The sequence below is a fragment of the Alnus glutinosa genome, chromosome 8 (assembly GCF_958979055.1).
Source record: "Alnus glutinosa chromosome 8, dhAlnGlut1.1, whole genome shotgun sequence".
In the NCBI taxonomy this organism is placed as follows: domain Eukaryota; kingdom Viridiplantae; phylum Streptophyta; class Magnoliopsida; order Fagales; family Betulaceae; genus Alnus; species Alnus glutinosa.
In genome coordinates this window covers 20,375,908-20,447,996 of record NC_084893.1, presented here as the reverse complement: position 1 = coordinate 20,447,996, position 72,089 = coordinate 20,375,908, and the positions used below count along the sequence as shown (strand labels likewise).

Below are 72,089 nucleotides of genomic sequence, written 5' to 3'. Positions count from 1 at the left end.
TATAAGGATTTTCGAGGTCTAAGCCATGGAATGCGGGTAGGAGTTGAATGACATGAGGCTTGAGGTCAAAATGAGTGGCATTGGTTGGGGGTAACATGATACATGAAGGAGAGTTTGTTGCAACGGGTGCAAACAAATCCCTAAGTGTCCTAGTATGATCCACATTTTCTCCCCGATTCCTCTCATTTTCATTTGCATGCATGTTATCTCCCATCTCAACAGAATTTCTAAGATTTCTCCTAAGAGTTCTTTCAATTTTGGGATCTAAAGATGTCAAGTCTAAGTTCAATGATCTTCTACCAAGCATACACCAAACATACACAAATGTTTAATCCAAAGAAAACAATCAAACAAAAATAAAGAAAACAATTTGCTAATAGGGAACAAAGTTCTCCAAAGTACAATCTAGGCTAATTCCCAGGTAGGTGAGGGGGGTCACAATGGACACACTTAAATCACAAGACCAATCCTTGCCAGAATTCACCTTGTCATTGCCCTTAGATTGCTAAGTACCCTTACTAGCAAAATATTTTCCTTTTTCTTTTTTATTTTTTTTATTTTTTTTTATTTTTTTATAACAAAGAAAAATAACACAACTAAGATAAATTGTAAAGACTAACACAAATGCATACAATTTACACTAAGACAGCAGTAAAAGTAAAGATAAGAATACTTACAAGTTGGGACCAAAAAGAATTTTTGGTAAAAAATTTTCTACTACTGATCTTATCCAGGAGCTGCCTTCTGAGTTGAGGTAGATCGATCGAATGTAATGGTCGATCAATCGAACTAATATTCGATCGATCGAATATTCGAAATTTTTGCAGGGCCCAGAAACAGAAATAGAACAGAAAATCTATCTCCCCTTTTTTTTTTTATGTTAGAACAAAATAACGCAAATCTAGGATAATATAAAACACAAAGTAAACAGAATATGAACTAAGTTACAGTGAACTAAAAGAAAATTTAAACAAACAGCAAAATACTATTAAACAGAAACAAATTATGAACAAAAAATGAACAAAATGGACTGAAAAAAGTACTGGAACAGTGATACTCACCTAGTTCCGAGCTGCTACTGTGCAGGAAGTCGATCGATCGAAGTATATTTCGATCGATCGAAAGTCAATCGATCGAATATATTGTCGATCGATCGTCTTTTTATAGTGCAGATTCTAAGTCGACCGATCGAAAGTCGATCGATCGAATTTATTTTCGATCGATCGATTCTTTAGGGCACCCAGTAAGTTGCAGAAGCTGCAGAACAGATCCGGGAAAAACAAAGAAAAGACTTAGAATGTAGAACAGAAGCTAAACAACAATAAAAATGAAACAAAAATCTATCTAACTAGTAGAAAAACAAAATCAATCAAACAAAAACCAATTTTTGAACCGATTTCCCCGGCAACGGCGCCAAAAACTTGATGTGTGTTTTAAATAGTACTCGCAAGTGCACAAATCGTTTTGCAATATAGTGTTATGCAAGTGCGAGGTCGATCCCACAGGAAAATTGTCAAATATTGGTGTCTTGCTTAATCAACCTCATTTTAACCTAGTTCCAAAGGTTTGAGAAATGATTGAAGAACAAAAGACTAAATAAAAGAGATGTAATGAAATATGCAAATTAAAAGGAACTAAGGTTAAGGAATCCACCAAACCAAATCCTACAACTCACACTCTTGGTTTCCACTTGAACACCCAAAGAACATTAAGCTTAGGGTGTTATCCAAGTTTCTTAACCATAAACCCAAGAACCATTAAATGAATCCAACTCATTGGCAAATCACAAAGAGTACCGATTGAAATCAAAACATCCAATGTATCATTCAATCACAATGGATATCATCATTCAAACCGATAAAACAATGTATTAGTCGGTTGAAACACATAAAATGTCCTCTATCCACCACTAACCACATTCATTGCAAAAGATAAAGCTTTAAATGAATGAAATTTGAACAACTAACATGATATATCATTAAATGTGCAAGTGGTACAGCAAGATTGTGAGTGTCATCAATGGAAAGGTTTCATCCTCAACCCTAGTTGAGGTTACTAGCCTTCCATGACTAAGAACACCACAAGAAAATGATGAACAACCATGGAAATGAAAGAAAAGCTCTACAAAGAGAAAGTATCTGAAAATAAACTACTGAATTACACTACAAGAAGCACGAAATTAAACCTATCTACAGAGTTTCTGCTCTATTCTTTCCTCTCCTACTCTCTCTACTACTCTCCAACAAGGGGCATGGCTATGGCTTTTATAGAAGAGAGCTAGGGCAAGAAATGACTCCTCTACCCTTCTCTAGGGTTCCTCTGCTGCTAGAGACAACCCCAAACACGAAACCAGCGTGTTCTGCAGCGGAAATCAGAGGGAGGATTACTTTTTGGCTTCTGATTGGGCGTTCTGGCGCGCTCTGCAAAAGCAGTTTCTGGGAAATTTCGATCGATCGACTTTTATTTCGATCGATCGACTTCAGGCAAATTTTCGATCGATCGAATTTTAAGTTCGATCGATCGACTTTTCAGGATCTCCGAATTTCCAGCTATTTCCTTATGAAATTTGTCATTCCTCTCTTATTGTCCTACAGAAACAGAAAACACAAAAACTAACCAAAACATTAGAAAATAACAAGGCTAAAGGTCTAACTAGTGCAAATCAAGGGGTCCAAATACACCATATTTGGTTACTCATCAAGACTCCACTGAGAGTTGGTAGGGATGGGTTTCAGTTGAAGAATAGAATGGATGAAATTTAAGATGGCAGTAGTACTGTTTTTACCTGAGGAATAGAGAAGATTTTTCCATATTTACCTTTTGCCCAGACTAAGAGGAGAATTTTGTCAAACAATTCAGAATACTGGATGCTTCAGAGGAGTTTGCCCGAGAGAACACCATCAAATCATCCGCGTACAGAAGATGAAAAACTGAAGGGCTGTGCCGAGAGATTTTGATGCCATGAATGTTACCAGCCAGTTCTTCTTTGATAATTAGCCTGGAGAGTACTTCCAAACCAAGGATAAAAAGGAAAGGAGATAGGGGATCTCCTTGTCTGAGAACGCTGTGGAAAAAATCTGCCAAAAGGAGAGCCATCTAATAGAATAGAGAAAGACACTGTAGAGATGCATTGCTCAATCATATGAATCCATTTAGAATGGAAGCCCAAAGATTTCAAAATACAGAAGAGAAAACTCCATTCCATTCTATCAAAAGCTTTCTCCATGTCTAATTTCAGAGCCATAAGACCACCTCTACCCCTTCTCTGCTTCATAGTATGGAATAGCTCATGAGCAAGTACAGAATTATCCTGGATAGACCTGCCTTGGAGAAATGCAGATTGATTTGGAGAAATAATTTTATGAAGTAAAGGCTTAAACCGGTTAGCCAAGATCTTGGAGATAATCTTATAAGAAAAGTTAGTAAGACTGATGGGTCTAAATTGGGTCACCTTAAGAGGTTTATCTATCTTGGGAATAAGGGCTAAATGACTATGGTTAAACTCTTTGAGGAGAAAACCATTCCGGAAAAAACTCTGGACAAAAAGAATGACACTGATACAGATTGTTTGCCAATAAGTTTTGAAAAAAAGACCATTAAAGCCATCTGGACCAGGAGCCTTTGTGAGGCCAAGTTGGGAGATTGCTTTTCTGATCTCACTTTCATCAGGGATACTGCAGATAGAATTATTTTCCGCATCGGAAATCACAGGGGAGAAAAGAGAGTCCAGTTCATCATCAAAAGAGGGATTTGAGGAAGTAAATAGATTCTGGAAGTATTCGGAAAAATAGAGACCCATATCATTCCTGTTATTCAAAAATAGGCCATTTTCCATTTTGATGGAAGAGATAGAATTATACCTGCGCCGGATCACAGTAGAGGCATGGAAAAATTTAGTATTTAGATCATTGCTAGTAAGCCAAAGTTCCTGAGATTTTTGTTTCCAAAGACTTTCTTCTCGGAGAAGTTCTTCTTGAAGATTAAGATGGAGATTCTCTTCTATAGCCGAAGAAGAAGGATCGGGAGCTGCACATTGGATGGAATTGATTTGCTCCAAAAGATGCTTGATATTTTTTTGAATATTACCAAAATGAAGAGTATTCCAAAGCTTCAGGGCAGCTTTGGTGGCTTTAAATTTTCTGCACAAGGAGAAAGCTGCTGAACCATTGGGGTTAAATTGTCAGGCACCGGCAATAACAGTATGACTAGAAAGATCCTAAGTCCAAAATTCCTCAAACTTAAAAGGTTTGGGTAGATGGGGATAATTTCCTGAAGTAGACAACAAAATGGGATTATGATCCGAGGAAGAAGCGGGAAGATGGGAAATATGGGCACTGGGGAAAAGAAGGACCCAGTCCTTATTAGAGAGCCCACGATCAAGCCTTTTGCGGAGATTTTCCCGCCCTTGTCTTTTATTGTTCCAGGTGAAAGGATTGTCAGAATAGCCAAGGTCTATAAGACCATTAGATTGAACAAAATCCAATAAATTGTTGTGAGATGAAGATCCAAGGCTTTGTCGACCACCAAATTTCTCAACAGAAGAGAGAATTGCATTAAGATCACCTATTAGAAGCCAGGGGCCCGAAACCGATTACCAGTGCGTTCAATATCTAACCAAAACGAATTGCGATCATGCCAAATGGAAGGAGCATGAGCAAAAGTGACCATCTAGGGGGTAGAGACCGGATCTGAGTAAATCAAAATAGAAATTTGATGGTTATTTTGAATCACAGGCTCAGCATCAATACGAAACTTACAAGCCACCACTAGGCCACCTTTAGAACCAAAGGCAGGGACTTGAAACAGCAGAGGAAAACCCATATGAGAAAAAGGATTTTGATCAGGGAACAAAGGAGACTTTGATTCACAAATGAAGATAATATCAGGACTGTGGAGACGACAAAAGGCCCTGAGGGTTCGAACTGTCGGGGCTTGGGCAAATCCCCAACGGTTCCAAGATAATATTTTCATGTGATTGAGGGAACAACCTCTACTATAAGTCCTAGTAAACCCAGCAAATCAATACAGAATTCCACCTATACAAATCCAAGCAAGAGAAAATACAACAATAAAATATTCAGAGTCTCCAAAACAACCAAAAACCCCGATCAAGACAATCAGGCAGTAGGTATTCCCAAGCTAAAGCCGAATCCAGCAACCAAGTAAACCCGATGATGTTCAACCAAAATCTCAAACCCACTTCTTACAGAGCTAAGCCCAAAAATCTTCAACAGAATCACTCAGGATCTCTTGTTGATGTACTCGATACACTCAGGATCTGACTGGACTTTAGCGCCCAAGACCCACTCGAGAGCCTGGCTGCCTGGATCTTGTTTGGGCCCGTCTAACAACAAAGGCCCTAAGGAAAGTCCACAACCTCGGCCCATCAATATACCCAATACTAGGCTGACCCACAGGATATCCAATGAATATGGCACACCAAATTCCTTTCTCCCCACGTGTCAATAAGTCGACTATGGCAATATAATCCGCCACTTACTCTCTTGCTAGCCTAGGGATGGTTTAGCAAGGAAAGTTACAGTTGGGAACATTTTATACAAAGAAACTGAATCGCTTGCCACATTTGCAACACTCCATGTTTACTTCAAGTCTTCTATACTTCTTAATTAGTTCTTCCCCATATTGATTTCTTACATTTTTATATTTTGATACTTAGATATATCTAGGTATCCTATTCGGGAGAGGCGGGAATGGTAAGTCCATAAATGGAGAAGGGTGGCTTCCTGAGGTACGCTCACTTTTATGTTCTTTGCCCTATATTCTATCAATTTATCCCTTTCACTCTTTCCTTGTTAGCTTAAGCATCATTGGTTGTTTCTCCGGCATCCCCAACGAACCTCTCTAATCCTTATTTCTTCCTTGTAGGTCTCTTCTACCGGACGTTTGGTGTATGCTCATTGTTCTAATAGTTGGTACTGTTTGTGGGAATGGTAAATTCTAATTGAACTGTATTTCCTTAAGACAAAGACCCCATGCCAAGCATGCAGTCCAGAAGTGCTCAAGATGGTCATGTCTGTACCTCTGGCCAACAAAACCCACAATTAAACCCCCAACAAAACCCTCAACCGAACCTTAAGAACAACATCTTCTAACAATGGAAACTAATTTGACCCAGATCGATCTCCGAAGCCATGAACCTCCTCCTCCAACAGTATTTTTGAGCTGATGCAAAGACTACCAACTCCATTCGACCGAAAAAAATAAACAACCCCATCACAACAAACCTAAGCCACACTGGGGAGCAACCCAGAGGCTAATGCAGAAGATCGTGAAAGCTAGCATCACGACAAATCAAGGTGAGAAGACCCATAAGTCGTCACCCTAATAAGAGTCTAAGCTTAAGCAACCGGAGCACCCAACGAAAGGCAATCATATGGATGCTCGTATGAATGAGTTGCAAGCTAAATTTGAGGAAGTCAGCAAGAAGGTCGTTGACAAGCACTTCTTAACGGTCGATAACATCCTCCAGGGACCAAATCTACCCTTCACGAAGGAAGTCGTGGAGTTTGATCTCCCTCCGAAGTTCAAAATTCCCCAAATCGATCCATATGGCCGGTCTAAGGATCCAGTGGACCACATTGAAACGTACAAGGCCCATGGATCTTCAAGGAACTACAGATGGAATAATGTGTTAGGCCTTCCCGTTCATGCTCAGGGAACCCACGAGAAGATGGTTTGGCAACCTTTACCTGGCATTGATTGGACCGTTCGCTAAATTGGGTACATAAGCAACTTATTACCAATATCATCGGCGAACAATGCTGGTAAAAATCAAGAAGGCAAAACAACATTTAGTGGACTTGAAGAGACCTTTGAAGTCTTGAGAAGGTACCACATGAAACTAAACCCAGCAAAGTGTGCCTTCGAGGTTTTGCTCGGGAATGTTACTTGTCTTCATGGTCTCTTAGTGAGGAAGAAGACAAATCCATAAAAGATCAAGTCTATTGTAGAGATACAACCGCCTTATAATGCTAAAGAGTTGCAACAACTCACCGGTAAAATAGCAGAACTTAACCTTTTCATATCCCGATTAACAACCATATATGTCTTTGCCTCTTCAAAGCCTTGTGGAAGGCATTCGACTGTGATGAGGAATGTGAAAGGGCCTTTTGAGATTTGAAGATTTATTTTGAGTAGGCCACCTTTGCTTAGTGGAATGATACCACGAAAACCATTGTACCTCTACTCGGTGATACCTCACGCTTAACTCAGGAAGAAGGCCGGTCTAGAGACTCATATACTATACCAGTCAGGCCCTACACAGAGCCGGGCAGAGCTTCCCAAGGTTGGAGAAGCTTGCCATCAAACTTGTCACTTTGGCTAGAAGTCTCTGACCCTATTTGTAAGACCTCAACATTTAACTCGGTTTAAGTATGCTCTCATTATAATATTGGGATTAGAGCTAATGTTAAGAGGTATAGTTTTGGACTTTTGAGGATTTTCTAAGTAAGCACAACGTTTGAGTGGGATATCGAACGCTTGAGTGGGATTCCAAACATTCGATAAGTGTCTGAAAGTTTTTTTTTTTTTAACAAACTTACACATCTCAGCCCTCATGAATGTCCATGAGAGGCATATAAATTCACATCTGCATCCTGCCTTCTCATTTTGGTTGTCCTCTTCACCTCATAACCCTAAAGCGAGAGAGTGGAGGTTTGGGATAGAGAAAAATGTTATCTTTTGTAGTGCCCTAGATAATTATCAAGGATAATTAGGTCTTAATTAGCAATTTGAAATCTTTGACTTTTTAAGTTGACCAAGCCAGGAACGTTCAAGGTTTTCGTTTAGGAACAATCGTGGTCCCCACCACGAATGATCGTTGACGTGTTATACTGTGTATTGGAAAGTAAATCCCATGCCTTCAGTATGTGTGAAAGGGCCTTTTGAGATTTGAAGATTTTCTTTGAGTAGGCCACCTTTGCTTAATGGAATGATACCACGAAAACCATTGTACCTCTACTCGGTGATACCTCATGCTTAACTCAGGAAGAAGGCCGGTCTAGAGACTCATATACTATACCAGTTAGGCCCTACACAGAGCCGGGCAGAGCTTCCCAAGGTTGGAAAAGCATGCCAGCAAACTTGTCACTTTGGCTAGAAGTCTCTGACCGTATTTGTAAGACCTCAACATTTAACTCGGTTTAAGTATGCTCTCATTATAATATTGGGATTAGAACTAATGTTAAGAGGTATAGTTTTGGACTTTTGAGGATTTTCTAAGTAAGCACAACATTTAAGTGGGATATCGAACGCTTGAGTGGGATTCCAAACATTTGATAAGTGTCTGAAAGTTTTTTTTTAACAAACTTACACATCTCAGCCCTCTTGAATGTCCATGAGAGGCATATAAATTCACATCTGCATCCGGCTTCTCATTTTGGTTGTCCTCTTCACCTCATAATCCTAGAGCGAGAGAGTGGAGGTTTGGGATAGAGAAAAAGGTTATCTTTTGTAGTGCCCTAGATAATTATCAAGGATAATTAGGTCTTAATTAGGAATTTGAAATCTTTGACTTTTTAAGTTGACCAAGCCAGGAACGTTCAAGGTTTTCCTTTAGGAACAATCGTGGTCCCCACCACGAATGATCGTAGACGTGTTGTACTGTGTGTTGGAAAGTACATCCCATGCCTTCAGTATGTGTGTCAAGCCATACCTAAATGATTGCGGTCGTACTCCGAACGATCGTTTAACCTTAGATTTTTACACGAACGTTTGCGTTACACTTGGCAAACGTTTGCCAAAAGCTAGATCAGTTGATTCTTATCTACTTCGATTTATTCTCCTATAAATACCCCCACCCTCGCCTTCTTCACCTCATTTTCGCTGTTTTCCTTCAGTAAACCCTTGTGTGAGAGTGAGAGAGTGTTTTGGAGAGATAGAATGAGTTCTCTTGGCCTTTCATCTTCTAGAGATGTAACCTCATTAACTTAATTCATTTCTTAGATGATTCTTACATAGTTTACTGTTTCGGTAATTTCTCTAGCTAGTTTTGCATTCTTGCTTAGTTTTGGGTTTTAGTACTAGATTAGTGTTCATTTAGTAGTTTGAGAAGGTTTAATGTACTTAGTGCTGCATGGAGTTGTTATTGAGGTTAGGACTTTGTTATAGATCATGTTAATACCTTAAAACTTGCTCAGAACTAGTTTTATCACCTTTTGGTTCGAATTTGGGATTGTACTCGAGCATCGATCGTTTGCCTTTCACTGGACGAACGAACGATTTCCAAGATGAACTTCCACCATTCACTTGACGAACGATCGCCACACGGGCATAAAGACTATTTTGAGCTGTTTAGGACTGAAGACCTGTTTTAGATCAAGTTTAAGGTTGATGATTTTTTATTTTTTATTTTTATTTTTATTTATTTTTTTATTTTTTTTTTCAGATTTCAAGGCTGTAGAGCCTCAAGGAGATTTGTTTTGAGGAGTCGTACGATACACGTGAGTAAAACTTACATGCATACTTGTTATTATTATTTTTTCGCATAGCACAAATATTTTGTGTATCAAAACATGCATGTTTATAACTCACATAAAATGTCATTTTTATTACTATGAACTCTATTTTGCGAAAATATGTGATTTATGATAAGATAATGAAATGATGAGATTATGAAAGTATCCATGTAAAATACGGTGAAGACTAAATTGCATCATATGACATGGTATACCGTCTCATGCAGAAAAAACGGTCACGGACTTACTATTATACAGGTTATTCTCTATGGTCAAAGGTTTATTTATTTTTATTTTTGACATTGGATTCAATGGTTACTTTGTGACTGGCGCACCATGCTTGAATTGAGGTTATGGTTATGGACGGTATTAGAAGCGTGGGCCACCCGAGGTCGGACTGCTAATGATAGACAATAGTGTACATATCTGGGGCAGTGGTGTTGTATTACAGGTCCCTTAAGATAGTGCCAAGTGCCAACCTTGCCTGGAAAGGGTTAATGTCCTGGGTATATCATATGGATTTGAATTATGACATGATACTCTTGATATAAGCATATATAAACTATATCTATATTACATAAACAACGTAAATGGTGGTATCATTTCAAAACAAACGACGTAATAAAGAACGTCGTTTGCTAAATGCCGTAAAACAAATTATGCTTTTTTACTATTTAAATGATAAAAAATTACGACGAATTTTAATGACGAGAATTTGCTTTTCTCGACCAACACTATCACAACCGAATTTAAAAGACGACAAAAAAAAAAAAGACGAGAATATTAACATTGTTTAAAATACTACGTAAATGGCTTTGTTTTGTTTGTTTTTTTTTAGCCATTGTTTTTGTGTTAATGAAAAGTTACTCATGAAATAATAATAATAATAATAATAATAATAATAATAATAATAAAAAAGAGTTAATAAAGAAAAAGAAAAAAGTCTTGATGATGGTGTGATGAATAACGGAGACCTCTTTCATATCCAGAAGATTATTTTATTGAATGGATATAACTCTGACATAAATTATTTATTTTGGATTAATAAATAGTTAAACAAAATTAAGTTTTATATATTAGATGGGTCTGGTGTTATTCTCCTACATGTTTGTGTTCATCTTTTTATTATTATTTTTTTAAAAATATCTCTCATTAAACTTATGAGACTCACATGTGAGTTCCACAAATTAAATGATAAATTTACACATCTTTTATGCGGAAGTGAAGCAGAAATATGTAGGACAATTAAAACAAACTTTTATCTTTATACATAATTTTTACTTTATGCAATGCACAGTGACGATTCTACCATGGTGTCACTACAAAAAAAAATTGTAAATCGCCACATGCAGTTAGCCGCGTGTACAGTAACTGTACACGTGGCAAACAGTTCGCCGCGTGTAATTAGCCGCGCAGATACACGCGGCAAACTTGGGCAATGCTAATTGCACATTTGGCAGCGTGTATTTTAATACACGCGGCCAATTTGCCGCGTGTACAATAATACGCGCTGCCAAATGGCAGCGTGTGTAAATGTACACGCGGCCAAAATCTGGCCGCGTGTACATTAATACACGCGGCCATCTGGCCGCGTGTATAATAATACACGCGGCAAGATGTTTGCCGCGTGTATATTTATACGCGCTGCCAAATGGCAGCGCGTATAAATGTACACGCGGCCAACATCTTGCCGCGTGTACATTAATACACGCGGCCAGATGTTGGCCGCAGTAAATTTTATATATTAATTCTATTTTGTAATTTCTTTTTATTTAAAATATATTTATATATTTTATATAAATATTATTTTATATATATATATATTTTTTAATTCTGTTTTTTAATTTCTTTTTATTTAAAATATATATATATATATATATATATATTTTTTTTTTACTAAAATTCTCCAAATTTATTTTATCCAAAAATATCACAAAATCAAATTGCACAAATTAATCAAAACAACTTTTTTCTTAATTTCGAATACCATGTACTAATAAATATATTCATTACTATATATAACTACTTACACAACAATATCAACAAATTTGAGATTCTTAATTTAATAAAGTTATTCGGTACTAAAAAAAAAAAAAATACACAAAATATCTACAAATCTGGAGGACGTCTCTGCGGATCACGAGGCGCAGTCCCGGGCGTGAGCTCGCCAACTGTCGATTGTCCCGCAAGAGATGGTGTAACGGGCGAAGGAGTCCCGAGAGGGGATTGTTGGCTCAGCAATTGTCCAGAAGGCGACAACGGACCAACCGTTGTCGCATTACCTGCAAGTACTAAAAATAATTAACCTACATAATATTATATGCAAATTTAAACAAGTAATGAGAACAAATTAAAAATAAACCTAAGTGTATACATAATATGAACCATACCTGCAGACGCACTACTAACAGATGACGTACTACCGACGTGTGCAGGTGAAGACTGCTGAGCACCAGGGCATACGAACGATAATCCTGTAGAGGACATGAAGGCCTCAAAATGTCGCATGCGCTGCTCTATATCATCAATTTGTCGTATGCGCTGCTCCATGCTGTCAGCCCGCTCTCTCTCGGCCCGCACTATGCCCTCCAACTCCGCGATTTTGTGAGCAGCCCAATCCTGAGACGTGCCCTCGGCCGGTCCCCCCCGTGTGCGGCCCCTATACGAGAAACAAGTCCCGCGAACAGGAGTAACGTTCGGCCCAACCTGCCGAACCCTACCCGCATACTCGGGTCGCCCAACCGCTTGCTCGTACGCGTCGCCAGGTGCCCAACGCACCGTATCTGATGAGACAGGGTCCGAGGCAGCAGGATCAGTTGACAAACTCTGTGTCATCCGCTCCTGTACGTCGTCAACATACAAAACAATGGTAATTAATAAATACTTTATCACACGCATAATTAATAATATTCGATAACCTATAACAGTAGCATACGCATAGGTCCCGTGTCCGCTCGTTCAGGTAAGTGCCGTCTTTCTTTGTGTGCGTCTTCACAAACGACTCGGCGCGAGTGGGGGGCGTGCCAGATATAGATGCCTGTCGCCATACAGTATAAATATATAACAAACATTGGATATTCATTTAACGTTAAGAAAGAACAATTACGCACAAATAAGAATTAGGGTTTTTACATATTGTTCCATACCTCATCGTGATTAAATCTGGCATAACTTTTGGACCCCAGACTATGGGGGATGTCTTGCTGCTCCCGCAGCCGCTTCATTCGTTCAGACCTCTCCTTTACATTGAACATTCCCAAAAAAAATGTCAGAATTGATACTTTTAATTACTTATGTGTTATGCTTGAATGAACTGTTTATTAAAAAAACACAACATTATAGTAATACATTCAAAGACCTACATACCACATTTACTTTTGTGCACCACTCGTGCAGTACGTCCTCCACATCCGTTCGGTCATACTTATCAAAAAACGTCTCTGGCATTCTCGCACGTATTGTCAATGGCGTGTCACCGTCTCGAATATTTAGCTGGGTCCTCAACTTCGACTTCCACGAACGGTGCTTACGGCCCATATCACCCCAGAATTCATTCTGTGCCAGGCGCTGGTCGACGGATACGGGTACATAAAATTCTTGCTGCACATTCAATCTAATGATTAATTTTAGCAGGTCAATAAAGAAAAAATCATCTTAACTTTAATTTCACAAAATACATATATTAGTTTCATACACATACCATTATGGCATCCCACATAGCCTGCTTAACTTGTTTATCTACCTTTCCCCATTTGTCCCGCAAGTGAATATGGGACCTGCTCCGTAACAGCTTGCCCGCAGCCCGTCTATAACGATTGCATGCTCGTCCCACTGGTTGTGTTGCAGCATTGTACTGCAACACAACTTTCTTACCCCTCGGGAGCACCCAATTTCTCTCAGGGTCCTTAATCACCTCAAAATATATGCTCCCGTCTGGGTTATACCCTAGTCAATAAATATAAAACGTTAATATATTAACACTAAATAACTTAATTATATCAATAAATTAAAAATTCAATTTAAATATTATACGAACTTACTAAATTAATTAGTTTATAATGATGTATACAAATGTACTTACCCATCAGCCGAATATGGTCGAACGCTATGTGCTCGGTCGCTGGGTCACCAGCATGCTCCTCGCCTGCCTGATCTTCTGGGTGATGCTCATCATCATGATCGTCATCCGAAGGCATATCCTGGGGGACATCATGTGCTAACTGATCAAGCCCCAACATCACATCATCCCCCTCGCGAGGCAGCTGGCTCTCCCCCACATCTGGGTTCTGACTCTCCCCAGGAAGCGGCAACTGGCTCTGTCCATAAACATGCATCTGGCTCTCCCCAGGTGCCGAGACATGGCCCCCAGTCGGTGCCGACAGCTGTCCCGACCGCATAGCCGGCATAGGCATCCCCCCCCGCTGTGACAACGGGAATCTGTCATCCTGAGTCTCACTATCAGGAATGACTGGCATAGGTGGTGGAAGGGGGTATGGATAGTACAACGGAAATCTGCTCAGATCATGACACTCTCGCGCCCACCATCGATCAACATGGCCCGGTGAGGTCAGCCCCAACTCCGATAACGTCGTGAATGGAGAAGGAGAATATCCAGCTGAGCTCGTCTGGCCGGGATCTGACCTGCTCATCCCCGCCGTACCCGGGGGCAATGGTCTATAAACGGCGTCCGGGTGGTGTGGCCACGGTGTAGTATGTAGTGCCGCTGACATCGCCGGTGTCGACGTAGGCGGGTATAGAGAAGGAGAATATCCAGCTGTGCTCGTCTGCCCGGGATCTGACCTGCTCATCCCCGCCGTACCCGGGGGCAATGGTCTGTATACAGCGTCCGGGTGGTGTGGCCACGGTGTGGTATGTAGTGCAGCTGACATCGCCGGTGTGGATGTAGTCGTGCAATGCACGGGCTGGCGTGGTGCACGATGTGCGCAAGTAGGGGGTCTCGGGTCCATTGAAACCTACGAACAAATGTGAGACAAATTACTTGAAATTCATTTTAATTTTAATATTAAAATAGAATATGCATAATATACAATGAGCTCTATGCAAAATAAGAAAGTATTTTGAGTTTAAGCAAATTGTACCAATAATAAATATAGCAATCATTGTATAACATGTGCTTCAATCGGATCAATGTCGGGTCTGTCGTGATCGAATTCATCATTCGTATCATGCAGGTCATCAGTGGGTAATACGATCGGTACACACTCGTGATATGCATTATCTGCATCACTACTCCCTTCCCCCTGACCAACATCGTACACGTTGCGCGGTTTAGTCCTCACGGCACAAACCCAGTTTGGGTTCCTTTCATCCTCGACATAAAACACTTGGTCTACCTGAGATGTAAGCACGTACGGCTCGTCAGTAAGCAGTTCTCCCCTGTGGACGAGGTGAGTGAAGTTGACAAACGCTAGACCATAATCGTCGACTCTAAATCCTCTGTCCATCGTGGGGTCCGCCCAATTGCACTTAAATAGGACGTACGTAGTCCTATCGTAGTACTCGACTTCAACCACATCGGTTAACTGCCCGTAGTAGGTTTCGCATTCAACGGTTGGCACACATACCCCGCTGTTCTGAGTCCTCCTTCCCACATCATGGGCTAGCGTGCGGAACAATTTCCCGTTTACCACGTACCTGTTATACTTCACTGCTGTCTCCTTCAACCCTCTACTCCGCATAACCAATTTCAGCCCCAATTCCTCCCTACTTTGATCGTCAAGGCCATCAACCTATGTTATCATTTCATATATTAAAAGAATACATCGGTTAATAGCGGCATATTGTCGAACCCTATCTTAAATTGACACTGAACATAGGTAAATATTATATACGAAAATACCACTACTTCCTTACATATGCGCGGTACCACTCGCAGAACTGTTCGTGATGTTGGGCTTCAATCAGAGCGTCCGTGATGCGACCCCTAACGCATGATCGCCTAATAGCGTCTTTATGCATCCTACATTAAGCGGATATAATTAAAAAACTAATTATTATCAATTATATCATTTGAATCCGGTTCAATATGTAAACACTACTTACATCCGCAAATTGAGAAACTCGTCAGAGTTGAACACAATATAACGATGAATCTGATGCATCGTCAGCCGGTTCAATCTAACTCGCGTTCCCGCCCCCTTGGAACCATCAGGGTTTCTCAAAGGTCTGTTGTGGAAGGTTGGTGCATTTTCTAGATATCTCGAACAGAACGTTACTAGCTCGGTCGCTATGTAACCTTCCGCAATGCACCCCTCAGGAGCCGCTTTGTTGCGCACATTCGACTTGAAACCCCCAAGACTCCTGGTGCACACACAAACATTAAGGACTTGCCCCCGTTTAATGCCATGAGTTACATGAAAATATGCATATATATATATATATATATATATATATATATATATATATATATATATATATATATATATATATATTTATTTATTTATTTATTTATTTATATTCTGTTGTATTTTACCTCTCTGCCGGGTACATCCACCTATACTGAACGGGTCCGCCGAGTCTACATTCGCGCACAAGATGCACGACCAAGTGGACCATGCTAGTAAAAAACCCAGGAGGAAATACCTGTTCCAGCTTGCACAGTGTGATACAGACGTCACCCTGCAGTCGGTCCATCTCAGCTTGGGTTAGCTTGGTTGAGCATATGCCTCTGAAAAATGCTGACATCTCAACGATAGGTCTAACCACTTTGTCTGGCAATGACTGACGCAATGCAATTGGTAGAAGCTGCTGCATCAGTATGTGGCTGTCATGACTTTTTAACCCTGAAATTGTACAGTCCTTCATCCGAACACACCGTGAAATGTTCGACGCATATCCGTCTGGAACTCTCACATTTCGAAGCACCTTTAAAAAGCTTTCTTTATCCTCCCTGGACATCGTGTGACAAGCTGCGGGTATATATGTTTTACCATTTGCGGCGGTGAACGGATGCAATTTAGGTCTCAACCCCATCTCCTGCAAATCCAGCCGAGCTGCCAAGTTGTCCTTCGTTTTCCCTTTGATGTCCAAAATAGTGCCAAGTATATTGTCCATGACATTTTTCTCTATGTGCATGACATCAAGATTGTGCCGCAAATTGTCCTTCCAGTACGGCAATCTGAAGAAAATACTTTTCTTCTTCCATACAACATCATCAGCACCCCGTGCACCCGTCTTCCGCTTCTTCCGTCTCGTCTTACCCGCATTCTCATTCCCAAACGCAACTCCGTCTAACTGTTGGAGGATCTCGTCCCCGCAAGGCACATCAGGAGCACATTCTAACTCCTCAGTCCCATCAAACGTTCTTCTGTTCAGCCGCCACAGATGTTCGGCTGGCAAGTACCTCCTGTGTCCCATGTAACAAAATTTACAACCGTTCTTCAGATGTTTAGAACGTGTCGAATGCATGCAACAAGGACATGCCTTCACACCTTTGTTAGGCCAACCGGATAAATCTGCATACGCCGGGAAGTCGTTTATTGTCCACATCAACTGAGCACACATATTGAAATTCTCCATCTTCGCAGCATCTAGTGTTCGTACCCCTACATCCCACAGCTCCAATAGCTCATTAATCAGTGGCTGAAGGTAGACGTCGATATCCATACCAGGTGAGCTCGGTCCGGGGATAACCAGTGACAGGATGAACGACGTCTGTTTCATGCACATCCAAGGAGGCAAATTGTACGGTACAAGCAATACGGGCCATGTGCTGTGGGATGTACTCATGTTCCCAAATGGATTGAATCCGTCTGCTGTCAGTCCAAGCCGCACGTTCCTACTGTCGGCCATGAAATCCGGATGTAGAGAGTCGAACGATCTCCATGCCTCACCGTCCGCGGGGTGCCTCAATACCCCATCCCTAGTGCGGCCTTCTGCATGCCACCTCATATTGTGCGCCGTGTGCTCCGACATGAATAACCTCTGTAACCGTGGGATGAGTGGAAACCATCTCAACACCTTCACTGGACGTTTTTTCCTCGACGATATTACCTCACCATCCTGATCGAAATGTATATCAGCCATCCACTTAGATTCTCCACATACGGTGCAGGTATCTAGATCTTTATTGTCTTTCCAGAATAGCATACAGTCATTACGGCACGCCGGAATCTTCTCATACCCGAGACCCATGGAACTGAGGAATTTCTTCGCCTCGTACGTATTAACCGGCAATGCATCATCGCAAGAAGGCAATAACTGACTGACAAGCTCCAGAATATCAGAAAAAATCTTGTTACTAATACCTCCAATGCACTTCAAGTTGTAGAAATGTACAGTAGCACTCAATTTACTGTGCTTTGTACCGGGGTGAAGTGGCTTCTCGGCAGTCTTCAACAACTCAAGGTACTTCAATGTGTCCCTTGCAGAGGTTCCTTCATTTACTTCTCCGGGCTGGCCAACATTATCAGTGTCACCTACTTCGTGCACGCCGAAGGCGTCACGCAACATTGCGTGCATGTCACCACCTTGTTCCAAGTCTCCGCCTTGTTCTGTGACTTCTACATGTTCAATGCCACATGCAGCCGTATCTGTGACACTGGGATGGTCGTGACCCCGAACAGGACCAGCAGGGTTTAGGGTTGTCTCACCGTGCATATACCAGAAACCGTATCCCGTGCACATTCCCTTCCCCCCTGTCAGGTGGGCAAGAACGTAATCTGGGGGGTGCCGCTGGTTATTCCGGCAGTACTTACATGGGCAGTAAATTTTGCCATCAGCAGACCTACAGTTACGAACGGCGAATGCCACGAACGCTCTACACCCGTCGTTATACTGTGTCGTACCTCTAGGTGCTGACATCCACGACTTATCCATATTCCTCTGTACGCGAGTTAACAGTCTGAAACGAAATATGTTATTTGATTACAGCAAATAAAGTGCTTGTTTGTTTACTGTTTGTTTTAAACAGTTAACTCAAAGTATCATTTTCTCGTACTTTTTTTAGGGGTTAGGGTTTTTCCTTTTTAGGTTTTAAGGTTAGGGTTTAGGTTTTTAAGGGTTTAGTTTTTAGGGTTAGGGTTTAGGGTTTATGTTTTAATATTTGTAGGGTTTAGGGTTTTTTAGGGTGTAGGGTTTTAGGGTTTAGGGTTTAACTAAAATAAAATAGTAATAAAAAAAAAAAAAAAAGAGATCTCGAACCTTTTTCTTTTATATTTTTTAATATTCTTCTTTCTTTTTTTAGGGTTTAGGGTTTTGATTTTTTATTTTTTTAGGGTTTAGGGTTTTAGGTATTTACGGTTTAGTTTGTAGGGTTAGGGTTTGGGTTTACCTCACCATAAAAAAGTAATTAAAAAAAAATAGAGATCTCTCCCATTTTTAATTTTTTTTTTTTTTTGCTATTCTTTATTCTTTATTTATGGTTTAGAGTTTTAAGGTTTCTTTTTTTAGGGTTTAGGGTTAAAAAGGTTAGGGTTTAGGTTTTTAGGGTTCTAGTTTTTAGGGTTTGGGTTTTAAGGGTTTAGGTTGTTAGGGTTCTAGTTTTTAAGGTTAGGGTTTAGGTTCTTAGGGTTTAGTTTTTAGGGTTAGGGTTTTAAGGTTAGGGTTTAGGGTTTTAGGGTTAGGGTTTTAAGGTTAGGGTTTAGGGTTTTAGGGTTAGGGTTTTAAGGTTAGGGTTTAGGGTTTTAGGGTTAGGGTTTTAAGGTTATGGTTTAGGGTTTAGGGTTTAGGGTTTAGTTTTTAGGGTTTAGGGTTTTAAGGTTAGGGTTTAGGGTTTAGGGTTTAGGTTGTTAGGGTTTAGTTTTTAGGGTTAGGGTTTAGGTTTTGAAGGTTTAGTTTTTAGGGTTAGGGTTTAGGTTTTGAAGGTTTAGTTTTTAGGGTTAGGGTTAAAAAGGTTAGGGTTTAGGTTTTTAGGGTTAGGGTTTAGGGTTAGGGTTTAGGGTATAGGGTTTAGGTTTTAGGGTTTTAAGGTTCGAATTTAGGGTTTAGGGTTTAGGTTTTAGGGTTTTTAGGGTTAGGGTTTAGGTTTTAGGGTTTTAAGGTTAGGGTTTAGGTTTTTAGGGTTTAGTTTTTACGGTTTAGTTTTTACGGTTTAGTTTTTAGGTTAGGGTTTAAGGTTTTAGGGTTAGGGTTTTAAGGTTATGGTTTAGGGTTTAGGGTTTAGGGTTTAGTTTTTAGGGTTTAGGGTTTTAAGGTTAGGGTTTAGGGTTTTAGGGTTTAGGGTTTAGGGTTTAGGTTGTTAGGGTTTAGTTTTTAGGGTTAGGGTTTAGGGTTTGAAGGTTTAGTTTTTAGGGTTAGGGTTTAGGTTTTGAAGGTTTAGTTTTTAGGGTTAGGGTTTAGGTTTTAGGGTTTAGTTTTTACGGTTTAGTTTTTAGGGTTAGTGTTTTAAGGTTAGAATTTAGGGTTTAGGGTTTAGGTTTTAGGGTTTTTAGGGTTAGGGTTTCGGTTTTAGGGTTTTAAGGTTAGGATTTAGGTTTTTAGGGTTTAGTTTTTACGGTTTAGTTTTTAGAGTTAGGGTTTTAAGGTTAGAATTTAGGGTTTAGGGTTTAGGTTTTAGGGTTTTAAGGTTAGGATTAGGGTTTTAGGGTTTTAAGTATTTTAGGGTTAGGGTTTTAAGGTTAGGGTTTAGGGTTTTAGGGTTAGGGTTTTAAGGTTAGGATTTAGGTTTTTAGGGAGAAAGTATTTTAGGGTTAGGGTTTTAAGGTTAGGGTTTAGGGTTTTAGGGTTAGGGTTTTAAGGTTAGGATTTAGGTTTTTAGGGAGAAAGTATTTTAGGGTTAGGGTTTAGGGTTTAACTACAATAAAAAAGTAATAAAAAAATTTCACTCTTTTGTAGGGTTTAGGGTTTTTAGGGTGAACGGTAATTTGGGCTAGGGTTTAGGGTTTATGATTTTTGCTTGTTTTTTAGAGTATAAAGCTTAGGGGTTTGGTTTTGAGATTTGATCATAGGCATTTTTATATTGGTTTTGATTTAGGGTTTAGGGTTTATTGTTTACACCTTTGTTATAAATTGAATAATAAAAAAAATAATTATAAATGGTAGACGGTGGCCAAATTTAATTTTCTGTATCTATCCAATAATCGTTAGATACGATCATTTTATTATGAAATGATGGCGAGTTTACTTTGAATTGGTTTTTTTTTGTTTGTAAAAAAATTACCTGAAATGAACAATTAAACTTTTTTTCTTTGTTCTTAAAAAACCCTAAAATTGTTTTTTGTAGTACCGAATACTTATTTATATTTTATTGGTTTTGATCATTTATTTTATGATTAAGTTAATAAAATAATTGTGACAAATAATAATCCACACACAAATTCGTAGTACAGTAAAACATATTACAAAAAAAAAAAAAAAAAAACCACAACTATAAGAATATTTTTCATGCATAACAACCAACCACATCAAAACACATAAAATTATACAACAATAGATATTCAAACCCAACAAAATTAACAGCATTGCATAGACCATTATTAATTGCTAAATCCACAATTATTATATGAAACTATTAAAAAAGTTAGAAACAGATTTTAAACAAATTAATTTAAATGCACCAAGTTTATTATAGCCAAAAGGTAAAGGAAAAAATTTAATGCTAAAATTACTCACAATTTTTTTTTTTTTTTTTTTTTTGTGAATTGTAAGCTCCTTTGCCAAAATGTACCTGCATTAAAACATATTAGTCCCAAAATAATATCCCAAAACAACTTAAAAAATACTAATCACGTACAAGGCAGAGAGAGAGAGAGAGAGATAGAGAGAGAGAGAGAGAGACCGGGAGAGGTTTCAGAGAGAGAGAGAGATGTAGAGAGAGACAGAGAGAAAGAGATGGGTGTAGAGAGAGAGAGGTCCGGACCTAGGGTTAGGGTTGAGTCTGTGGTTCGGTTAGAGAGAGAGAGAGAGAGAGAGAGCTAGAGAGAGAGAAAGCTAGAGAGACAGAGAGAAAGAGAGAGAGAGAGAGAGAGAGAGAGAGAGAGAGAGAGAGAGAGAGAGAGAGAGCGAGAGGGAGATGTAGAGAGAGAAAGGTCCGGACCTAGGGTTAGGGTTCCTGGTTCGGTTAGAGAGAGAGAGAGAGAGAGAGAGAGCTAGAGAGAGAGACAGAGAGAGAGAGAGAGAGTGAGAGGGAGGTGTAGAGAGAGATAGGTCCGGACCTAGGGTTAGGGTTCCTGGTTCGGTTAGAGAGAGAGAGAGAGCTAGAGAGAGACAGAGATAAAGAGAGAGAGAGATAGAGAGAGAGAGAGAGAGAGATAGAGAGAGAGAGAGAGAGCATGCACCGTAGCCGGTGCCGAACACGGGTGGTGGTGCAGTCACGGCCGGAGAGGGAGCTGGCCGGAGAATACACTGGATCCTGGTGGTCGGTGGTCGGTGGACGGAGAGGGAGAGAGAGAGAGAGAGAGAGAGAGAGAGAGAGAGCTGAGTGAGCGAGAGAGATCGAGCTGAGGGAGAGAGAGAAATGTGGGGATCGAGGGCTACCCTGTTTTGTTTTTTTTTTTTTTTTTTTGTTTTTTTTTTTTTTTTTTATAAATTAATTGAAGTTTCAGCCAGGTGGCGCGCGGGAAATGTCCCGCGCAGGTCACCTGGCCAAAAATTGGCCGCGTGGCGTAATGCCACCCGGCCAATTAGAGACGTGTATTATTATACACGTCTCTATATGTGTTTAGTTTTTTTTTTTTTTTTTTTTTTTTTAAACGAAAAATGGTATATATATATAAATATATAAATATATATATATATATATATATATAGTTTTGTATTTGTAAACACAAACACAAACCCTAATCCGACCCTAAGTGTATGTAATATATATAGTGTTAAGGTTTACGTAAACTCTAACCCATAAAACTAAACCCTAAACGGTAACCCTAAAACTAATTCTTAAACCTTAAGTCTGTGTTAAGTTTCATATATATATATATATATAGGTCCAAAGAATATATAGGGTTAGGGTTTTATTAGATTACTATTCCATTAACGTAAAACCTAATTAGAGTTAGGGTTTACTTATAAGTATACCATATATATTTAAAGTACTCAACACGTAAAACGTAAATATACTATAAACATATTGCACGTAGCCCATACCCCTAACCCTATGTCTATATACTATATATAGTCGTAAACCCTAACCCTAAGTGTATGTACTTTGTTATGTTGCATATTTTTATTTTTGTTCCTCGCCGTATAATTATGCATATATTTGTAGCCCAAATTTGGGTATATACAACGTTATTATATATATCTATAAACTCTAACCCTAAGTGTATATATATACTATATATATATATATATATAGCCATAAACACCAATGTTAGGGTGTATACAAGTAACTATAAAGGTATATAGTTTCGGCACGCCGTTTACATGCATGCATGCATGCATGCATGCATATATTATATATATGTATGTACATAATATGACAAGATAGTTTTGAAATACAAATACAAATACAAACACAGACACATGCAACCCTAAGTGTATGTAATGTACATTCTTGCTAAACCCTAAGCCATAAAACTAAACCGTAAACTATAAATTAAAACTAAATCCTAACCCTAAGTAAACTATAAGTATATATATATATATATATATATATATATATATATATATATATATATATATATATATATATATATATATATATATATATATATATATATATATACTATACTAAACACTGACCATAAAATTGAACCCTAAAACCCATAATCTTAACCCAAATCTTAAGTGTATGTACCATATATATGTAAGCCATAAACCCTAACCCTAAATATATATACTATATGTATAGTGATAAACCCTAACTCTAGGATCAAATGATAGTTCGACCAAGTTTTGAACATTGAACTCGATCAAATGATAGAGGCATGCAATTTTATACTTGTGTAAGGTATGCCATAATGATCGGGACCACAAGGCGAACACATTCAGATGGATGTTCAACGAACCCTAACCCTGAGAGTATGTACTACACATACAATAAATTAAGTCCTAACGCATAAACCATATTCAAGAAACTCAACTTGCATGTAAACCCTAAAACATAACTATAAGTATGTGTAGCACAAATTTAGCACAAATTTATTGTTGGGGTATATAATAGGAATTTTTAATATAAATAAATTCCAAAAAATTTAAATACAAGTACTGTATAAAACTAATTAGTTTATATACTTTAATTTGGTATAGGGTACATAGCAATTTTATACTCCAATTTATTTGTTTTTTTTTTTTTTTTAAAAAAAAAGGAATTCCAAAAAAGTATTTTTCAGTTAGCCACGTGTATTAAATTACACGTGTCGGCCAGATGGCAGCGTGTAATTTATACACGCGGCCAATTGGCAGCGTGTATAAAATACACGCTGCCCTCTGGCAGCGTGTAATTTCTACACGCGGCCATCTGGCCGCGTGTATAAGTACACGCTGCCAATTGTTTGTACGCTACATCTGGCAGCGTGTCTAGAGAAACACGCTGCCATATGGCCGCGTGTCTACAGTAACATGTACTGTAGACACGCGGCGATTTACGGTTTTTTTTGTAGTGTGTAATGAGGTAATTTTTTTTAAAGATATTACCATATTCTTATTGAAAGTTTTCTAATAACCAAATTTTACTCGTATATATGCATTTTTTTGGCAAATCACATAAATTATTACCCTATTCACCGTCTCCTTTTGGGAAATCAGCCTTTCGGGCTGAAATTGTAATCCTCTTCAAACCGATATTTTTTGTTCAAATCAAATTTGTTATGGAAAATGCTTCTCAAAGGGATGACAATTTTTTATTTTTTATATTTTCTTTTTCTGCGGGACATGCATGTTATACGTCCATCTCTTAACATGCAATCTCTTACCTAAGGGTGGAATCAAGATTTTTGGTGCAAGTATGGGGACAGATTTTTTTATTTTTTATTTTTGTTTTTGTAGAGACATGCTTACATAAATAAAAAAAGCATATAAATACATAAAATCTCTCTCTATATCAATTTATGTGCATGTTTATATAAATAAAAACATAGAAGTTTTACACTTAATCTCATGGCATCACAAACACACAACAGTATAAACAACTAGCAAAATAGCTTTAAAAAGAAGAGAAAAAAAAAAAACCTAGCAAAATAAACTAAACACGATATATAGGATCCAATAAAAATGGTTCTTTTAAGTGTGAATTTGTTCTCCTAACAATTCCATGAAGCCCCAAATAACTTAAAAAAAAAAAAAGATTAAAAGGGGACACAAATATTACTTTGGGGGGACAAATTTATAAAATAGGTATACTTTAAGTATATTTTTAAACATTTTTGGGAGAACTCCAAAACGTGTGTCTGCCCTTACTCTTACCCATTTCCATACAACTAATTAAGTTTCAAATCAACCATTGAGTTTGTAGGAACCTACAAATTTAATAATGAATTTGAAAATGAGATAAATAGGAAATAGACAGATAATGAATTTGTATAATTTCTCTTATTTTTGTATGCTTTTTGTATTCTCTTATTTTTGTATACTTTTTTGTATTCTCTTATTTTTTTATTTTTTGAAAATTAACTATTCGACCAGTAAGACGCATGTATTTACTAATTAGTATGTCTTGATCTTTTATAGGGTAAAATTAAAAAATGAAACAATATAAAAGCCGGTCTTTTGTTTCTATTTTTCGGTAAGTGGCTGTCTCAACTGTGCTACCAAAGCTATGGGAAGGCCGGAATAGGAGAGCCTCATCTTGAGACAAGGTACAGCTAGCGAGCCAAATTTATAAGCAGATTATAATGAGATGGAACATTAAGTTGGTTAGATTAGTTATAGTACTAATGAGGTGCATGAAACATTAAGTTGGTTAAATTAATTATATTTCTGTTTCTTTTGTTATGAAGTTAGAACTGAAACGTGTTAATTCAGTTCGTTAATCACTGCTTAATTGTATAAATAGGTGTAACTCTGTACGTATTAAAATTCAATCAAGGCAAAGGGACTTACTTTTCCTGACCCCGAGCCATCCCAGTCTACTTCATCTATATATACTAGAAAAAAAAAAAAAAAAAAAAAAAAAAAAACGAGAAATGGGTTCGAAACTTGCATTTGGTTGGGCTTGCTTGTTAACATCTTTGATGGTATTGGTTACCGGAGTTCGAGGCCAAATCAAGTTTTTCAACGTGATGAACTACGGCGCAGTTGCAGATGGAGCAACCGAAAACAGTGAGGTAATTATTCATATCACATTGGCTCTTACTTCTTAATTATAGCACTAAAAACAGTTTCACGTACTTAATTTTTTATTTTTTTTGTGTGTTTTCTAAGGCATTTCTGAAGGCATGGAAGGAAGCATGTGAATGGAAGGGATCGGAAATGGCTAGGGTTTTGATCCCGAATGGAACATACATGGTGAGCTCAGTGAGGTTTGAGGGTCCATGCAAGGGCCGGATAGCCGTTGCGATTAAAGGGGTTCTCAAGGCTCCTGCTAATCCATCCAAGTTCTCAACTGATAGTTGGATAAACTTTCGATATGCTGACCATTTGACAGTCAGCGGTGGCGGCACCTTGGACGCCCAAGGAAAGGTAGCTTGGGCCTTCAATGACTGCAACAAGAATTCTAATTGTCATACCCTACCTACCGTAAGTTAATTATTAATTGCTTTATTTCTTTCTTTCTTTCTTCTTTTTTATTATTATTTTTAATTGAAAATACACTTTATCTTCTTCTTTCTTCTTTTTTTATTCTGATTTTTAATTGAAAATACACTTTACCTCCGGTATATACACGCCCTTTTTCGTTTTGAGGTCTAATGTTCAAATAGTGACCAATGCCCCCATCTCCACATATATGAAAGAATGTTGGAGTTCCTTCTAGTGTCATCTTAGGATCTTTCTATACTGACATAATACTATGTATTTTTTAATAAAAATACGAGAGAGAAATCAAGCTGTAGTTTTTCTGTATTAAAAACAGAATGTCGTGTCAACATAAAATGATCACAGAATGACACTAGAATGAGCTCTAACATTTTTCAAATATCTAATTGTAGAGAAAAAAAAAAAGAAAAAAAAAAGGATAATTTTGAAATTTGAGTGCCATATGCATGTACACTCTTTTTTGTTTTTAGTTTTTTATTGAATAGCATATATACTTTCATTTGTTATTTTTTTCAAAATGCTTTTCATTGCCATGTCAGAAAAATAAACACTTACATGAAAATAAAAACTTGAAAATATTTGTATCACTTCCCAAACATGGTCGAGAATAAAAGGGTGTCCTATTATTTTCATCTTCTGTCATGCCAGTTCTCTCTTCTTTCTTTCTTTCTTTCTTTCTTTTTTTTTTTTTTTTTTTTTTGTCTTTTACCTCCCTGAAGTAAAAAGCGTATTTTATGAAATAGTAGTAATTTCCTTCATATAAATAGCAACCTTATGTCTAGAATTATGCATGCTTTGAATAGAAAGCCTTAGAAAAAAAAAAAAAAAACAAACAAACAAACAAATAAAGAAGAAGAAGAAGAAGATGAAGAAAAAGAAAAAGAAAAAACTTCATTTACTATCCCTGATTTTTCATCACTTTTGCAGTCATGCACATATGAACTTTAAAAACTATCAATTTAGTGTACATATCTTTCAATTTTTTTCAATTTCACCCAACTGTTAAAATTTTTCATTAAATCAGAACACAGAGGTGTCAAAATTCATAAAATACCTATTTTTTAAGAAAAAATTAAAAAAAAAAAAAAAAAATTGTCAAGATTTATACATTAGTAAGGATTTAATGGAATTTGCAAAAAAACTCATACCTAAATCTTTGATTTTTTTTTTTAAAAAAAAAAAAAGAAAAGAAAAAGAAAAAAAGAAACATGAGTATTTTGAAAATTTTGATAGAATTTAACCGAAAATCTAATCGGACAGGTGAAATTTTTTAAAAAAAAATTGAAAGATGAATAAACTAAATTAATATTTTTTAAAGTTTAAGGGTATAATTACAAAAGTAATAAAATATCAGTCATCGGTAAATGAAGTTTTCTTTAAAAAAAAAAAAAAAACTATTCATGAAGGTTTAGTTGACTCGAGGAATGATCGAGTCGAAAATTATTCTTTATAATTCATGCCAATGATTAAACAGCATGAAAAGTAGAGATGATATATATAGATAGTGCATGCAACAATCCTCGTACCAGTTTAATTATGTTGTTTGAAATGTACGTGAGAGCCTAACACATGCATCCTGTCTCCCATGCGTGCAGACAATAAGATTTGATTTTGTGACCAACTCTCGGATTCATCACTTGAGGTCCATCGACAGTAAGAACAGCCATGTCGTGGTATTCGGTTGTGGGAATGTGAATATCAGTCATGTCAGAATATCCGCTCCGGCCGATAGCCCCAACACCGATGGGATCAAAATCGGAAGCTCCTACGACATCACAATCTCGCGTTCCACAATCGGTACCGGCGATGACTGTATAGCCATTCTGTCCGGAGCTAGAAACCTCTATATTTCTAAGGTTTTTTGTGGACCTGGGCATGGAATAAGCGTCGGGAGCCTCGGCAAAAACGACGGAGACAATGTTAATGGAGTTTTCGTAAGAAACTGCACCTTTCGCGGCACTTCTGATGGAGTGAGAATCAAAACATGGGCTACTCCATCCCTCGGTAAAGCTTCCAATTTTATATTTGAAGACATTTTCATGAATCAGGTCGCCAATCCCATCATTATTGATCAAGAATATTGCCCCTACCCCCCTTGCGCTCAACAGGTAATTTCCATCTTATTTATCTCTTGATTTTGTTCTAAAATAAATTAAAGACAAAACTTCACTTACTTACCCAAGCCCGACAATGAGTTAATCATATGCAAAACTTCTTATTTTTCATCACTTTTGTAATTAATACTCTTAAACACATTAAAAAATATCATTTTTTTTTTTTCGATTTCACTCATCCATTAGGATTTTGCATTAGATCTGATCAAAATATTTAAAATACTTAATTTTTTTTTTTTTTTTTATTTTTAAAGTTTCGGGCATAGATATTTTTGCAAATTCCTTTGCAGCCTTGAATTTTATTTTATTTTTTTCTAAAATATGAGGGGTATTTTTTGAATTTTCATACAACTCCATTAGGATTTAACGGAAAATTTCAACGGAGAGATGAAATTGAAAAAAAATTGGAAGATGAATACACTAAATTGACACTTTTTTAAGTTTAAGGATATGATTGCAAACGTGATAAATTGTGAGGATTGATAAGTGAAGTTTTTCATAAAATTAATATTTCTGAATTGAAATCTCATTTGTTGTTGTTGTGATTTCCATATATTGTTGTGGATATATAGCCCTCTCTTCTGCAAATCAGCAATGTGACATACAGAAATATCTGGGGAAGTTCGAGTGCCAAAGTCGCAGTTACTCTCCGATGCAGCGAAAGCAGGCCATGCAAAAACGTAACGATGGAGAAAATCAATTTGGCTTACGATGGCCAAGACGGTCCTGCCAGCTCGTCGTGCTCTCATGTCAATGGCCTCTCGATTGGGCATCAAAGCCCTGGCCCTTGCATATAGTTTGTATGACATGCATGAAAGATGTTGTAGCTGAGGATTTAATTAAGGTTATAATATTGGAGCTGAGGATTTAATATTCAAAATCTTATATATATATATATATATTCAAATTCAATTCTGTTCATTTATTTTTCGGAAGAGCTCAAGCTTATTTAGGAGTTGTTTGATTTGACTTATTCGTTTCTTATATTGTTTGGTAAAATACTTCTTTAGTCCATGTGATTTACAATTTTTATCAAATGACTACCTTAGTTTTAATATCAAAAGTGGTACGTGCATGCAGTTTTTCTGTTTTCTATTTTAATTCTTTTGTCATATACTGTCCAAAAATTTAACGAACTGCCACGTCAAGGCCATTCAATGTCCACCATGTGTCTCCCAAGTCACGTTATTACCACGTCAGCATTACTTAAAAATAAATAAAAAGAAATAAAACAAGAAATTTAAAAACAAGTAAAAAAATGGTAGAACAGGGAGGTCAACCATCCCCGTCACCTACTGGTAGGGAAGATCCCACCACGTGGGTGGGTTGCTGGGAGATCTCACCTTGTAATAGGTCCGGGGGGAGACTCCCCTCCAACCCACCCGTGAACTGTGGGGGAGATCTTGTTTTATTTCTTTCTTTCTTTTATATATATATAGATATAATGTTACCTTAGCAAGAATAGATGAATGACTTGGCATGAGAGACACGTGGCATGAGATGAATGGCTTTGACGTGGCGGTCAGTTAAATTTTTGAAAACAAGAAAACTGCAAGTACCACTACAAAAAAACCAGCATTTTATGATATTTTTTAAAGGACACTATTCACACATAAAAAAAGGTTGCCAATCAGTTGGTGTCCTTTATTTCACGACGCCCCGTGATACTATCTGCCAAGATTTTTTTCCTACGACGTTTCTACCTTAAGCATCATAAATTTATGTTGTTTTAATGTGAAACGACGTAAATATGTTCTCGTCCTTTACACATAAACGTCATTAAAAACAATGTTGTTTCATGTATAAATGACGCATTTTTTTGTCATGCTTACACAATATACGTTATTGTTTTGTGACACCTACTGTATAAAGAACATTAAAGTTTTATGATGTTTACTGTATAAACGTCATGGCATTATGTCGTTTATATAGTAAACGTCATAAACATTCCACATACAGTTTGCGTCGTTTAATTGGTAAACGACGCCATTTTTCTTTTTTTAAAAATAGGTTATATATTATATTCCCCCCCCCCCCCCCCCCCCCCCTTTTTAATTTGTTTTCACCTCATAAAACATTTACAAAATAACTTACTCAAAAGTAGAATCATATGTCCAAAATAATATAATTAGATAGCCAGCAAATACTTTCAAACAACGTTTTCAACTAAATTCAAAACAAAAGCATACACAATTTTCTATATGCTATTGAAATTACCATTGTTTCAAAATAAGCAAACACCTAAGCAACTCATGATAGTAGCATTGCTTCCTTAATTACAAAAAAATAAACCTAAAAGAAAACCCCAAACATCATAATGTTCCACTTGACGTCTTGTTGTATATCAATCTTGTTCTACGCCAATGAAATTCAAAAGCTGCTCTAAATCCTACAATTTGAGGAAAAAAAAATGTTAGGGTCATCCATGGCAGTCACATAAATCAGTAGTCGAAACAATAAGTCTTGATAAGTTAATAAAGGGAAAACGTATCCCAAATAAAGTGAACAATAGAGAAAACAATATTGGTTATGTTAGCACAAGAATACTATTTGCACACTTTGGTATACACATGCTTTTCACACCTGACCTTTAGACTTTCATCTCAAATTAAAACATAGGTCACACATGGTTCATTAATAGTTTTAATATAGTGGATGGAAATTTAGAGAATAGTGTGTGAGATGAAATGCTTTAGTAACACAAAAACGACCCAACAATCCATGTAGATAACAAAGTTGCTTAAGTAGGGAACCAACCAAAAATTGGGAGAATAAGTGCAACTAAATATTTTTACTTAACACACCTTTCGACCTGTCTTTTGCTGTCATCTCCCGCTTGATCATCGTCATCTATCGAAATTGGGTGTTCACCTAAACCAAGAGGGGACTCATAATGTTAATGACTTTACACCAAAGAAGGAATAAAGCTACTTTTTATGCAATAAATAATCCTAAGCATTACATACAACTACATGAGCAATCCAAAACCAAAAGTATATAATTTGAAGCACAAGAATTATTACAAGAAAAAAAATCTCCATATCTTCTCAACTAATTTAATAAGATTCAATGACTATATAACAATTACTTGTCAAAACTATGGTGAGCTTATTTGAAGAAAATTACAAAGGTACTTTGTACACGAAACTATCATCCGCATAGACAAAAAAAGAAAAAAAAAAGAAAAAAAAAGCAAAGAAACAAAAAAACAAAAACCATAAAAGTTGATAAATAAATAGTCCTAAAAATGCACACAGATTAGGGAATTTAACCATACTATAGAACTGATAAGAACTTGAAGATTATTTTGTAGTCAATTGCATGTCAATCAAATCTTTTTAGTATACACTTTTGGTCGTCCTCCAATTTCCATTATTGTTTCACAATGCCGCTGTTTCATTATGAATAGGGATGAAAACATATAGTTAAAACAATGCTAAAAGTTGGACAGAGTTGTTACAACTTAATAAACATGGCTAAACCAAAACATCAAAGAAAAAAAAACATAAACAAAAGAAAAACATGTGGGCATCACAATTGGGTGTTCACCTGCTCCACTATCCACAGATGATTTGGGCATCATAGGTGGGGATGTTGTGTCTGGAATATTGTTCAGTGCATTGCTCCTATGAGCATTCCCTTCCAAAACCATGGCAAGCAGCTTTCTCATTTGAGCCATCTCACTCTCATGCGCCATTTGCATCCGCGTCACTTTATCTTTCAGTTCATTAACTTGACTTACAAGTTTAGGATCTTGAGAAGCCAATGTTAATGCCCTAGACGAACTGCATGCAACTGGATTTGCCTGGTGTTGGCCCCAATCCTAATCCGCTAACATGCCTAGGATATTCAAGGCCAATTATCTGCCCATACACATCCTTTGCAACCATAGTATTATGCCTTATGTATATGAACTAGATGTTGGAGGATCCTGCAACATGAGTTATTCCATATTTCCTGTAATTAAGTTCAAACTTATGTACTGTTTAGATTATTTATACAAGAAAAAATGATAGAAAAAATAAAGGATGTGTAAAAGCTTTAAGAAATCATAATACAACATTTGCACTTATGATTTTTTTCCTTGGCCTTATCATTGACGGGGGTGCCATAACTTTTTGTGTGAGTTTCTATAAACAAGTTTACACCTTGTAGGGGTATACCCTATGTTTGTCTCCTAAAATAACTGAATTTTAGTACATAACCTATCAAACAATGTATCTTAAAACACCCAAAATACATACCCGCTCGTCAATGACTCGGGCAATGCTTTTCGACCCTAAGGTGTGTGAAAATTCATGCATGCCACGTCTTTGCCTATTCTTCTCGGATCTTTTCTATACATTTGCATTATTATTAATATTGTGATAAATATATGTATGTAAAACATTTATGTTAGTATTTTATATTGACAACATTCTTGTTAACAAAAAAACTTTATCTAACGGTTGCTTTTTAACAGGATTATCGGTTCTATTCAGAGTCTTCAAATAATATGGACAGTGTCTCATTTCATGCCATGTGTATGGTCACAAGTTTCTAAGACGATGTCCATGAAGAATCCATGCAATTTCCAAGTCAGAACAGCCGGTTCCTGTGCAACCGTCCGGACGGGCCTTTGAAGGCGTCCGAACACCCCGCATTGTCTAGAAGCTTCAGCGTTGAAGACATCCGGAGGTCAGAGCAACACCGTTCGGACGCTAGGTCAAGCTTTTCCAAATTCTACATGATGTGTGTTTTAAATAGTACTCGCAAGTGCACGAATCGTTTTGCAATATAGTGTTATGCAAGTGCGAGGTCGATCCCACAGGGAATTGCGTTGCAAAAATTAATTTCTATTTAAACTAATCCTATTTTAACCTAGTTCCAAATTTAGGGGTTTTTTATAAAAGAAAACATAAACAAAAATAATGAAAATAAAGGGGTCTAGGGTTTTGGAATCCACACTCACCAAATCACAACAACCTAATCTCATGCTCATCACACATATTTTGAGGTTCTCACATACAAATCTTATGTATGCTCTACATTGCTTCAAAAATCATTTAAATCATTCAATGAATCCGTCCATTGAAATCACAAAAGATATTAGGATTAAACCAAATCATCAAATGTATTAGTCAAACGAAACACAATGAATATCCAATGTTTTGATAGATGAAAAACCAAGCAATCGATTTAATGAAACTTATTCCACATCATCACTTGTATCCGGAAACCACAAGAGATATCAAAACATCATTTCAAAAATCGAAGTAGAACAATGAGAAATCAAGACCCATAAACTCAAATAGCATAAACAAGCATGAAACTCAGTTTCTCTTCAATGGTGAGGTTTCATCCTCAACCCTAAACGAAAATATTAGCTACCCATAACAAAAGAAAGCATAAATAAACACCAAGGATGCATTAAAATCAAAGAAACTTACAAGGATTTGAAGTTCTAAGACAAAATCAACACTAGAAGCCCTAAACTACAGTGAGAACGGCGCCTAGGGCGCTCCCAAGCGGCCTCCTCTTGTAAAAATGAGAAAAGAATGGTATTTATAGAGTTAGGTAGGGTTTCTGAAATTCCAGCTCCGCATAAATTCGATTGATCGACTTTAAATTCGATCGATCTACTTTTCGATCGATCTACTTTAAATTCGATCGATCTACTTTTCGATCGATCTACTTTAAAGTCGATCGATCCACTTTTTCAGCACTTCAGAAAATCCAGCTTTTCTATGTATTTTTGCCTTGAAAATTGTCATTTCACTCTTATAGCCCTGCAAAAACGCAAAAACACTAAAATAACCAAAACATTAGAAAGTAACAAAGCTAAAGGTTTAACTAATGTAAATTAAGGGGTCCAAATATACATTTTTTGGCACTCATCACTACACAAAGTTGGATTTCAGCAATCGACACTGTTTGGGAAGTTTCTGCAAGACATCCGGACGAAGTAGCAACACGTCCGAACGCTGTCCAGCATTTCAGAATATTCTGGTGTTCCGTTCAAATGTGGAAATGAGTCATAGCAAAGACTGTCCAGACGTTTGGCCAAGCCATCAGGACGTGCGCCTTGTTATGGAAGCTTTCAGTGCTATTTTGGAAAGGCGGTTGCAGTTGACCGTCCGGACGCTCGGTCAAGCCGTCCGGATGCCCTCCAGTATTTTGATCATAACTTTCTGCTCAAATATCAAATTGGGATGAAATTGATGTCATTGGAAAGCTAACGAAAAATGCTACAACTTGATTATTCGGACGGTCAAGAGAAACATTCGGACGGCCAAGAAAAATGTCCGGACGCGCGTGCCAGAGATTCTGAATTTGAGTTGAAACAGGATTTGTAAAGCCTATATAAAGAGGGCTTTAGGCATGTTTTATGTACAAAATTCGGTATTGAATTCTCTTAGCTTTGAGAGGATGTTTAGGGAGAATTGAATATCCACTAACTCTCAAGCCGTTGAAGACTCCTTCAAGTTGAAGACTTGGTTGGGAAGCGTTCACGATGGGTTTCGTGTCAGAGTTAAAGTTATGACTACTGCATAAGGGTATGTGAGTACGAGTGTCTTGTAACTAGCTTTGTTTTCAGTATAGTGGATATCCTGGGTTTGGCTGCCCCGGAGTGGTTTTTCTAAATTCCGCATTTAAGATATTTTGTTGCACACAAATACACACACTTGGTTGTTTAGAAGTCATTATTTTATTTACAATTTAATACGGTAATGGTTATGCATTATTACCCAGTCTTTATCAATTAACCATGTTTCAATTGTGACCTTTATGTCATCCAAATCGTATATGTGGAGGTTTGGCGTTGTTTGTAACACAACTTCAAGTTTTTCACCATTCTTGAGTTGCAGAGATTGCTTCAAGGTGTGCTTGAAATCTTCTTTTTTTTTTTTTTTTTTTTTTCAAAATCCTTAAAGGCAATATCTAAAACTCTTTCCATAGGTAAACCAGGCTCCACATAGAACTTTTTCTGCATAAAAGATAGAATTACATATCAATAAATATTTTGCCACTAATAAGTTTAACAATGATTACAAAGTAAAATAAATAATAATAAAAAAAACCTCTCTCAAGACACCTACCATTTGAGCATCCTAAATATCTAGTTTTTTTTGTTGTGGTACCTTCCTTCAATCGCGTGGCAAAAATCACAAAATTTTCCACTTATGACCAACTTCGCCCTAAGTCTACGAAATTTCATACCTTCCGTGCCTACTGGCAGACCAAGCCTATTATGCCGCAACACCACCTTCTGGGATGCGCCAAACATCAGTAGGTGAAGGGACTTTCCTCGAAGTTATTGCCCCTTCTTTATCTGTATTTTAAAACAAGTAGCGTTAGTTTTAAGTGAAATAGTTACATACATCATAGTAACATTCTTAAAACATTAAAGCAATCGTGGACTGGCATATATATGTTAAACATACTAATTGTGTGGACTCCCCACGGGCTAATTCTTGTGGTTGTGGCCTTTGCGTGGGAGTGGATGTGTAACGACCCACCCCAATGACACAATATTTTTTTCTTTTGACTCCTCCGCACTAAACTTACAAGGAGGTCACTCATCCTGGTACTACTTTCACAAAAGCACGATTAACTGCTGAGTTCTGATAGGTTCATGATCATTACGACTTTAAAACACGTTGTATTAAATATGGTATGAATATACACATAAGCACATTCTCATTCCCATACCCAGGCAATATGTGACATCACAGGATGTATGTGGGTCACTGCAATGCTCTATTGGGTCACTGCATCCCTCTAGGCCAGGGGTGGAGGTGAATGGACCAAGGCTCTGCGACATACCAAGCAACTCCTCCAAATTTGGGTTTGTCAAGGGGGAAACAGACGGAGTACCGAATTATGGGATCTCTTCAAAAAGCATGATAATGAATGGGAGATCAGAAAGGGGGATCTTGCATCTCATCATCATCATAAGCTATGGATGTCAGCACATGTGGTGTGCTTTTCCTCACTGATCTGGATAGTGGCGAATTCTTTGGTTTTCTTTTTGAAGCCATGTCTACCTACATAGTTTAACAGAATGTTAGAGGTAATAATTTAAATCATAAATATAAAACATCAAGGCATCATAAGATAATTTAATAAGTGTATTAAATGGCTTATCGAAATATGTACAAACTATCGAGCATAAGGCTATGTTTACTTACTCCAAAAAATAAAATTAAAAAATAAAAAAATTTATGTTTCCTTATGCTTCGACACTAGAACTTTGATGGTGGGAACATCATTATATGCACACTCAACATTGTCATTGGCAACATCAATTGGGTCCGCATTAATGTTTCGATTATATGGCTCGTTATCACGATAGTTGCCATCATCATCAATGTGCCCTCCCCCTTGGCCAACGTTGTACACTTGTCTTGGTTTCGTCCTAACTATGAAACCCCAGTACGGGTGCCTCTCATCCTTGACATAGTATACTTATGATACTTGGGAAGATAATACGTACAGGTCATTAGTAATACGTTCCCCTGTGTGGATTAGTCTTTTGAAACTCACAAGGGGGATTCCATATTCGTTCTCCTTGTATCCCTTATTTTTCTCTATGTCAGCCCAATCACACTTGAATAGCACAGGTCGAGACTCGTCGTAATATTGCACCTCGATTATGCGAGTTAGCTTGGGGTAGTAGGTTGGGGTAGTAGGTTGGGCCATCGACAGATGGCACACATACTCCACAGTTTTGAGATGTCTTTCCATTATAGTGGGACAAAATACGAAATATCATGCCATTAATAACTAGGGGTGGGCAAAACCTGCAAAACCCACCCAAACCTGCCCCGCCCTACCAAGACCAGTTATTTGCTTAAAAATCGTGGGTATTGGTCAAATTCTGGTAAAATTGTGTGGGGCGGGGTGGGTTGCAGGTTTAGGATTTTTAAAACCCCAGGTAATCGCCTCGCCCTGCACTAAACCTAAACGAACTAAAAAAACCCTAACCCCCCTCTGCCCCTCACTTCTTTCTTTCTTCCCTTCATTTCTTTCCCTACCCTACTTAGCCGAGTCCCTCTTCGTTATTCTGAGGAAGAGCCGCTCCGTCACTGCTTCTAGTATTCTTCATTTTCTCCTTCGGTTCCTCTGTTTTCCTTTCTCTCTTCCTTTTGTTCAAGGGTGTTAAAGACATATCTAGCCCTCAGCTAGATATGTGTTCTCAAGATGAAGATAAGAGCTAAATGATAGGAACTAAAGATATGATAATTAGTTTGAATTCAAATACTTAGATCAGATTGTAATCTTTCATTCTCATCACAACTGTACTCTCCTACTCTCATGTAACTATGTTCCATTTTCTCTATATATATAAAGCACCTCAACCAACATTTGGTAAGGTAGCAACCCACACAACATTAGTCTATAAACCTTTTTTTTTTTTTTTTTTTTTTTCTTTTCCCTACCATGTCTACTACAGTCCCACCTTCCGCTTCCACCCCTCCTCCCCCTCCTCCTCCCGTGATTATTTCTACCTAGTATCAAACACCTTCGTTGGTCGCCTTCACCAACTACAATCCAATTAAGCTCACTAAGGACAACTACTCTGTCTGGCTGCCTCAGATTGTTCCTCACCTCAAGGGAGGAAGCATTTACGGTTATGTTGATGGATCAACTGCTTGTTCATCTCCTACCATTATGTCCACCAAAGATGGCATCTCTACAACCTCTCCCAACCTGGCTTTCCTCCATTGGAGCATGCAAGATCAACTGCTTCTAGGAGCCATCAACTCAGCTCTTTCCGAGAAGATGTTGTCGCATGTAACTAGATGCGTTACTTCCAGAGATGTGTGGACCACACTGGAGACTCTATTCAAGTTGAAAAATAAAATAATGGCTTCTAACAACCAAGCGTGTGTTTGTGTGCAACAAAATATCTTAAATGCGGAATTTAAAGAAGATAAGATATTTGTTGACGAAGTGGAAACTCTGTGAAGAGAAAAACCACTCCGGGGCAGCCAAACCCAGGATATCCACTATACTGAAAACAAAGCTAGTTACAAGATACTCGTACTCACATACCCTTATGCAGTAGTCATAACTTTAACTCTGACACGAAACCCATCGTGAACGCTTCCCAATCAAGTCTTCAACTTGAAGGGGTCTTCAATGGAATCATTTACCTTAGGGCTGACCCCTAAGATAGACTTCACACGAACAAGAAGCACACACCGGCAACGGCTTGAGAGCTAGCTGATCTTCGATTCTCCATAAACACCCTCTCTAAGCACTATAGAATTCGTTACAGAATTCTTACAATTTACAAGCCTAGAGCCCTCTATTTATAGGCTTAAAGAACCCCTAAATCTGCTGAAAATCGAACTTTGGCTGTCGAGCGTCCGGACGGTCTTCTGTGACCACCTTTCAGAAACAGCGCAATTCTATGCTTATCAGGTCCACGTTCGGACGGCTTGGCCGAGCGTCCTAATGGTCTTCGCGAAAACTCCTTTCCACGTTCGAACGGAACTCTGAAATATTTTGAAATGCTGGACAGGGTCCAAACGTGTTGCCACCTCGTCAGGACATCTTGGAAAGACTTCCCTAACAGTGTCGACTTCTGAAATCCAACTCAGTGTAGAATAATGATTGACCTAGCATCTGGACGGTGTTGCTCTGTCGTCCGGATGTCTTCAATGTAATCGGCTAGACACTGCGGGACGTTCGGACGCCTTCAAAGGCTCGTCCGGACGGTTGCACAGAAACCGGCTGTTCTGACTTGGAAATTGCATGAAATCTTCATAGACATCTTCTTAGAAACTTGTGACCATACACATGGCATGAAATGAGACATTGTCCATATTACTTGAAGACTCTGAATAGAACCGATAATCCTGTTAAAAAGCAACCGTTACATAAAGTGTTTTTGTCAACCAGAATGTTGCCAATATAAAATACTAACAAACTCCCCATTTGGCCATTTTAGGACAAAAAACACTTGACCGGTTTGGAAATACATTCCCGGTCTAAAACAAAAAATACTCCTCCTTTTTGTCTCAAGGGTAAACAGAGTATAAGAGAAAACCATAATTACTAAAATTCAAAACAATAAGAATAATAGTAAAGTGTCTCATCAAAAGCTCAAATCAACATAAGAGAAAACCAAAACCTCAAGATATCACATTTCTTGAATTTGAGCCACTTCGGCTTCTTGCACTTAAAGTCAGGAAACCATAGACTGAAAATTTTCAGTCACTTGAGTCTTTTAGCCTGAAACTGATCATCTGTAGAAAGAAATCTTCTAGACAAATGGTCTGCAAGATGATAAAGAAGATTCACCACTGAATCTCTAGCTGGTACAGATCTAGAGGAAAATGTTACGGAAAACTCTGTATGAGCAGGGGGAATGAGCTCATCTAAAATTTGAGATCTCTGGAAATTATGATTTCAACACTGGTTTGTTTTTCAAAGAGCCCTCTGTCTGACACTATGCTGGAAGCCGCTGGACAACATATTCCTGAAAATATTTAAACAGAAATCTCTCCAAAAATAACACCACAAGGAAATATTAGATCCTATTAGTTCAAAAAGAATGTGGTATTATGACGGTTATTAATTGGTTGCACAAAGGAATACAAAAGTAGATATAGCAATCCAAAGGACACAGATGTAGCAACATCCATCCAACATAAAGACAGAAAAAATTGCACAATCTCTCAAATCATCATTCCAATCAATCAAATATTCCAATATTCTAAAAAGAACCAAAGCTTAAGAGAATAAGGAAAGCCAAAGGAAATACATGGGAATGAGAAACGATGTGTAGAGAATGCTAAAATCTTGGGATCAGTCCGAGAGAAAACATGCATAATACAACATGATAGAACAGGCAAAAAGTAGTATGTGTTTGGCAGAGAAAGCAAAAAGCTCATGTCCGGACGTGGTACATACTCGTCCGAACGGCATGCTGTCAGATAAGAGATCGACAGAGCTAAGCACGTCCGGACGCAAGAACATGTCCTTCTGGATGCTTCACACTATAAGCTGAAATACAGAGGGAAATATGCAGAAAAAAAAATTCCCTAACATTAACTTCAAAACATGCATGTATAAATAACTGATAAAACAGTCAAATAGCATTTCAAAAATATACCAATATATAATTGAGAGTTAAGAGTCAATAAGCATAAAAATTTCCCTGCAGATAGAAATTTTTCAATAGTAAACTTAACTCATGCAATGCATGTGTGTGTGAAAGCTTTCACAATAAGATATGAAGTTTACTGATATGACTTAAAGCAACCAGATTTTCTAAATAAGAGAGAAAATAAATGTTAGATCAGTCAAAAGTCAAACCTTATTTTACTAGGGCCTAACCACCCTCATTTGATACACCCCTCCTAAGCTGCAACACTTTTCTTTTACTTCGTTATTTAGTGATCATCTATTTCCGCAATGATTTGATCACTGACTGTTTCTATAGGGACAAGTTCAAGAATAGATTTATAGCACAAAAGCAGTGGATCTTTTTATTTATCCATATTTATTCAGTTTTGAATTTTTTAATCACTTGGTGCTACAACCTAGAAAAATGCCAGAACTTATGGGTTCTAGGTTCAACTAGCGAGTTGGACAATTTGAACATCTTAGCAAAAAAAATCTCTCTCATTAGAATTTCCAAAAGCTAAAAGTCAGAGAGAAAAAAAATGTACCTTAGGGGAGTATTGGATAGTGCACATTTTTCATCGCATGAGAAAAGCAACTATCTAGTATGGATGCAATAGGAAAACTTTGCAGATATCAAATATAAACTCTCAGTTATATAAATGCAAAAATAATTAATGTATCAAAAATTGAGACACCAATTAAACACACATAAGATATCTGAGAAGCTATATAAGGGACCAATAAAAATCTGCATCCTTTTTCCCATTCCTTTTTTTTTTTTTTTGAAAAATAAAAGACAAAAACAACAAAGACATGCTTAAAAGGAAAAGAACATATGTCTAGACAAAGCATGTAGGTAAGAGCAAACCTGACCTTAGGGAGAGGGGTTTGACTATACCAAGACAGAAAAGCAGTGACATGCTTTCTCTGTCATCCCTAGAATGTGCCTGTAGAAAATTCTCAAAGCCACCAAGAGAAAATCTAGGGATAGAAAAGGTGGTTCCTCAAACAAAATGCAAGGCAAAAACAGGATATAAGATATGACAATCAATGCAATGCAAACATACCTGGTATACACTAGGATTTAGGAACCAAAATCCTAGGCATGGTGAGACTGCACCTATACTAGGTGAGTCCACTCCCCCTCAAGGGGTCAATGGTCTCATCCTTTCTGACCCAACCCTGGTGTACCCGTGGTAGATGTGATCGGGTATTGCTCATACTGTCCATTCTCCTCAGCATCCCTTGTAACAAGCTTAGCAACCCTTCATAGGCATGGTTGTTATCGGACTTTTGCGGCTTTTTCTTGTAGTGCCTTGATGTGTTTTTCGAAATAGACAGTTGTTGTTGCCGCTGATGCCATGGAACCTGATGTCCTGCTGAAGGTAGAGTACCTGATGTGGTCTTAGTAGGCAACTTCCTCTATCTTCTGAGCTTGGAGCTATGGACATTTGGGTCGGATGTGACCGGTGATGCCGCAGTGATGATAGGTGGGCAGGCTTCTTTTGTTGGAATGCTGGTTGACTTTCTCTGCAGAAATATGGTTAGCATTCTTACAAACAATATTGCCTTTACCTTTTATATGTCTCCTATGCGGAGGGACATATTTTGATGAGGAAGAATCTTCAACTTCACTTTTCCTCAGAGCATCTTGCTTAATCCAAGGCTTGTGGGATTTCAACAAATAACAATTTGGCCTAATATGACCAATCTTCCCACAATTATGACACTTAGGAATAAACTTACCTTGTATTCCTGATTCCTTGGATTTAGGAATCACATGATTAGTTAAGCAAGAATTATCTAAACAAGCTGTATTTTTTTATCACAGACTTAATATCAATAGAATCTAATTCAAAACCAGAAGCATGTGAAGTAGAAGTACTTAAATCATCAACAGTTAAATCAAGCTTGTTAGAAATATCTGAGTGAATACAAAACATGCTTTTCAAATTATCACTTGAGAATTTTTCCAATTTATTCTCAAGTTCATTAATAGTATTAAGTAACATGGTATTCTCATATTTCAAAGAGTCAATCAAAACATGTGATTCAGATAATTGTAAAATCAAAGACTTTTTTTCTTGCTTAATCTTCTTGAGTTCTCTATTGGATTTCTTAAAGAGTTTACCTATCAAAAGGGTCTCTTTAGAGAAATCATAAAAATCATCTTCAGAAAACTCAGGAAGATTTATGTTAGAAGAAGTCATGGATCACACTTAGGAAATAAATCCAAACACAAGTGTACCCGCTCTGATACCAATTGAAAAATAAAATAATGACTTCTAACAACCAAGTGTGTGTTTGTGTGCAACAAAATATCTTAAATGCGAAATTTAAAGAAGACAAGATATTTGTTGACGAAGTGGAAACTCTGTGAAGAGAAAAACCACTCCGGGGCAGCCAAACCCAAGATATCCACTATATTGAAAACAAAGCTTGTTACAAGACACTCATACTCACATATCCTTATGCAGTAGTCATACCTTTAACTCTGACATGAAGCTCATCGTGAACGCTTCCCAACCAAGTCTTCAACTTGAAGGGGTCTTCAATGGAATCTTTTACCTTAGGATCGACCCCTAAGATAGACTTCACATGAACAAGGAGTACACACTGGCAACGGCTTGAGATCTAGTTGATCTTCGATTCTCTCTAAACACTCTCTCTAAGCACTATGGAATTCGTTATAGAATTCTTACAATTTACAAGCCTAGAGTCCTCAATTTATAGGCTTAAAGAACCCCTAAATCTGCTGAAAATTAAACTCTGGTTGTCGAGCATCCAGACGGAAGATATCCACGTTCGGACAGTCTTCTACGACCGCCTTTCAGAAACAGTGCAATTCTATCCTTATCAGGTCCATGTCCGGACGGTCTACGCTAAAACTCCTTTCCGCGTTCGAACGGAACTCTAGAATATTCTGAAATGCTGGACAGCGTCCGGACGTGTTGCCACCTCACTCGGACATCTTGTAGAGACTTCCCTAACAGTGTTGACTTCTGAAATCCAACTCAGTGTAGAATAATGAATGACCTAGTGTCCGGACGGTGTTGCTCTGTCGTCTGGACGTCTTCAACGTAATCGGCTAGACACTGCGGGGCATTCGGACGCCTTCAAAAGCTCGTCCGGACGGTTGCACAAGAACTGACTATTCTGACTTGGAAATTGCATGAAATTTTCATGGACATCTTCTTAGAAACTTGTGACCATATACATGGCATAAAATGAGACACTGTTCATATTACTTGAAGACTCTAAATAGAACTGATAATCCTGTTAAAAAGTAACCGTTACATAAAGTGTTTTTGTTAACTAGAATGTTGCTAATATAAAATACTAACACAAGTCTTAATCAAAGGCGCACACTATGCTAGTGCATTATTAGCTGGCGACTCTCAAAAAAGGATCCTCGTCCATTGCTGATTATTTTCACCGGTTTCAAACTCTATCCGATGCTCTTGCCATCGTTGGTCAACCCCTTAATGAGTTTGAACAGGTCTCTTTCCTTTTGGCAGGACTCGGATCAGACTTTGATCCTTTTGTGACCTCTTTCACAACCAGAGTTGAGCCTCTCTCTGTTGACGAAATCTACAGCCACCTTCTCTCCTATGAGATGCACTTAGAATAGTATCAAACCTCTGTTGATCTTGCAATTGCCGGTGCCAACTTTGCAACTAGAGGTAAGTCTCCCCAATACTCATCTGGCATTGGCATGCGTGGGGTTCTCGTGGCAATTCTTCTTCTGGCCGTGGCTATTCCACTGGCGCTTCTCGACCGTTTTGTGGCAAGGGTCGTGGAGCCTCCTCTAGTCGTGGTTTCCCCTCCAGCAATTCACAATCCAACTGATGAGTACCAAATATTGTGTATTTAGACCCCTTAATTTACATTAGTTAAACCTTTAGCTTTGTTATTTTCTAATGCTTTGGTTAGTTTTAGTGTTTTTATATTTTGTAGGACAATAAGAGAGAAATGATACAATTCAAGCAAAATACAAGGAAATTCGGATGCAGCAGACCAGTACATTTATACTGATCATAACAGGACCAAAAGATATCCGTTTTGGGAGTTTCTTAGGTCTAAATTGAAGTTCAAGATGTCAGCTTTCCAACGCAACAATTTTCAGCCACTTTGGAGATGCGTGGAAAAAGATATGGCTGTTTGAATTTCAGTCGTCGGATCATCCCGAAAATCCGGAACCATCTCTCTTATTATTTTTCTTTTGCTTCATCCCTTGTCTCCCCAAAGCTAGAGCCAATACACGTTTTTCTCCACATTCTCAGCCACTTAATCACCTTTTTTTCCACTCAACATCATTCCATAAAACACTCACCACTCATTCCATAAAACACTCACCACTCATCTCTCCACTCATACACCCACTCACCCATTCCACACAAACCACTTGGCTATAAAAGGAGACCAAGGCTGAAAATCAAAGGAGAAGAAGAGGCATGAGCCTCTTTGTACATAACTTCTTGCTTCTCTTCTTCTTGTAGCTTATTTCTTTCCTTTTGCAACTCTTTGATTTTTATGCTTTTAATGTTTTAAGTTGTAGTTATTTTATCATGTGTAGCTAATATTTTCGTTTGGGGTTGATGATGAAACCTCACCATTGAAGAGAAACCGAGTTTCTTGCTTGTTCATGCTATTTGAGTTTATGGGTTTGATTTCTCATTGTTCTACTTCGATTTTCTTGAAATGATGTTTTGATATCTCTTGTGGTTTCCGGATACAAGTGATGATGTGGAATAAGTTTCATTAAATCGGTTGCTTGGTTTTTCATCTATCAAAACATTGGACATTCATTGTGCGTCGTTTGACTAATACATTGTTTTATCGGTTCGAATGAAGATATCCATTGTGATTGAATGATACATTGGATGTTTGGATTTCAATTGGTACTCTTTGTGATTTGTGCTATGAACGAAATCATTGAATGATCTAAATGATTTTTGAAGCAATGTAGAGCATACCTAAGATTTATACGTGACAACCTCGAATAAGTGTGATGAGCATGAGATTAGGTTGATATGATTTGGTGAGTGTGGATTCCAAAACCCTAGACCCCTTTATTTTCATTATTTTTGTTTATATTATCTTTTAACAAAAACCCTAAATTTGGAACTAGGTTAAAATAGGATTAGTTTGAATAGAGATTAATTTTCGCAACACAATTCCCTGTGGGATCGACCTCGCACTTGCATAACGCTATATTGCAAAACGATTCGTGCACTTGCGAGTACTTATTTTAAAACACATCAAGTTTTTGGCGCCGTTGCCGGGGAATTGTTTTGTTTGTGGAAATTGATTTTTGTTTGAATTGATTTTATTTTTCTACTAGTTTAGGTAGATTTTTGTTTTCTTTTTCTTCTTCCAATTTTTGTTTCTTTTTATTTTTATTTGTTTTTGTTTTATTGTCTAACCCAAAAAAAAAAAAAAAAAAAAAAACAAGGTTTTCTGTTTTATTGTTATTTCAGGTTGTGCGGAATTTTACGAAGTCGATCGATCGAACCAACACTGGAGGTGTTACCTGAAATAGTTCAGTAGCAGAAATTCTTGCCAAAAAAAATTATTTTTTGGTCCAAATTTGTAAGTTTTAATTCTTGCCTTTCTGGTGTCGTTGGTTGTTTTATGCATTCGTGTTAGTCTTCAATTTTTTTTTTATTTATTTATTTTGTTTGTGCTATTTTTTTTTTCTTTTAATCTTCAAAAAAAAAAAAAAAAGTATATTTTGCTAAGTGTGGTCTTACGGCGCTATCTAAGTGTCGAGGCAAGTTCTGGCTAGGAAAGTCTTGGGATTTAAGTGTGTCCGGTGTGACCCCCCTCACTTTCCTGGGAACGAACCTGGGTTCTTAGAGAATTCTGTCTGCCCCACTTGCAATTTCTTTAAAAAAAAAAAAAAAAAAAGGGTTCATATTTTTGGTAGGAAGTGATTGTAAAACATGAATTATCACCCATATGAACCATGTTCCTATTGCTCTGATCCTTATCATAGTGATAGTAATTGTCCCTCCTGGGGACAGTTCTATAATTTTTCACTTGAGCAATTGAACACAAACTCCTCCAGCTCGGGATTCGATTCAAATCCCAATTTTTACAACCCGGACTGGAGCGACCATCCTGATTTCTCGTGGCAAGCTCAAGCCATGGGAAATTGTGCTCCCCAATTTCAGAAACTGCACTATCCTGATTATCCACGTACAGTTTGATAACCAATCTTCCCATCCTTCATCCTACGTTTATCCAGCCTCTTCTTTACAGTCCACTTTAGAAGACACTCTCAAGGCCTTCATGCAGTTTTCAAGCCAAACAATTAATGAAGTGAAGCAGGCTATTAGTGACGTGAAGAATGCTACCTTGGAAAACACTCAGGCGATTGCCAGGATAGAAGGACAGTTCGAATATCTGGTTGCTGAGTTTAACAGACTGGAGGAAGAAGAGCTTCAAATTTAGCTGATGGCTCAAGGGCACTACATGATTGATGAGGATGATGCTAGCCATTCTGATCATGAGCATGTCCCTGCCATCACTTTATTGGAGAATGAAGAAACTGTGGATAGCATCAGAGGGGAAGGAAGAGAGGAGCACCCGGAGCAAGCAGCGCCCCCGCCCAATCCAAATACATCCGAATACGGAATGAGTACTGAAGCTCATTCCTTCATCACCATCCCTCTTGAGACATTTCATGAGCCCCAAGCTTTAATTCTTACATGTCTCAAAGAGCCATCTTATGCCAAAACTGTCAAGGATCTATGCACACAACCGCGCAAATCTAGGAACCATCGTCCTACAAAGATCCTTCAAAGCAAGCAAGTTAGCTACATAAGATGGCGAAACATTTCTCTCGAGGGACATCAATTCTTTAAGAAGAAAGGGTGGAAATGATTGGTTGGACATCCACATGATCGGGGAAGGCGCTGTAAATTTTCTTTTACCTTTTTGCACAGTTGTTTTTTTTATTATTATTATTTTTGTTAAATATTTTGTTTCTGTTTTACCTTATTTTGTTGTCTGTTTTTGTTTGTTAGTTTATTTTTAATTTTTCAAAAAATAAAAAAATAAAAAAATAAAAATTGGTTCATATCTTTGGTGGGATAACTTCTTGCTATAGGGCGTAAGTGAAGCATGGATTCTTATTTTGATAATTATTGTGATTCTTCTGTACAACATGTTTCACCTAGTGGTAGGACACTTGCTCCAACCAACTACCCTTACAGTTTCAACCCACATGAACCATGGAAAGCTTGCTAAATGAGAACATGGAAGCCTCGAAGGAGAGGAAGGTGGGGAATGTGAAGAAAGCAAAGAAGGCGAGGCAAGCAATCCGGAAAGGATATGAGTGCGGTACTCATATCGTAGTGCTCTCTCTCTTCTGTCATAGATCGCCATCACCGGATTGAGGATAGATGTGAGGAGCGTCCAGGTTGACAAGACGGAAGAGAAGGTCTTGCATGATCAAGAATAATCTTGCTTCTGGATAGTATGATCAAGAATAGTCTTGCTTCGTTGTGTGTGAATTTGGTTGTGATGCTGCATTTTTCCCAACTTTAAACTTTGAAATTGGTTATGAACTACATCTTCCCTTCCAGGAAGCGATGATGAGTTCAGATTAGAAGAAAGATTTGGCTCTCGAAGTGTGAAGGGTTGAGAGCTCATAGGTGTGCTTTGCAAGAGAGAAGACGAGTGAATTTATAGAGAAAATTTGAGAGGGGACGGTGCAAGTGGTGCCGACAGTGAATCGTAATATCTCCATCCCTTTCTCGGAACGCTCATCCAGCTCATTCTCGGGATGCCCCTCTACGACTGCTAGTTGCGGAAAGTGCGGCGATGAATCCGGAAAAGTCATTGGGTAAATTCAGAATTCGAGAAGGTGAAAAGGGTGAAAACTTGAAAAAGAAGAGAACTCGTGATTCGAGGGCGGCTGTCTACTAGTGATAGTGGAAGCTGCGCTCAGAATGACATTGATTAGACCGCGTCTCGCCCACTGATTAAGTTCTCTTTCCTTCCCTTCAAATCTTTCGAATCACCGCTTCATTTCTATCTTTCTCTCCTTCAGATTCTTTGAGGGATATCATCGTTTCCTAAGTTTTCCAGAAAAATGGCTTCTTCCTCTTCCCAAAATAATCTTGATCTGAATGCTACGCCAGTAGTACAACCCGAAATTTGGCGTCCATTATTCTTAACGCAAAAAGGTCCTCTCATGACCAATGACTCTGTGATGCTGAATGATGCAGCAGCTGCAGCCGTGGCTCAAGGCATCATAACTCCTCGAGATGATAAGTTGTTGGCGGATAGGACTGATGCTCAAGCCATCAATGACTCTTTGGCTTTCAGTATTCAGAGTGCTTCTTCAGTTACAAACATGGCTCGACGTCTGCAAGTTCGAGGGAATGAAGTTCAAGCGCTAAAAGCTCAAACTTTGGCTTTGCAGCGAATGTACATGGACTTTAGGCGTAGGAATCGGGTCCTACAGCAAGAAAATAAAAAGCTGAAGAAGGTGGTAGATTCGTATGCGAAAGACTTGGAAAAGAGGTATGCTGAGTTGGAGCAGAATACCAATCGTCTGCAAGAACAACACCAGGACCTCTTGCGTGTAGTCCAAAACCTCAGGGTTTTCCGCCCAGAAACTTAGTCAGGTATAAGCATACCGAATACTCTGGGGATGTTGCAGGAAAGGTCCAATTCGCAAGTTTATGTTTTCTTAGAAGTACTTCGTTTTGTAAGACAATAATTATATTTTTATTTTTTTATTTTTATTTTTTATTTTTATTTTTATTTTTTATTTATTTATGGACTGTAATAAAAAAAAAAAAAAAAATGGCGCTACGAAGATCCTTCGAAGCAAGCAAGTTGGCCACCTGAGAAGGCGACACATTCTTCCAGAGGGATATCAGATTCTAAAGAAGAAAGGGTGGAAGGGATTGGTTGGACATCCACATGATCGGGGAAGGCGCTGTAAATTTTCTCTTACCTTTTTGTACAGTTGATTTCTTTCATTTTTATTTCTTTTCATTTTATTTTCGTTTCTGACAGCAACTAACATTTTGATGTTTGTGTCTATGAGAAATGTTGCTGTTAGTTTTTGTTGACAGGTGTTTTGGTGTTTAAGTTTGGGGGACGCCTTGACCTTTCACACCTCGATGTTTCCGTATTTCTGGTAATGTATTTCTACACTACACATTGCGGACAATGTGTAATTCAAGTTTGGGGGTATGGAAAAGCACTCTGTCCATTTGTTTGTTTGTTTAAATTTTCTGTTTGTTTAAGTTTCCATTTGTGTGTTTGTTTAATTTTTCTAATTGTTTGTTTATTTCATTTGTTTGTTTGTTTAAATTTTCTAATTGTTTTAAGTTATTTTTAGTTGTCTTTTTGTTCTTAAGATGTTTTGATAAAAAATAAAAAAAAAAAAAAAAAAAAATTATGTTGTCAAGTTTGAGTTAAGCCATAGCTGTGGTTTGCATTTCATCGGCTTGCTTAAAGTTTTTGAACACATCATGTCTTTAGGAATCTGAGTCTTTTGACTTATTTTTGGGCTAGTAAGATTTCACTTGAGTTGAACTATCACGAGCACGTTAGCATGTAATTTGTGGGGTATGAATTTGTGCTTAATTGTGTATTTTGAGAGTTGTTGGATGACTTATTGATAAATAACCTTGGCTTGCAAGATATATATATATTTAAAAAAAAAAAAAAAAAAAAAAAGATCATTTTGAGTTTTTCACTGAGTAACCGGGCCTCTTGCCTCACTAAGCATTGAGTGTTCGCGTCAAAAGGTGAGAATTTCAATTTGGTTAATTGTATGGCTAGTTTGGCTTCGTATCCTTTTTGACTTGAGTAATTAAGCCCTTAGGGATGTTTCTACATCTAGTGCCCTAAGACCATTTGGTTTGGGAGCCACTGGCCCAACACTCGTTACATGGGTCAATTAGAAAGCTTAAGGGAGCCGAGCATTGCACAGCCAACATATTAAAAAAAAAAAAAAAACAAAAACAAAAAAAAAACAAAAATATATATATATATATATATATATATATATATATATATATATAAATAAAATAAAATAATTTGCATATCTTGCCTTGGTTCTTTCATTTGATAGGGATTCCAATGATTTTTGAAGTACTTATCTTGAGATTAAAATGAAACCTCATAATTGCATGTTGATTTCACTCTACACTTTTGAGGAAATGTGATGTCTTAACTGTCTATTTATGAGTGATTTGATGATTGGATCCCCTGTTGATGTTTATGATGGGGTTTGTCTTTTTAAGCATGCCAATGACGTATGAACCATGGTCTGGGTAAACTTTTTCTCGTTGACAGCATAATGTTTGAATGTTTGTGGGTATCATTTCTGGCAAACCCTCACGAGACTTCACTCGTCCACTAGGGAGTCCTAGGGGTTTAAAAGGCTTGTTGCATATGCTAAATGCAATCGTGTCTCCCACGAAAGAGGATTTATGTTTCATGCTTTGATTTTGTTTTTCATTTTGTTTTGCTAAGGGACTAGAAAAATGTAAGTTTGGGGGTATTTGATGAGTACCAAATATTGTGTATTTGGACCCCTTAATTTACATTAGTTAAACCTTTAGCTTTGTTATTTTCTAATGCTTTGGTTAGTTTTAGTGTTTTTATATTTTGTAGGACAATAAGAGAGAAATGATACAATTCAAGCAAAATACAAGGAAATTCGGATGCAGCAGACCAGTACATTTATACTGATCATAACAGGACCAAAAGATATCCGTTTTGGGAGTTTCTTAGGTCTAAATTGAAGTTCAAGATGTCAGCTTTCCAACGCAACAATTTTCAGCCACTTTGGAGATGCGTGGAAAAAGATATGGCTGTTTGAATTTCAGTCGTCGGATCATCCCGAAAATCCGGAACCATCTCTCTTATTATTTTTCTTTTGCTTCATCCCTTGTCTCCCCAAAGCTAGAGCCAATACACGTTTTTCTCCACATTCTCAGCCACTTAATCACCTTTTTTTCCACTCAACATCATTTCATAAAACACTCACCACTCATTCCATAAAACACTCACCACTCATCTCTCCACTCATACACCCACTCACCCATTCCACACAAACCACTTGGCTATAAAAGGAGACCAAGGCTGAAAATCAAAGGAGAAGAAGAGGCATGAGCCTCTTTGTACATAACTTCTTGCTTCTCTTCTTCTTGTAGCTTATTTCTTTCCTTTTGCAACTCTTTGATTTTTATGCTTTTAATGTTTTAAGTTGTAGTTATTTTATCATGTGTAGCTAATATTTTCTTTTGGGGTTGAGGATGAAACCTCACCATTGAAGAGAAACCGAGTTTCTTGCTTGTTCATGCTATTTGAGTTTATGGGTTTGATTTCTCATTGTTCTACTTCGATTTTCTTGAAATGATGTTTTGATATCTCTTGTGGTTTCCGGATACAAGTGATGATGTGGAATAAGTTTCATTAAATCGGTTGCTTGGTTTTTCATCTATCAAAACATTGGACATTCATTGTGCGTCGTTTGACTAATACATTGTTTTATCGGTTCGAATGAAGATATCCATTGTGATTGAATGATACATTGGATGTTTGGATTTCAATTGGTACTCTTTGTGATTTGTGCTATGAACGAAATCATTGAATGATCTAAATGATTTTTGAAGCAATGTAGAGCATACCTAAGATTTATACGTGACAACCTCGAATAAGTGTGATGAGCATGAGATTAGGTTGATATGATTTGGTGAGTGTGGATTCCAAAACCCTAGACCCCTTTATTTTCATTATTTTTGTTTATATTATCTTTTAACAAAAACCCTAAATTTGGAACTAGGTTAAAATAGAATTAGTTTGAATAGAGATTAATTTTCGCAACACAATTTCCTGTGGGATCGACCTCGCACTTGCATAACGCTATATTGCAAAACGATTCGTGCACTTGCGAGTACTTATTTTAAAACACATCACCAACCGACCTCTATGTCTGGTCTGCAACTGCTTTGCTCATGTTGTAGACCAGACACAGGTTCAATGAATCTTATTCTCGTGAATAGTGTACTCAGGGTTAAGCATATCTCTCTGCCCCATCCAGCAGCTCCGATCAAAATTGGCATCCTGACTATGGAGCAACTCACCATCTCACTTCTCATTTAGCTAACCTGAACATCAAAGCTGATGACTACATGGGCACATATCAAATCCGCATTGGTAATGGTAAGGGACTCTCCATCAAACACATTGGTACCACTAGTCTCTCTACCCCTTACTCTTAATTTGATCTTTTTGATATTCTGCATGTCCCTCAGATTTCTAAAAATCTCATCTCTGTTCAAAAGCTCACCAGAGATACTAATACATTCTTTGAATCTCATCATTCCTATTTTCTTGGGGTAATTACCTTTTCCCCCATGAATTACTAAAAAATGCGCGATGCCCCCATAAACTACCAACTCGACCAAAATAGAGCATTCAACTACCAAAGATAACCATTTTCCCCCCTTCCGTTAGTCACATGCCGTTTTACCCTCATTTTCTTCCTCTTTTCCCCCTATAAACTACCACCATCTTCCTCTTTTCCCCCCATAAACTACCATCATCTTCCAACATGCCCCCATATAAAACGGCACATGACCCGTTGACCGTTTGTTTTAACCCCTTTGACTAACGGAAGGGGGCAAAATGGTTGTCTTTGGTAATTGAATGTTCTATTTCGGTCGAGTTGGTAGTTCATGGGGGCATTGCGCATTTTTTGGTAGTTCATGGGGGAAAAAGGTAATTACCCCTATTTTCTTTTAAAGGACCCCCGCATGGGGACACTCCTCCTCCACAGACCGGATAAACATGGTTTCTACCAGTGGGTGAGCGCGTCTCTACTTTTCAATGGCACTCACGTCTAGGACATCCCACCTTGAAGATTGTCCGTCGTGTGCTTTCTTGCTTTCAACTTCCAGTTGCTTCTTCTCAAGACTCCACTGTCTGCACTACATGCCTCGGTGCCAAGAGCAAGCAGCTCCCTTTTTCATTATCTTCAGCATCTGCCACTTGTCCTCTTGGTTTAATCTATACTAATGTATAGGGACCAGCCCCAGTTATGCTTAGGTCTAGTTTTAAATACTATGTATCGTTTCTTGATGCTTATAGCAAATACACGTGGCTTTATCCCATTTCATGCAAAAATGATGTCAGTGCTGTTTTCCAAACTTTCAAAACATATGTTGAACTTTACTTCAATTCTAAAATCAAAGCAAGCCAATTTGATTGGGATGGTGAATATCGCCCCTTCAACAAAATTCTTCAGCAATTTGGTATTCTTCATTGTGTGTCGTGTCCTCACACAGACAAACAAAATGGTGCCATCGAACGGAAACATCGACATATTGTCGAAGCCAGTCTAGCACTACTCTCTCATGCTCATTTACCCTTAAAATTTTGGGATGATGCTTTCTTTATTGCATGCTATCTCATCAATTGCATGCCCACATCAATTCTTCAAAATCTTTCACCATTTGAGATTTTGTTCAAGTGCTCTCCAGATTACACCATTTTCTGTGTACCTTTGGATGCCTTTGTTGGCCCAACTTATGTCCCTACAACTCTAACAAGCTTCAACCTCGTTCTATACCATGCTTGTTTTTAGGCTACAACAATCTCCACAAAGGTTACAAATGTCTCCATTTACCCAACAATCGCGTATACATTTCCCATGATGTTATCTTTAATGAATCTCAATTTCTATATCACTCGGACTCCTCACCTATTGAGTCCATTTCTTCAATTTCCAGGCAGCCGTTCTCCCTGCGTCTTATTTCACCTCCTTCGGTTGAACCAGCCCCCCAACCAGTCATAAAGCCTCACTTGCAGCCCTCTTCTCGAACAGCCTCCAGCCTTGCTGCTTCATCACCCTCCACTGAAATTTCTGCAGCTCCCTCTCCACCTTCAGCTCCACCTGCATCCATTCATCCCATGGTAACTCGTGCTCGGAACAACATCTCCAAACTGAGAGAGTTTACTAATGGCAGAATTCGGTACCCTCTTCTGAGAGCCCTTCTTGTTGAGTCCTCACCAATTGATATTGAGCCCACTTGTCATTCCTCAACAGTCAAAGATAAACATTGGAGAACATCTATGAATGTTGAATTCGATGCTCTACTACAGAACCTAGACATTAGTTCCTCCTGACTCGGCCTCAAATGTAATTGGTTGTAAATGGGTCTTTTGGGTCAAAAGAAAAGTTGATGGATCAATCGATCGGTATAAAGCAAGGCTGGTAGCTAAGGGTTTTCACCAACAACCAAGAATCGACTATAGAGAAACCTATAGTCCAGTCATCATACCAACTATGGCATGCATAGTTCTCTCTATTGCTCTTTCCAATGGCTGGCCTATTAATCAAATCAACATATATAATGCTTTTCTCCATGGAGACATTTCTGAGGTGGTATACATGTCTCAGCCCCCCGGCTTTGCTCACACCCAATTTCCCACACATCTCTGTAAACTTCAAAAGGCCTTATATGGCCTCAAACAAGCACCAAGGGCTTGGTTCTCCAGGCTTAGTGGGAAACTATTGCAGCTCGATTTTCATGGATCAAAGTCACACACCTCTATTTTCATCTACAAGTTGGCTGCCTACACTATGCTAGTGGTAATTTATGTGGATGATATTCTGATCACATCCTCTAAACCATCAGCTGTTCATGATTTATTAGTCACATTGCAGCAGGCTTTTGCTGTCAAAGATCTCGGCAACCTCCATTTTTTTTCTTGGGAATTGAAGTTCTTCCTTGCTCCAATGGGTTCCTGTTAAATCAACATCACTATATTTTGGACATTCTACGCAAGACCAAAATGCTTGAGGCAAAACCAATCAATTGTCCTATGACCTCTTCCACACACCTCTCGGCTTTTGAGGTGACTTATTCTCTGACTCAACTCTTTTTCGCAGCACAGTTGGGGCACTGTAGTATATTTTCATCACTAGACCGGACATCTCTTTCTATGTCAACAAACTAGCTCAGTTCATGCACAATCCTACTGAACTTCATTGGCAAGTCGTAAAACGGCTCCTATGATATCTCAAAGAAACAGTTTAGTTTGGTCTTTAATTCAACCGTTCACCACCAGCAACCATCCAAGCTTACTCCGATGTTGATTGGGAAGGAGATCATGACGATCGTTGCTCCACGGGTGGCTATTGTATTTTCCTTGGAACCAATCTCATTTCATTTCATAGAACAAAGCATTGTCGCACGCTCAAGCACAGATGCCGAATACAAAGCCCTTACGAATACTGCATCAGAGCTTTCTTGGATAATGACTTTATGTTCTGAACTTGGGCTACGTTTCACACATCCTCCAACCCTCTGGTGCGACAACATAGGAGCTACATACCTAACCTCCAATCCCGTCTTCCATGCACGAACCAAACATGTCTAAATTGACTTCCATTTTGTTCGTAACATGGTTGCTAAGAAAACACTTAGCATCCAATTCATCTCTAGCAAAGATCAACTAGCAGATGTTTTTACAAAGCCCCTCTCATCCACACGGTTTACTTTCCTTCATACCAATCTCAACGTCCTTCCTATACCGTTGAGATTGTAGGGACGTGTTAAAGACATATCTAGCCCTCAGCTAGATATGTGTTCCCAAGATAAAGATGCTACATCTATGCATTCTCAAGATGAAGATGAGAGCTAAATGATAAGAGCTAATGATAAGATAATTAGTTTGAATTGAAATACTTAGATCAGATTGTAATCTTTCATTCTCATCACAATTGTACTCTCGTACTCTCATGTAACTACGTTCCATTTTCTCTATATATACAAAGCGCCTAAACCAACATTTGGTAAGACAGCAACATGCAAAACATTAGTCTATAAACTTTATAAAGGGCTTTTTCACCCTAATCTCCTCGTGTTATTGAAATCCCGTCTTTCTGTTGCTTTTCTTCCAAGATCTGTTGCAAACAGACTGATCTGTCTTCATTTTGGTCATTTTTGTCTTCGACTCTTCAATTTCATTGTTTATCGTTGACTTTTGTGTTGGTGGTTGATGTTTTGAGCTAGGTTTGCAGGTATTTTCAGAGCTTCATAGGTCTTCAAGTGATCGAGTCAAAGGTTTTCCTCTGTCGACTTTGTTCACGTCTCACTAAGGAGCGGCCTTCATCAATGGGAAAGCGCATGCTAATTGTCATTTCCATAATAGGGTTGATTTTCAAAAAATATATTTATTTTCAAACAATTTTACTGCATGCTAATTATCATTTCCATAATAGGATTTGAATGAAAACATTACACAAGACAAAATCACACGCAAATAATGATGCCTATGTGGCTATGAGTTTTGTGAAACTAAAATATTATCCCATAATAATAATAATGGCACATAATGAAAAATAAAATGTTCTTTCACAAGGGTAATCCGAGAGAGCTTGTAAAATAAAAATGAAAAATATACCACAAACCATTGCAAGTTAAGATTTATATTGACGACCAAACTGAGAGATGGAGCTCCTTCAACTTCTCAAAGCTCTTTTCTCCCAATAATCAGAATCCAAATTGACTGGATATAGATCAGCGGTAGAGGTAGAAGAAGAAGTCCATGGGTCATCCATTGAGATACTCTCTGTCTGGCTCCCACTCCTATTCTGTTGTTTACTTTGTTGATATTGCTCCCACATTGCCTCTTTCTTTTCATTATTTGAGATACTTGGATCTGAAACCAACCCTGGAACAACAATGTCGCCCTCAAGCATGCTCACCACTGCAGACATGGTAGGCCTAACTGCTGCTGAAGCATTGGCACATAGGAGACCCACATTGATCATCACCATGACCTCTTCTTTCTTGTAGTTTGAGCCCAACCTTGGATCCACTAGTTCCAATAAACTATCTTTCTCTTTTAAAAGAAGTGTCTGAAAACAGGGAGATAGGAGCAGGGTATAAAATTTGTAGCCTTAAACTTGGAAAAAGACTAGGGATTGGGCACGAAATTAAGACACTTGAGAAAATTTCTTAGACAAGTCTAATTAGCAACAACATGCTACTGGTTAGAAACCTTGTCAACTCTCTTGCTCTGCAAATATGACAACTGGATATTCATGATGAGACAATTCCTTAATCTACATTTTAAGATTAGCAAACACAAGGAGAATAAAAATTAACCAAGAGTTTAAAATGAATAAATGCAAGAAAGAGATTGAAATTACCCAATCAAGAAGTTGGAAAGATTCCTCCTTGGCCCGATAACTAGTGTTGGTCCTCCCACTAACGATTTCTAAGGCAACAATGCCAAAACTATAAACATCTGCTTTGTCAGTTAAATAACCCCGCAATGCATATTCAGGTGCCATATATCCACTGCCAAATCACAAAACAATGGGTGGCATTTTCAGTATCAAGATTTGGTAAAATTGATGATATTAAGGGCAATAATTTCTATATGTGCCTTCTTTTTCTTCTCCTTTTGGCATGGGTAAACAAAAATCAATACCATGAAGTAATCAAGTTAGCTTGTTAAACAATTCAGACAATGAAATTTCTCAAGCTGAAATTTTTTTGGTACTATTGAACTTTACTAACAATTCCTCTATTTTCAATTTTCTTTTTGTTCTCTGTTTCTTTTAGTCTACTGGCATCACATGAAAACAAGAAAAAAGATAATACGAAACATTGTGACATTAAATTAATACAGAGCAACTCACTAAGTTCCAGCAACTCGGGTGCTTATGTGTGTGTTATCCTCTTCATCAAGCTTGGCCAAACCAAAGTCAGATATCTTCGGGTTGAGATTTTTATCAAGCAAGACATTAGTAGCCTTGATGTCTCTATGAACAATCTTCAATCTTGATTCTTCATGGAGAAATGCCAAACCTCTTGCTATACCAACGCAAATCTTTTGTCTCATTGGCCAATCCAATTTCAACCCATATTCTTCTGGCCCTTTAATCAATCAATTTAATAAAAAAACAGTAAATGATGGGCACACCAATGAAAAAAAATACACAACAAAAACAATTAAGTTCATGACGGTAAAAGTTTTACCAAACAAAGCACGAGCGAGACTATTATTTTCCATGTACTCGTATACTAGCAACAATTGATTTCCTTCAATACAGCATCCATAGAGCTTTACAAGATGAGGGTGTTGCAAAGCAGAAATCATGCCTATCTCATTTACAAACTCACGATTTCCTTGCTTTGATTTGGAAGAAAGCTGTTTGACTGCAATTCTGGTGCCATCTGAAAGAAGGCCCTGCATTTGGGAAACATAAACTTTTGTCATATATGAGTAAGGAACACTTCAAAAAGTAAGAACTACAATAAGAAACATTCAATAAAAAGAAACTATTTATTCTGCAAATACCTTATAAACAGAACCAAAACCACCTTCCCCAATTTTATTTGCAGCATCAAAATTGTTTGTTGCAGCTTTGATTTGCCTTAAGGTGAATGTACCAGTTTGCAAGTTCAAACCCTTTAAATCTGAGGGAGATGCCAAGTCAGATAAGGAAGCATGTCTAAGAAATTTGCAAAATTCTTGACATTCGTCATAGTTTGAGACATTTTAAAGCGTACTGTAACTAAACAAATGATAAGTAAATTACATGTTTCCACTTGAAAGAATTAGGGGTTGGTAAATAGTTTGATATATATACCTTCTAAAAATATATATATATAAGGAATTTATTTCATCCAACAAAGTACTGCTCAAAGGAGAAAAAATAAAAACTAAAGAATCCAAAGAACATATCAGAAATAAATATTTATCTATATAATAACAATATTAATTGCCTTGCAAATACCTTGTTCCATCTTATTTGTCTGTCCAAGACAACATTTCCACCAGAGGATACCCAGAACCAAAAATATAACAAAAGCCCCGGCAACGACAATCCCGACTGTTGCACCCCGAGATATACCAGTTCCGTTTTCTAATATATTATCTGTTTGAAGAAAAAACATAAGATTTACTATGAAAATAAACAAAAAAAAAAAAAAAAAAAAAAAAAAAAAAAAAAATCATTCTCTTATTCATTGATCAATATGATTTTTGAATATCATTTCCTGAAGTAGTACACATCGAACTGAGAAAAGATAAATTAAAAATAAAATCAGAAAAACCGGTCAAAAAAGGCAAATACATCCTTCCATGATACCATAAAGAAATTAAAAGGTTCAAATCAAATACTTTAAGAAAATTAATGAAATATAATTAGCATCATGTCCCCCTTAGAAGTTCCCAAAGAAATAGAGATAAATTTAAATGCTAAGATATAAGCAAGTCTGAGAATTGTTCACTTTCAAACCATTTAAAGTTAAAGCGAACTCATAAAACATAAAACCTACCAGGATTAACCACAGAAATAGCTGAAATAAGAGGACCATAGACTCCTTTTTTCGGGATATCAGTTGTCCCCTTCCCAGCCCAGTACAAACGGATCTCCAAGGTATTATTAGTCACGGCAGCAGTAAAATTTGTAATAAATGCCTTACCAACTCCACCAGCCTCTTTTACAATGTTGAAATCCTTCCATACCAGCTTTTCCTACAACATTATAATCCATTTATGTCATGCTAACAACTACTTGAGCAACTGAATCTTGGTTGATGAAAGTGGAAGTATATTGTAATAATCACCTGAATGTAAATATCAAATATACGTCTTCCCAAGCTACTATATGTTTTGTCATTAGTGAACACTATCTCCGCAAAATGGAGGCTTACTGTGTAATTTCCATTTTCCATACAAAAAGCATAATAAGTTAGAGAGAGAGGAGAAAGGCGCGCATTCATGTACAGTTGAAGTTGAGGGTTGGTCATAGAGAGCCCGTCTGAATTTGTCACAGTATAAGTGTCACCACGACCGTTATCTATGAAGTCACCAGTGGTGCTAAGTGCCCAGGTTGGTGAACTCTGCTGGAGTTGTGAAGCTCCAACTGAATCTGTATCAGCATCATATGCAGTACTTCCTTTAATAGTTACCGTCTGTCCACCACAATTTATATGAAGCTTGTTCAATTCTGGAATAAAAGCAACAAAAAAATTAGTAACAACTACTTTCACGTTGATATTCATTAAAACAGAAAAGGAAGAAATCTACACTACTTTCAAGTGAGAGAGTTGAACCTCAGGATTTTTGGCTCCGATATCAAAAGTTTAAACTGATAAAAAAAAATGTAAATTTAATCATTTAATCAATATTATAACAACCCACATGATTTATATAGGCCACCTTTCCGGTTGATGTAACACAATCGGTAATAACACTATCACCCCTGTAGAAAAGAAAACTTATGTATCTTTCATGCTGATCCGTCAGATGAAGAGGTGGTGTTTTGTGGAGGCTAAAACTTCGGTGGTAGAAATAGCATCGGTGGTAAGATTGGAAGAAAGGAGGAGGAGTTTCTCGGGGTCGATATTTTTGGGAGCTCAGAGCTAAGTATGGTTGGCTTCGATGATGGAGATCGATATCCGGGGGATAAGGAGTTTGTGAAGTCTTTTTGGGAGGGGTCTAAGGTTCTCATTGTTAGGAGAGGTGGTAAATCCAGCCGGTAGGTTTTTTGAGGTGGCAGTCTATGCTGTGGGTGGCCGGAGAGGGATCATTTTGATTCCCGAGGGCCGTGAAGGGAGGGGCTGGAGCCGTTTTGCCGCTGAGTTGGGTAAGGTTATTGATTTTTTTGAAGCTTCGGTTGGGTCTGGGCTTGTTCCTTCGTCGTCAGAGTTGAAGAAGTCTGGGAGGGTTGAGCCAGGGCGGGTCCAGAGATATACTATTACCGGAGGGACTGGGGTTTTTGGCAAAGATGTTGCGCCATCTTATGCGGAGGTCCTACTTTCAGCGGTCAGCCCCTCAGAGGCGGAGAAGACGATGCGGCAGTCAGGGGAACCGTTGGAGAGAACGTGATGGCACTGTCTCAGTCTGATACACAGCTTGGTTCTGCTGCTTGAGGGTTTAGGTGATAATCTCATGGGGGAGGACAAAAGATGACAGGAAGGAGGACATCGCATGCCCTTCTTTGGGAGTGGAAGGGCCATCTCATGAAGTTAAAGGCTGAGGTGGACCGAGCTCTGATTAGCGTCCTTGAAGGGCTGAAATGTGTGGGCCCGGCTTTAAGCCCAATTTCCAAAGGTGCTGGGCGTAAGAAGCGGAAAAAGCGTTGGGCTCAGAAAAATTCCCTAAGCCCAATCTCACCTCCATACACGTCCTAAAGCCTGGAGAGTTCCAAGGGTCTGCGATGCCGGTTGTGCTACCGGTGAAGGGTTCAGTCCTGGCAATGGGGACTGGTAGTGGTGGTGTTGGGGTTGTTGGGTCGTCTCCAGCAATGCCAGAGGATGCCGGTGGCTCGGTTCTCGTCTCCCCGCCTCCATTTTTCGCTGTTTCTGTTCCGGTGAGCTCCTCTATCGGTACGTGCGCTGACTCTCTTCCTCAACGGGAGTTGATTTCAGGGTCAGATCCAGCCGTTGTGTTACCCGTAGAAGGCTTGGTTTCGGTGACAGGGTATGGTGGTGTTGGGGTTGTTGGGCCATCTCCGGGGAAGCCAGAGGATGCCGGTGGCTCCGTTTTTGTCGTGCTGCCTCCTTTTTCTGGAGTTATTGTTCCGGTGAGCTTTTTTCCTCAGCCGGACCTAGCTTCTGGGTCAGATCCTGCCGATAAGGCTTCTAGGTCAGATCCCTTGGTCGATTTTCAACCTTTGCCGAAGCTAGTCTTGGGCTCAGAAACGCCAATGGTTTCTGCAGATATAGCCTTGGTGCTTTCTGGTGAAGCTGTGATTGTTTGGGCTGGGCTTGATTCTTCGGATGCCTCTCCCGGTGGTTCTGTGTTGTGTCTCGTGCAGCCTGTCCCAATTCTTAGACCTCAGAGCCCTTCGGAGGATTCTTTGGTGGCTGTCTCTTCTCGGTCGTTGATTACTCGCACCCTTCCCAACCCTCTGACTGGGCAAAGGAGTGAGTAATGATTTTTGTAAAACACTTGTACAGTTTTATGTCCATCACATTTATACATCATATTTATAAATCTACCATTACATACGTAGGATTCACATCTAGACATCTAGATTATATTATTTGTATATTTTTTGTACATCACTTTTCTAAATCAACCATTAAATTTGTATAATTCATAAGGATCTACATGTAGGTCCTACAGATTTAATAGTTGATTTAGAAATGTGATGTACAAATTATGTGCATGTAAATGTACATTAAGTCTTTATAAAAAAAATAATGTGACTTTTAAAATTATCATTTGATCAAAATTATCATTTGATCAATTACACGCCTAATGATGATTTTAAAAGCCACCTTATTTTTTTATGGACACTTCATGAATACTTGATGTACATGTAGAATTAATCCAAATAAGTTATATGGATTTGGATTTGTTTCCGAAGGAGGAGCCTACTCCATTGTCGTGCTGTCCAGCATATAATTAATAGGGGAAGTTTGGGAAGCGGTCTTTAGATTGGGTATTTTGCATTTGTTTTAGGAGTTCCGTCACTTGGTGGGGCATTTGTGCGATGGATTTGAAGGACAACTCTCGGCTTTGTTTGAGGATATTGTAGCAAGAAATGATGAGAAGGAAGCGGGTCCTAGCTAGAATTTAGGTAACAAAGGTACGAGAAAAATGAATAGGTTAGCTTGTTCTATTAATTGTGACGCACATTGTGACAACGCTTCTTGTGACAGGAGGAAGGGGAGGGTGTATAGAGGTTTGTTATGAAGCCTAAAATTTTTTCTTGGAATGTTAAAGGGTTAAATGAGGGTGGCAAGCGGTTGACAATTAGAAATCTCATTAGGCAATAGAAGGTGGACATTATTTGCTTGCAAGAAACTCAATGTGGAGATTGCTCAAAAAATATGGTTTAGGAGAAATGCAGTTATTCATGGAGGTGAGTTTTTGCATCCTAGATTAGTCGTTAAAGCTTCTATTGATTCTATAACTGCTTATCAGAAGGTGATGGAGAAGAATGCTGAGATTAGTAATGACAATTCTGTTGTTTCCGCTAATGTGATTAATTGTTGGAAACTACCTTCTTTTGGTAGTTATAAGGTTAATTGCGATGGTGCTCTTGATAAACAAAATGGGTGCATGGTTTTTGGTTTTATTGTTAGGAATTCTAATGGTGGGGTTGTAGCTGCAGTTTGTCATTTTGTGAGGTTTATGACTGATCCTATTTTTGCGGAATCTCTTGTGGCTTTAAGGGCGGCTGAATTTTGTAGAAACAGTGGCTTCTTAAATATTATCTTGGAGGGTGATTCTCTTATTTTGGTAAAGGCCCTTAATGCGAGGGATGCTAGTTGGTGTAGGTATGGGTAAATTGTGCTTGATATTGGTGAGGTTCTCCATGGTTTTGATAGTTGGCATGTGTGCCATACAAAGAGGGGAGCTAATAAGGCAGCGTACACTTTGGCAAAGGAAAGGCTTTTGAAGGGCAATGATAGAGTTTGGCCATGTTATTCCTGATTTTCTTATTTCTGTTTGAATTCAGAGCTTCATGCTTTGGTTATTTAGGGCTTTTTAGGCTCTAGTTTGTAATATTGATTATGCAATAAAATATCAATGATATTTTCTTCAAAAAAAAAAAAGAAACTAAATTAGAAATTATCTCTAACAACATTGCGAGAAGCTTGTGTGATTATCACTTTGTAGATTGGTGTTATTTAGCCTCTTGTGGAGCTTCATGTGGTATTTTACTTATGTGAGACATGAAGATTGTAGAAAAGATTGATGTGTATGTGGGAGGGTTTGTTGTTGTCTGGTCTTTTAGAAGTGTAGTTGATGATTTTTCTTGGTCCTTCGCGGGGGTCTACGGTCCTAATAATGACATAATCAGAAGGTCTCTCTAGGAGGAGTTGGCTGGCCTTATTTTTTGGTGGGAGTTGCCCTAGTGCATTGGAGGTGATTTCAATGTCACTCGCTTTCCTAGTCTATTTTGGTTCATGTGGGTTGTGTGTATAATGTGGATGGATTAGCTAACATCTTGGGTTGTGGGATTTCTTTTTTACCTTTAAAATATCTTGGTCTTCTGTTAGGGGCCTCTTTTAAGGTCAAGTCTATTTGGAATAGTGTTGTTGGAAAGATTGAGAGGCGGTTAGCTAGTTGGAACTGGACGTATCTGTCAAAGGGTGGTAGAGTTACCCTTACAAAGATTGACAATAACTTTTTTCGCTTGGTCGTCGGTGCTAGGAAAGATCCTTACCATGGAGAATCTTAAAAAAATTGTCATTGTGATTGATAGATGTATGCGCAAACTGAATTGGGAGTTTGTGGATCACATTTTTCTCCATTGTGAGGTTGCACGCGCCTTATGGAATGCTATCTTCAAGCGCTTCAATTTGTCTTGGGTTATTCTTTTTCGAGTGGTAAATTTATTCGCTTGCTGGTGGACAGGTGATCGCTCTCGAAGTGCTGTCGTGTAGAAGATAGTTCCTTTTTGCCTTTTGTGGTGCTTGTGGATGAAACAAAATGATAGAAACTTCGAGGACAAAGAAATGACGATTGAGGAGCTCATAACTTTCTTTTTCTTTTCTTCGTTCTCTTGTATTGCTGCGTTCCTAACTCTCTTTGTGATTAACTTGAATGATTTTCTTGTTCTTTTTTTTTTTCCCTTCTTAGACGCTTCTCTTATATACTCTCTGTGTACTTGACTGTGATTTACGTTTTTACTAATCATATTACTCTTACTTATATATATAAAGTAGAGAGGTCCACCCCGTTCTGTTGCGGTTTGATCGCTTGGTCAAGCACTACAATATTAGAGAAAATTTCATCTCGTTATATTTCATCCTTTTTTTCCTTCAGTTTTTTATTTTATACAATCTTTTATGCTTTTTCTCTATAATAAGGTTTACCTGAACAGTCTCTTATTCTTTAGAAATTGCACGACTATTATAAAAGTTTTGACTATAAATGTCCCAATCCCCCCCCCCCCCAGCCAAAACAAGGAAAAGCAAACAAGGTCGGTAAACTATTGAACAAAAGTAATCTTGAGAATGTAACAATCTTGAGGAAATATATGGTTTTTGAACTTACTTTGATCAGGACAAGAAGAGCTACTCAAACATGGAACCATGCCACTGTTGGAAAGATCAAGGTCCAAAACAAGTTATTATTAACATCAAAAGTGGATTTGTATTTACTCATATCAAGGCAATCCACAAGAAAGTTAATATCAGAAAATTTTGTGATGCATATATTTTTGATAGATGAAGTTGATACTCACGAGTTATCGCCAATTAAAGAGCTTGCAAACAAGTTCCTGCAGAAAATAGCAGATAAAAGTTCAGTGAGTATGCCCATGAGCGCTTGCATTCAGACAAACATGCTTAGAAGAAAATCTTACAGACTAGGTTGTCGACAACTTGATTCTCCAACCGTAAATTTGTTATATGAAAGATCACTGCACTCAAAAGAAGCAAACATGATTCATTATCTTCCATAATGTAGCATGACCAAAAAAAAATTATTATACATGATAGTACACTTGGAAGATATGATAATATTCAGATTTAATTGTTCTCACACTTAATTCTATACAATCCAAGAGATTAAACTTACAACCGAACTTAAGCAGAAAAATGACAAGCTCTTTCCACCACTCAGGCGATTAGCAGCTAATCAATTATCATAAGCTAAGCAAATACTGCCTAAAATGATCATCCTCCTAATAGTCTTATGATGTTGCTAACAATCCCATAACAAATACCAAAATAGTGGATGCCATTGAGAATGCATATTCTATGGATCCCCTTTTTGAAGTTGGGATGCCATTTTTGATATATTTCAGAAAAATTCTCTGGAAGTAAAATCAAGGAGAGTAGAAACAGTTGGGAACTCTCAGGAGTAGAAATTCTTGGAAATGATTAAAACTTATAAGCAAATACATTTCCTTCAGATATGCTTTCAGTCCCTCAATTTCACAATTGATTAATGAAGTATCTCACAGGTTTCTGTAGATTACTCCCTAAAGACGCATATTGTTTTTGCTCATGTCAGTTTTCTAATGATTAAGGCTAACATTAAATGCGTCAAATTTTCTTCACATTTTGACATTCAGACCAATCAAATAGAGCAAGTGCTATAAAAGCACGCAAGTAACTACATATTACCAAAAGTCATACACAGATACAATTTGATCAGTTGAAGTAAAACTGACCGAGTCATAAAGGCAAATAAAGTTCCAGAAGAGAGTCAACAAGATAAGGGGCACGATTTTCATTATTAATGAAATACTACATAATGATTAGGATAAAAAAAAATACGTCAACATATTTTGTTATCAAATTGAATATATAGAATTTGGCAGAGAAGCTTACATGTTGCGGCTGTTGCTCCCTTTAGTCAGCATCCAAGGAGGCACGTCTCCAGTTAGCAAGTTGCCGGTTAAATATCTAAACAAAATCAATATTAACAATTCAGTATCATTATGTAATTTGTGCATTACAGATCATCAGGTAAACCTGTCCTTGAGGATTCAAATCTTTAACACATCCAATGGCTAAATAAATATATATGCTTTGGATGATTTAATATTAACAATGATAAATTACATAAAATTGGCATCCCTAGTCTAGCAAGTACGGGTAGGAGTGTTAGCTACATCTTTCCTTTGAAAGAGGAACAACTTTAATTATGAAGTAAATTTGAAAAACCCTTATATAGATGTCAACATTCAGTATTTAACTAAAGGAAACCTATAATTTCAATGACATGAAAGGACATATATTTTCTTTTTTAGGCTTTAGCAGACACTTCTAGGTAGGTGTTTAAGGGAATACATTTTCAGCACTCAATTACCCATATGGATGATAATACTTCTAACTTTTTACAGAACCCTTGTAACTAAAAGCTTGACTTGGTGCATTTAAGCCACATTAGTGCCACGTTCTATTCTACAGGCCATTCAGTTACTTCACCCTTGAAAGATCCTATCAAGTTAGTCATAGATAATTCTGTTTTGGGCCCAAAGTTTGTTTTGAGTTGAACTTTGATGTCAAAAGGATATTTTTGCCTGATTTTATACTTGAGGCCTTTAAAGGCCAGAATCTAGGTGTCATCCAGTTAATAAAATTGGAGATTGCCTAATTGATCAGGCCATTAAGCTATTTATTTTTCATCCTCACTAATGAGGTAATGATCACACAGTGCCTCTCAGCTATACAAAAAATGGCCATTTGATACATGAAAGTATATATATAATTTAAAATGCATACATGAAATCTGTCTCTTGGAGACTGGAAAAGCTGCTTGGGATTTTTCCACTTAGTTTGTTAAAGCTGAGATCTCTGCAGGAAAAATTATAATTAAATGAATTAGAAAACAAATAGCACCCTAAAAAATGAGAAAAGACAATCGTTTTTATATAAGAATGTCATAAACAAAGTCAAAACCTTGCTAATTTAGTGGGAATTGTTAAATCTTTTTTTAAAAATAAAAAACGTTTTCAGATCCTGGGCCTTTGGTTAGGTTGCAAGTGGGTGGGAAAGGCAGGTCTTGGTTTTGGTTTTTATAAAAACTTTATAAAAACATTAAGCTACCCTGCTATTTTCTTGGAATTTGAAATTTTGCAGGAGCTCAAATTCGAATCTTGTGGATGTCCGACTCAACTTCTTCTTCTACTCCTCTTTCTACCTCTTGCACTGACCCAACCTCAGCGACTACGATTTTACCAAATTTCTCTCAACTTGTGTCTATCAAGCTTGATGGCAAAAATTATCTCGCCTGGGTTGCCAAATTTCTTCCCATACTTTGTAGCGATGATCTTTTGGGGATGGTGGATAGTTTTGAACCCTATCCACCAAAGTTCTTGCCTAATGATACTTTTGTGGTAAAGTTCCTCAATACCAATTATTTAATTTGGAAGAAGAAATATTAGCATTTGCTGAGTTGGATCATCTGCTTGTTGTCCCCCACATTAGGGGCTTCCATGTATGCAATCCATACTTCACGACAGGCATGGACAGCATTGTCCAATCGTTATGACTCTCAATCACGGTCAAGGATTTCTCATCTCAAACAACAACTTCAGAGTCTACAACAAGGGAGTAGAGCTGTACAGAATATCTCAACTAAGCCAAAATCTGGGCTTATCAGATTTCAGCAGTGGGTAAACCGGTAGATGACCATGATCTTATTTCCTTTGTGATAAGTGGTTTACATACTTAGAATTCTTTTGTAACAGCCTTTTATTTTGCTGTTAGAGATCACGATATGTCTTTCTGCTTTTGATTTCTCATACAATCCTTTCATAAATATAAAGCAATTAAACTATTGTACATGCAGACTACTTTATAGCTTTAATTCATTTGACATCCAATCAGATGAACAACATATGTCATTTTCTAAGACATTTACATAAAAAGAAACATACACTTGTGCACACAATTGAGCAGTCAGATGATTTGCTCACATTTCAAATTTTCAACTATAAAGGGTTAATTAGGCCAACTAGGTTTTATGCACAATAGGCTGGGGTAGTTCAAACAACAAGCCTCTAAATGAGTATTGGAATGAGGACTTCAAGATGGACTAAAGAAAAGGCAAAAAGGGAGAGAATCGACTAAGCAAATGACATAGAAAAAAGGTTTGTCCCAATTAGTTTTCTCAAGTGCACCAAATAACACAGATGGCCCTATCAAAGACAATCATGTTCAATGTCTGAAAAGGCTTCATCAACTGACAAAAGGTGAAAAAGAGAAGAAAAAAGAAAATCACATAAATATTGTTGGATTAGAAATGTTAGCCTCTATCTAGAAAAAACAATGCCTTCAATAGAGCTAGGGGAAGAAAAGAAAATGAATCTTTCAACTCATAAATTCAAGGTACAAAATTTCATTGCTTAGTATTATGTAGAAACCAAAAAATGACAAATTCCATATCAAGAATGCCACCTAAGTCGCCAAGTCGGTTTATGTCAATCAACACAAGAAGAAGAAAAGGAATTCTGAGACATGCAAGAATGCCGAATAATCCATAAATTAGCATAAAAGCATTTTCAAGAGGATTTTTGAAATATCAGCAAACAGAAAATGGAGGAAAAAGTGGCTACTATACTAACAAGGTTTTCAAATTTGTCATATCCTTGAGAAATTCAGGTAGCTGTCCAGTAATATTGCAACTCCTCAATATCCTGTAACAAAATTAAAAATATGTATCTATGTAAACTTGAGTAGCCATAAGCATGGGTACTTTGGAAAATCATATCATTGAAACATTTAACTTACAGTGTCTTCAACTGTGTCAGATTATTAAGTGGTGGAAAAGGTTCTTCAGATCCACTCAAGTCACTAATTCTCCTGCATATCAAATTCAACAAAGAATGAAGTAATTCAAATACAATTCCATCTGAAAATGATTTATACCTATGACATAGAAGATCGATACTCACAAGTCTGTCAAGTTTTTCAGAAAAGCAATCTCAGGAGGAATTGTCCCGTTCAAACCACTTGCCTGAATCTGTCTGTTGTCGCCAAATTTGATTTAATGAGGGATAACACATAACAACCAAAATTAAAAATCATGACAAAATCCTTAAACACAATTAAAAAATAAAAAGGAACAAAGCTCTCACAATCTTGAAAGGTTTTTCCAGTTTTGAATATAATTGGGTATCTTTCCAGAAAATTGATTGTCGCTGATCCGACTGCATTACGTTGAATGGACAAAAGGAACAAAAAAAAAAAAAAAAAAAAAGGAAAAAAAAAGGAAAGAAATGTCAACTCAGAATACAAAAATTAGTAACTAATTGCAAGCATATGAAATATCAGATACGGAAAGAAATAGTAGCTTACAAGTCCGTCAAATTGACCAGCCCTGCAAATGAATCAGGCAACTCCCCAGTAAAATTATTCGAGCTGAGGAGACTATAACAACATCATCATGAACAACAACAACACATAAGTAAGAGTAAACCAATTGAGCTATCAGCATCAGGATTCAACATCTTTCTATAGAAAAGTCAATCCAATTAATTCTCAAACCAAATAAAAGGAGATAAGATTCTTGTAAGAGAGAATACTGAAAAATCGTCTTACAATCTTTCTATGGAGGGCATATTGCCAAGCTCTGGAGGAAGATTTCCCGAAAGCTGATTGAATTCCACCGTACTACAAATAATAAAACCGAATTCCTTGATAACAAACCTCTAAAAAAAATATTCACAAATAGAAACAAATGGGTGATCAGAACTCACAAGCTTTTGAGAGTTGTGATGTTTGCCAGCTCTTTGGGGATAGAACCCGTTAACCGGTTTCCAAGAAGGGAACTGCAATAAGATCAATGGACTATGGTTAATAGGTCCAAAAAATCTCCTAAATCTAGGATGTCAATTGTAGATAACAGCCAGGATTGGACAAACTCTTTCCAATTGCTAGCTAAGGTGGATGGTTTTAAGCATGATGATAGTGAAATTCGGAAATTAAATGAAGCTTTGTTCAGGATGCTGGATGAGGGGAGGATCCTGGCCCTTCTGGTGCTTTAGATTAGGGAAAGGGTCAGTTGGTGGATAAGGTGGAGGATGGTTTGAGGGGTTTTTCACCCCATTCATGATCCTTATTTGGAATGTAGGGGCTTGAACCATCCCTCTAAGCAAAAGGAGGTTCAAAGTATTATAAGGGCTAAGAAGATCTCTATTGCTTGCCTTATTGAGACTCGAGTAAAGGAGCCTAAAGCTGCCTCTCTTGTTTCCTCTATGTTGCCGGATTGGGACTGTTGTTTCAATTATGAGGAGCATTTTTTAGGCCGTATTTGGGTTTGTTGGAACAGAGTTGAGATGAAGGTTTCTGTTCTTGATAAAAGTGCTCAATGTATTAACTGTCATATTCACTCTATAAAGGAGAATTCTGATTGGTTCCGAAGTTTTATCTATGGTGCTAATAAGGCTGTTGAGAGGCATCTTTTGTGGCAGAATCTTTTTTCCATGAAGATGATTGTTTCCTCTAAACCTTGGATTCTTGGTGGGGATTTCAATGTGGTTAGGTATGTGTCTGAAAATTGGGGTGCTGAGAGCCTTAATGCTTATGAAATTGAATTTGGTGATTGTCTTAGTAATTTGGAAATCACTGATCTCAATTTTAGTGGCTGTTTCTATACTTGGAATAATAAGAGTGACGGTTCAAGTTTTGTGGCTAGGAAGCTTGATAGGGTTCTTGTAAATGAAGCTTGGATTTGCAAATATGGTAGAACTTGTGTGGATTTTCCTCCAGGAGGTCTTTCTGGCCATTCCCCTGCTGTTATTTCAGTAGGGAATTTGGAGAGTTTTGGGCCTGAGCCTTCAAATTCTTCGACTTTTGGTTGGAGAATAAGGACTACTTCTCTTGGATTACTGATTGCTGGAATCAGGATATGCAGGGTGTTCCTATGTATAGGCTTTGTATGAAGTTGAAAGCTCTAAAGGTAGTGCTTAAGGAAAAAAACCGAAGCTGCTATGGTGATATTAAAACTAAGGTTTTGCAAGCTCGGTCTAAGTTGGAAATAGCTCAGTGTGTTGTTTTAGATTCTCATGGCAGTGCTGTTAGCTTGCTTAGAGAGAGGGAATGCCTTCATGAATTTGCTTATATTTCTAGAGCTGAGGAGGCTTTTTAAAAGCAAAAAGCTAGAAACCAATGGCTGAATTTGGGATACCAGAATAATGCTTTTTTTCATCGGATTGTTAAGGGTAGGCATGCTAAAACTACTATTACTCATCTTTATGATGAGGTAGGTAATAGAGTTGAAGATATTGATGGGAGTAAAGAAGTTGCTCTGGGGTTTTTTGAAAAGCCGTTGGGCTCTTCTATGATTTTTTCTAAGCAGCATG

At 37.8% G+C, this 72,089-nt stretch overlaps 3 protein-coding genes and 1 long non-coding RNA gene across 5 annotated transcripts in view; 2 read left to right on the top strand and 2 right to left on the bottom strand.

Moving 5' to 3' along the window:
* Positions 1-12,774: 12,774 nt before the first annotated feature.
* Positions 12,775-13,769, bottom strand: LOC133876198 (uncharacterized). Its single transcript, XM_062314482.1, has 3 exons — positions 13,558-13,769; positions 13,177-13,421; positions 12,775-12,789 (listed from the first exon to the last, which is right to left on the bottom strand). Exons 1-3 carry the CDS (start codon positions 13,712-13,714, stop codon positions 12,775-12,777), a joined length of 417 nt encoding a protein of 138 aa, XP_062170466.1. The 5' UTR covers positions 13,715-13,769.
* An 11,729-nt stretch (positions 13,770-25,498) lies between these two features.
* On the top strand, positions 25,499-28,980 carry LOC133876197 (exopolygalacturonase-like). Its single transcript, XM_062314481.1, has 4 exons — positions 25,499-25,639; positions 25,737-26,051; positions 27,665-28,177; positions 28,756-28,980. Exons 1-4 carry the CDS (start codon positions 25,499-25,501, stop codon positions 28,978-28,980), a joined length of 1,194 nt encoding a protein of 397 aa, XP_062170465.1.
* Positions 28,981-56,604: 27,624 nt separating this feature from the next.
* LOC133875083 (probable leucine-rich repeat receptor-like serine/threonine-protein kinase At3g14840) overlaps positions 56,605-72,089 on the bottom strand; it is a 20,863-nt gene continuing 5,378 nt past the window's right edge. For both annotated transcript variants that reach the window (XM_062313083.1, XM_062313082.1), the window contains 20 exons: positions 70,485-70,556; positions 70,327-70,398; positions 70,084-70,155; positions 69,864-69,935; positions 69,681-69,752; positions 69,517-69,588; positions 69,351-69,422; positions 67,507-67,578; positions 66,610-66,684; positions 65,637-65,693; positions 65,517-65,552; positions 65,327-65,370; positions 59,935-60,317; positions 59,644-59,842; positions 59,100-59,240; positions 58,661-58,779; positions 58,339-58,549; positions 57,999-58,236; positions 57,504-57,654; positions 56,605-57,209 (listed from right to left, as the gene is read on the bottom strand). In XM_062313083.1, coding sequence (XP_062169067.1) covers positions 56,811-57,209; positions 57,504-57,654; positions 57,999-58,236; positions 58,339-58,549; positions 58,661-58,779; positions 59,100-59,240; positions 59,644-59,842; positions 59,935-60,317; positions 65,327-65,370; positions 65,517-65,552; positions 65,637-65,693; positions 66,610-66,684; positions 67,507-67,578; positions 69,351-69,422; positions 69,517-69,588; positions 69,681-69,752; positions 69,864-69,935; positions 70,084-70,155; positions 70,327-70,398; positions 70,485-70,556 — 2,629 coding nt within the window. In that variant the 3' untranslated portion in view covers positions 56,605-56,810. The remainder of the gene's footprint in view (positions 57,210-57,503; positions 57,655-57,998; positions 58,237-58,338; positions 58,550-58,660; positions 58,780-59,099; positions 59,241-59,643; positions 59,843-59,934; positions 60,318-65,326; positions 65,371-65,516; positions 65,553-65,636; positions 65,694-66,609; positions 66,685-67,506; positions 67,579-69,350; positions 69,423-69,516; positions 69,589-69,680; positions 69,753-69,863; positions 69,936-70,083; positions 70,156-70,326; positions 70,399-70,484; positions 70,557-72,089) is intronic.
* On the top strand, positions 67,602-68,579 carry LOC133875085 (uncharacterized). Its single transcript, XR_009901432.1, has 2 exons — positions 67,602-68,120; positions 68,212-68,579. It is a non-coding gene; the product is annotated as an uncharacterized LOC133875085 (long non-coding RNA).

Bases quoted from the DNA above. Each gene is read 5' to 3' on its own strand.
- LOC133876198 (XM_062314482.1), bottom strand. From the start codon at position 13,714: ATGTTGGGGCTTGATCAGTTAGCACATGATGTCCCCCAGGATATGCCT. The intron at 13,422-13,557 runs GTAAGTACATTT...TTTATTGACTAG, and splicing joins CGACCATATTCGGCTGATGG to GGTATAACCCAGACGGGAGC.
- LOC133876197 (XM_062314481.1), top strand. From the start codon at position 25,499: ATGGGTTCGAAACTTGCATTTGGTTGGGCTTGCTTGTTAACATCTTTG. The intron at 25,640-25,736 runs GTAATTATTCAT...GTGTTTTCTAAG, and splicing joins GAGCAACCGAAAACAGTGAG to GCATTTCTGAAGGCATGGAA. The intron at 26,052-27,664 runs GTAAGTTAATTA...CCATGCGTGCAG, and splicing joins ATTGTCATACCCTACCTACC to ACAATAAGATTTGATTTTGT.